The sequence below is a fragment of the Chelonoidis abingdonii genome, chromosome 4 (genome assembly GCF_003597395.2).
Source record: "Chelonoidis abingdonii isolate Lonesome George chromosome 4, CheloAbing_2.0, whole genome shotgun sequence".
Lineage (NCBI taxonomy): Eukaryota > Metazoa > Chordata > Testudines > Testudinidae > Chelonoidis > Chelonoidis abingdonii.
The window spans coordinates 37,069,480-37,141,568 of record NC_133772.1 but is presented as its reverse complement, the minus strand read 5'-3'; the positions used below and the strand labels follow the sequence as shown (position 1 = coordinate 37,141,568).

The 72,089-nt window shown below is 43.9% G+C and overlaps 1 protein-coding gene across 1 annotated transcript; it reads right to left on the bottom strand.

Moving 5' to 3' along the window:
• Nucleotides 1–33,153: 33,153 nt before the first annotated feature.
• On the bottom strand, nt 33,154–61,255 carry CHKA (choline kinase alpha). The gene is made up of 12 exons (XM_032801558.2): nt 60,889–61,255; nt 51,867–51,978; nt 43,892–43,945; nt 40,688–40,801; nt 39,960–40,093; nt 39,485–39,589; nt 38,993–39,051; nt 38,539–38,626; nt 36,702–36,810; nt 35,999–36,105; nt 35,378–35,459; nt 33,154–34,524 (listed from the first exon to the last, which is right to left on the bottom strand). The coding sequence occupies exons 1-12, from the start codon at nt 61,197–61,199 to the stop codon at nt 34,465–34,467; spliced, it is 1,335 nt and encodes a 444-aa protein (XP_032657449.1). The 5' UTR covers nt 61,200–61,255; the 3' UTR covers nt 33,154–34,464.
• Nucleotides 61,256–72,089: the final 10,834 nt, after the last annotated feature.

Here is a 72,089-nt window from a genome sequence, read left to right as displayed (position 1 = left end):
AAATATGCCCAATGATCTGTGATCGTAGGATGTTTGGGGTGGGATCTGAGTTACTACCGACAATTTCTTTCCGGGTGTCTGGGCTGGTGATCTTGTCCAACCTGCTCAGGGTTTTAGCTGATCGGCCTATTTGGGGTTGGGAAGGAATTTTCCTCCGGGGCAAGATTGGCAGAAGCCTGCGGTTTTTTTCGCCTGCCTCTGCAGCGTGAGGCATAGTCACTTGCTTGGAGGGATCTCTGCACCTTGAAGTCTTTAAACCCGATTTTGAGATTTCAGTGGCTCAGACACAGGTTTGATACAGGAGTGGGTGGGTGAGATTCTGTGGCCTGCATTGTGCAGGAGGTCAGACTAGATGATCATAATGGTCCCTTCTGACCTTAAAGTCTATGATTCTATGACTAAAAAAATGTTTGGTAAGGTATTGATATGACTGCATGCACTATGGGAACAAAGACTTGTAGTTACCATGAGCAGCCACGGGGTGGCATAATAAATATGAAAGTTCTGCACAAATACAGGGTCCCTTTACTGGGGTGAACATATGCCTCAGAGCCAGGAACAATCCTTTTCAGAGCCTAGCCCTGTCAATGTGTTTGTCCCAGAAGTAAACCCCTAAAGGAGCCACTAGGCAACAAAGTTAGTGAAACTGAGGATATATCTAGTGAGGTCCCATAGGGGTCTGCCCTAGATTGGCTACTATTCAGTATTTTCATTAATGACTTGGATAGTGGAGTGGAGAGTGTGCTTATAAAAATCTGCAGATGACACCAACCTGGGAGGGTTTGCAAGCACTTTGGTGGACAGGATTAGAATTAAAAAATGACCTTGACATATTGGAGAATTGGTCTGGAATAAAAAAAGATGAAATTCAAGAAAGAAAATGCAAAATACTACACTTAGGAAGGTGGCCGGGGGGAAAATCAAACGCACAACTACAAAATGGGGGATAACTGGCTAGGCAGTAATACTGCTGAATAAGATTTATAGTGGATCAGAAATAGAATATGAGCCAACAGTATGATTAACGTGCAAAAACAGCTAATATCATTCTGGGGTATAAAAACAGGTGCGTTGTGTGAAAGGCCTAGGAGGTAATTGTCCTGCTTTACTCGGCACTTGTGAGGCATCAGCTGGAGTTCTGTGTCCAGTTTTGGGTGCCACATTTTAGAAAAGATGTGGATAAATTGGAGAGAGTGTCCACAGAAGAGCAACAAAAATGATAAACTGTTTAGAAAGCCTGGCCTGTGAGAAAAGACTAAAATAACTGGACATGTTCAGTCACGAGAAAATAAACTGTGGAGGAATGGGGGAGGGGGAGGAATCTGATAATCTTCAAATATGTTAGGGGCTGTGATTAATTATTTTCCATGTTCACTGAAGGCAGAACAAGTAGTAATGGGCTTAATCTATAGCAAGGGAAGTTTAGAAAGTTTTTCCTAAGATCTAAATTATAAGACTAGTTAAGTACTGTAACTGGCTTCCAAGGAAGGTTGTGGAATCCCAGTCACTGGAAGTTTTTAAGAACAGGTTAGACAAGCAATTGTCAGGGATGATCTAGGTTTACTTGATCTTGCCTCAGCACAGGGACTGGATTACATGATTTAGAGGTCTCTTCCAGCCCTACATTTCTCTGGATGACAGACTGGCTGGATCCATATGCAAGGGCCATCCCAAACTGCCTTCCAGATGTTTCCGAAACCATTACTGAGACCTGACCAGCCCCCTACAAACACATGCCATAGGTGTCCTGGTGTCTTACTTTGAGAACCTGGGTCACCTGGCCTTGCAGTTCTGGGTCCAGAGGTACTACAGTGGGCTATTATATTAGTTCAACAAGGCTGCTGCAGATTTCATGCTAGCTTTTAAGCTTGCCTTAATGAAAGGATTTCACTGCTTGGGCCTGCTCTCTGCGTGTGTCTGTTTTGTGCTTTCCCTGATAAGTAACTTTCTCTGGCCCTGAAGTGAGCGCCACTGTTTAGAAGGGGTCTTGATTTTGTTTTGTTTTTTTTAAAAAAGATCCACTAACTGATTTTTGTGGAAGAGTGACTGTACCAAACCACACCTCTGGAACAGGGCACAAGTGACTGATCTGGCAAAGGAACAGCATAGAGCAAACCTCCTACTAAAAAGTGAGTGGGAATGTTTGTGCCAGATTAGAGACTGGGGACAGAGGCCAGAACACTGTGAACAGAAAGAAAGAGCGTTCTCATCTCTCTCCTGCCTTTTTTGGGTTGATTTCAAGGCACTTTTAGTCTCTTCCTAATGCTGATGGATATGGATACTTTTTTTTGAAAAATTCTCATTTGCACTTCAGGGACACTCACTTGCTGTTCAGAGTCACAGCTAGACAGCCCTGCATGCTTCTATTTTGGCTTTAAAAAAAGGGACAGGACTGTTGTTTAAAGCATTAGTTCAGTGGGTCTTAGGCTGCATTAAATTCAGTCAGTGCAGTGCGGTATTATCACTGACGCTGATAAGATTGGCATCTGGTGAATGCAGGCAGTACAATTGCTTCCCCAGGCCCTTGTACAACACATGCCCTGATGCAGGCAGTAGTCTCATGGCTGGGAGCCCGTGTTTATTTCTGACACACTCTTGGCACATGCTTTCCTTGGAGGTGGAACATGGTGAGCTGCAGATGTTTGAACTGCATGTCCTGGACCATACTGCATCACATCCCACAGAGCCAATATGACTCAAGTGCCTCCTCAGCCAGGGCTGCTAATGAGGGAAAGTGGGGATGAGGTAAGCCCAGTAGAGGTGCTGACAAATGGGTCAGCAATGGCATCAGAGTCTGCTTTGCTGAACCAAGCCAAAAGTTCAGGGTAGATACCTAAGAGGGGCTTTATTCAAAACTGCAACATTGCCTCTAGCCCCTGCTATCTCCCGACTGCAGGCTCAGCCTCATGGCCTCTTCCCTCCCAGGGTAAGAGCCACTGATGCAGATGCTGAGGTAAAGTCCCACCAATGGGGAAGAGGGATTCATTTCCAGGGTTTCAAAGAACACTCATGTCACCATGGGAACAGATAGCGCTGTGATGCAACAGCCCCAACTGTCTCTGTCACCAGGCAATTAAACAGAGAATGTCCCCATTTGGGTGGGAGAAGCGGGTCTATTCCTGCCCGAGCCATCTCTTGGCCCATTTCATGCTGCCACAAAGGCAATCAGGGATGATGCTCAAGCCAGATCAGCCCCTTGGCTTTGGAATGTGCTTACCCCCATTGCCTGGTAAAGGCTCAAATCTATTGGCCTTCAGGGTATGCTGCCAACCCCTCTGTGTGGGCAGGTGCTTTGAAGAGGCTGAGCTGTAGCATGTAGGTTTTGGGGTGGCTGTAGTGGCATGCCATCTGTGTATGCAATGCATGCATTGCGTGCTGCAGGCCAGGCTGTGCTTGTGGGACTATTCCGCTCAGTCCCCTAATACACATGGAGGATGCCATTTTGTAGAACAGAGTGGCATCCTCCACACAGCATGATCTCACATGCATCATATGTGTGACATCATGCCATGTGGAGCAAATCATTTTGGATGCAAGTTTAGCACTGCACGCCTGACTAAAACTATCACGGCAGGTCACTGGGTGTCCATGAGTGAGGGATGTTTTGAGGCTGGCTGCTGCTGCTTTTGTCTTTTTGCATTGGCTGGCTCAAGTGCCTTGTCAAGGTGCCTGGGGCCCAGCAGCAGTGCAGTTTAGGCTTAAGTAAAAATGAATAAATACAGATACGTCACAGGACCACTGCCAGTTTATGCCAGATGACGATCTGGCCCAAGGGTTCTGTTGCCTGCTCTAGGCCCAGCCCAGAACAAGAGAAAAGAGACAGAGTTGATCTAAAATTGGAGGAAACATTCCCCCAGCAGCACTCAGCGCCCCCTCCCCAGCAGCCCTGGAACAGACAGAACCAAAACCACTGGTAACCAACCCCAGAGAGTGAGCCAGGAGCTGGGATAATTCACTCCCTGCCCCTCATACTGCCACAGGACCTGCCTGGCTGTGCTTGGCATTGCCCCTGCCCCCTCCCACCCACATATCAATCCCAATCTCTCTCCTGTCCTTCCCACCTCCCAGCCAATTTCTCCTGTTTGTCTTCCCAGCACAAAGGGGTCCAAGTGCATTGCCAGATAGGACTTGGGAATGAGAGGAGCAGAGCTTTTGAGGATGCATTAGGGCCAGTGCAGATGGGTAGGTACTGGCTTCAGGAGCTCTGGAGATACAAACAATGCTGCAAACATCAACACGGCAGGAAATAAACAGCACAACAGCAGGAGACAGGGATTTACATTGTGCCAACAGGAGCTCATTAGGGAGCTAAGAGCAGCATGACTGGCTGCAGGGGGCTTCTGCATACAATTGTTTGCAAAAAGGGAGACTGGCTATCACAGACAGGCGGCTGCTTGCACAGATCTTGAGCTTGTTAACTCTGTAGCCAGGGATGAGAGGGCCGGGAAGATACAGACAGGAGTCTGAGATGTGATCTTCACCAGCGCCTGCTTCAGTTGCTGCTGTTGGATTTTCATGTGCCCTGCTTTCCCTTACAGAGCAAAGTGGCAGCTCCTTTAATCCACAAGGCTTAAACAGGACTGGCATAACGCCAGCTAGAGGGACCCAAACCAACTCCCCACATTCAGACATCCCCAGGCTAGGAGGAAGTCTGAGATCAGACCACAGCTTCTGAAGGGGAGGAGGTGGCAAGTGGGGCCCTTACGAAAATATAGTATTCTATAGTATTGGAACCTTTTTTATGGAAGGGGCCCCCAAAATTGCTTTGCCTCAGGCCCCCTGAATTCTCTGGGCAGCCCTGGGCCAGACTCAAACCCTGCCACAGCCCCCATCATTACAATGGGTCAGCTCAGCACCTCAGCCCGGTCTGTGCATTGGCTGCACTCAGATCCAGCTCTGGTTACAAATGCCGGCCTCAGAGGAGAGCCCAAGCCAGTACACTAGTGATAGCAATTTCAAGTTTCTGTCAGGCCTACTGCCTGCCAGGTGAGGAGGACTCTGGGTCTGCTGTGCCACAAAGGGATGATTACGACAGAGCAATGGAGCCCTGGCCCATGGGGCGTCTGGGGCTCAGACTTTGTAGTGCTAACAAGGATGATCTGGTGCAATGCAGCATTCAGATTGTTGTGGGGAAAAAAAATCCAGGTGGCCAAGAACCTACCTACTAAGGTGACCAGATGTCCTGATTTTGTAGGGACAGTCCTGATTTTTGGGTCTTTTTTAAATATAGGCTCCTATTACCCTCTACCCCCGTCCTGATTTTTCACACTTGCTGTCTGGTCACCCTGCTACCTATCCCACTCAATGGCAGCCGTGCTCCTTAGACACTAGCCAGAGTAGCGAGAACGCAGCCAGATAGCAGTCAAGTGAGAGATGCTGGCAGCCAGACCTACACATATTTGTAGGACTGACTTGCCCATTATCAGATCTGCTCATTAATCTGCTCAGCAAACGTCCGGTGTCCTGTCTCCAAGAATGACCAACTGCTTCAGAGCCAGGCAAACCTCTCCTCAGTGCAACTGCTGGCCCCCCTTCCACACACAGGCAGGTGATCAGCTATGCTGAGCAAGTCCAGCTCCCTAGACAGGGCTCCCCAACTGGAAGCAGGAGACAAAAGGGAGCTGCACCGTGTGTGTGTGTGTGTGTGTGTGTGTTGCACATCAAGATTCAGCCCCCTCCCCTGCATTCCCACGCTCCCTGCGCTGCTCCCACTACTGATGGGCTTTGGCAGCAAAAGGGAGAGCAGGCTGCCATTGTGAACAGCAGGGCTGGTGAGCTGCAGGGGCAGCCAGTACCACCTCTGAGGCTGTGGCACAGCACAGAGTCCCTCCAGAGAGCTGCCCTATAAACAGGCATGGAGCCTCTCTCAGAAAGGAGTCAAAATCACTCCTTCCCTCATACACACAGCCACAGCCTCCCCCCACACCCCTTCAGAGTACACACAGTCACTGCTCACACAAGCACCACCCCGTCCAGTGTCCACACACCCTGCATTGTCTCATGCTCAGAGCACAGACTTAGGAGTTAGGCAGTGTTGCTGGAAGTACTGATAAGACAAGACTTTAGTATGATTGGCCAGTGCACCACTGCAGAATTATGTACAAGTACAAGTGTGCTGTGGAAACAGTACTTGTGTTTGTAAGTAGTAAGTATAAGTGCAAGTACTTTCAACTCCCGTATTCCTGCAGTTGTCTGGTCAATATATGGACACCTACCTAAAGAACAAAAGCAGATCAGAATCATTGATATGTAGGGCTGGAAGGGACCTCGAGAAGTCATCAAGTCTAACCCCCTGAGCTGTGACTAGGCCAAGTTAACCTAGCCCAGGGGGTTCTCAAACTGGGGGTCAGGGCCCCTCAGGGGGTCACAAGGTTATTACATGGGGGTCACGAGCTGTCAGCCTCCACCTCAAACCCTGCTTTGCCTCCAGCATTTATAATTATGTTAAATATATTTAAAAGTGTTTAATTTATTGGGGGGGGGGTTCACACTCAGAGGCTTACTACATGAAAGGGATCACCAGTACAAACATTTGAGAACCACTGACCTAGACCATCCCTGACAGGTGTTCGTCCAACTAGTTTTTAAAAGCTTCCAATGATGGGGACTCCCTGACCTCCCTTGGAAATCTATTCCAGAGCTTAACTACCCTTGGGGTTAGAAAGTTTTTCCTAATATCTAACGTAAATCTCCCTTGCTGCAGATTAAGCCCATTCATTCTTGTCCTACCTTCAGTGGACATGGAGAACAGTTCATCACCATCTTCTTTATAACAGCCCATAACATATTTCAAGTCTGTTGGCAGATTTCCACACCCCACCCCCACCAGTCCTCTTTTTTTGAAGAGCAAACAGACCAGTTTTTTAACCTTTCCTTATAGGTCAAGTTTTCTAAACCATTTATCATTTTTATTAGTGCACTCATTAAGTCCAAGTGTACCCAAATACTTGGGAACACTGGACCTGGGATCTGATTCTCAGTTTCACCATCTCCACATTTGAGACGGAAATGGCTGGGGAAGGATTAGGCAAATTGTACTTTAAACCAGCTGTGTGCTCCCTGTATTCCACCGGCAACAAATCGTGTGCTTGCTTAACCTTCAGGCAGCAGGCACTAATTTGTATTGTGCTTCCCATGGCCCCCGGGAGGCAGAGAATAATCACAGTGCAATTGCAGTCATATCCCATGCTGGCCCCACCTGCCCTCTGTTCGAGCTGTTAGGAGCAGGACTGGCATAAGGCCCTTACGCCAGCTCTGCAAAAGCCAGGGAGGGGCCATTCTCAATGGGCCTTTTCCAGCCCCTTCATGATGCCAGAGCAGGGCCTGAATGTCTCAGAAAAATCAGCTCCTTGGGCTCCATTCCTGATTGAGTCTTGAAGACCACTGGATGGAAAGTGCCAGATATTCCATCCAATTCCCCTTGCAAGCAATGCCTTTCTCCAGTCACATACCCCCACCTGCAAGAGCTGGCACCCTGGCGAGTATCATTGCCAGCCCCATGGTGGGCAGGTTCTCTCTCATCACCTGCAGGCAGCACTGCTACCTACCCTACGTTTTGCAGGATGTCTTCCCTTATGTTGCAAGCAGAGCATGAAAAGCCAATGGAACTGCCCAAAGAGTGCGTTTAACATCAGCATGTGAAACCTGAATGGCACCAGGTAAGGCCCTTCCTACTTGGGCCTCCCCACATCTGAGCAGCTGTTACATGCTCACTGTTCCAGGCTTCTTCCAAGGGAACATTCTGATCCCAGCTGTGATAATGCCACATGTTCACCTGCCCGTGGCAATTAGCCCTGGATGGCAAGCAAGCCAGGGAAAGAGTTTTGTGACAGTTCCAGGGGCTGGGAGAGTTTTGCCAGGGCACCATTAGTGAAGGCTTCTTATGGAAGTGGTGGGAAGTAGCCACATGGCTTCATGCTGCCCACCGACCATTTCACAGAAGCTACAGCACCACTGTCATTGCTTCTGAAAATTGCCCTAGTTCCATTGAAGGCAGTAGAGCAACACTGACTCACATCAGCTGAGGACCTGGCCCAACCTCTCTGCCCTTGGTGTGTTGGGTGCAGGGATCTGAGATGTTGCTAAGATACCACCTTGATGAACCCAGTTTGAATACAGTGACCAGGGGCAGACGTAGGTTTACTAGTGTAAAGGAGAGGAGCAAGCACCCTTTGGCTGAGCATGTGCGCGCCTGCACACTCTGGGGTTAGGCCAATCCACCCGTGGCCAGTGGAGGGGACCCAGACCTGCCCACTGCTCTGGGTTCCATCCCAGGGACCTACAAACAGCAGCCACTTGCCACTGCATCCCCTTTAACTCCGCTACCACTGCTACTGTTCCCTGGGCCACCCCCCCTCACCAACTTCCATGTTCACGAACGCTTCACCCTTACCTCAGGGGATTCAGCTACCAAGTCCCAGCAGCCATCAGGGAGCTTCCTCTTGCTCCCCCAGTCCCTGGCATCAACTGATCAATCGGTGGTACTACAGTTCCTTCCATCAGCCAGAGACACTGCCCTTGGTCCTCTACCTCCCAGCAACACTGACAACTGTGTTGTACTGCAGCTCCTTTTGTAAGGGCTGCTGGGCTCTGATTGGCTGCTCTCTGCAGCCTCTCTCTGATTGGCTGCTTCCCACCTAGCCTCTCTAGACCACTTGGAGGATTCTCCTTTTTTGGGGATGAAGTATGGGAGGACCCTGAGGCCTCCAGCAGGGGGTTTCTGGGCCTGGTACACCTCATCACAATTAGGAAATTAGAACCTGTGTAAGGAAGATCCACAGTTTATTTCTGTCCATTTTAGGGAGACTTAGCAGTTGGCCAATGAGTCTGATGTACTGATTAGTACTGAGGAAGTGGACTTGGTGCCTGCATGTTCTGGAGTACACAGCCGTGCCAAGGCTACCATCCCCCTTAGCCTGACCCTTACCACTCCTGCAGCTGAGCTTTCTGACTGGGCAAAAGTCAGCCCAGGGGTGAAACTGGGGGTTGGTTTCAGGCATGAGGACAGGATAGAAGACACTTGGGAAGAGACTGAAACCCCCCGTAAGGATTTTCACTTTTCACCTAAGCTAGATGTGAAATGGAGGCATCCACATTCCTTATGCCAACTGGTTCCTTCCAAAGAGGAGCCTGTCAAATGCAGTCACACCAGGATTAGGGCTCCCTTGAAAGGCTTGGCTGAGAAAGAAGCAGTCAGTCCAACCAAAGGCAGCATTGTCTGCACTTTTCCATGGGAACTTGGAGCTGGGAGGAAAAATCCTTCCACCCTGGGATTGCCAGCCAGCAATATGGAGACACTTAACACCCCAGCCTGCTCCCTCAGCGCTCCCCAATCTTGCTGATGTACGGGGCCAGGGGTGGGGGAAGGTAATAGACTCGCTTGCTCCAGCTGACATCAGTACACGTGCGCTGCATGCTGAGGAAGTCAGACACACACCCTGCAAGCACTCAGTGTCACACACACTCACACACAACACCCTGTTGAACATTTAGGAGTAGGGACAAAGCTGTTTTAATGCCTGTCCTTGCTGAATTCTCAGGTGAAAAAAAAAAAAGAGGGCCCTACCCAATTTTACTCAGACCAGGGCTCATTATTAGTAACATTCCTTATACTGGCTTCTCATGGAGCTCACAAAACAACAGGATTCGCTATTTATGTCAAAAGAAGCATTAAGGGCGTATGCTTGAGCAAGTTCCACAGTAATGGCATTGTCCCATCTTAGCTCCATTTCCTGTCCCATGTCAGGCAGGCCCCCAGCCAGCAGAGTCCCAGGCTTCCCTCTCCCATGGCTAAGCAAGGCCCTGAGCGTGTAGCTTACTCCCAGGGCTGTACCTATTGCAAAGAGCCAGTTTTTTCAGTTTACAAACTGCTTTTCATTTCCCTCTGTGCAGAGAAAGGGCTTCAGGGAAAATGCAAATGGGTCTTTGAACCATGGAAGATTCAACATGTCACCGGAATCAGGGAACTGACCAGGAATTGTACATTTGCTTAAGATATGGAAATTCCTTGCGAAGTGTAGTGATTGACAGTGTTTTTACAGGGAGCAAATTACAAAGCAGATGATAATCTGCACAGTGCTAGTAGTGCATCCCTTAGACAGCAGAGAGATAAGAACTTAAGAACGGCCATACAGGGTCAGACCATTGGTCCATCTAGACCATTGGTTCTCAAACTATTGCACTGGCGAGCCCTTTCATATAGCAAGCCTCTGAGTGTGACACTCCCCCCCTTATAAATTAAAAACACTTGTTTATATATTTAACACCATTCTAAACGCTAGAGGCAAAGCGGGGTTTGGGGCAGAGGCTGACAGCTCACAACCCCCCTGTGTAATAACCTCCCACCCCACGAGGGGCCCCGACCCCTAGTTTGAGAACCCCTATCTAGACCAATGACCTGTCTCTGACAGTGGCAGATGCTTCTGGCAGTTACAGATTTAGTGACACCCAGAGCATGGGGTTGCATCCCTGACCATGTTGTCTAATAGCCATTGATGGACCTGTCCTCCATGAACTTGTCTAATTCTTTTTGAACCCCTGAGGACAGTTTTTATTTGATGCACATGGATTTGTCCATCCCCAGCCTCCACTGCCCTGCAGAGTCCAAGTCAGCAGGAGACCCTTGCTGCCCCCCTGCCGAGAAAGCACTTTGCTGCTGCTGACTGAACAGTGACTAGGAGGGCTCTGGAGTGTGAAAGGGGAAAAAAAGTGTCCCAGCAATAAGTCCTTTTATTTCTAGTCAGCACTTAAGTATGCCACACAACCAAATCCTTCTGCTATTTAAGCCTATGTTTCACTGAGAGCAGGCATGACTACCCCCACATATTGAGGACAATTTCATCCTCTGTGGGATGCTGGAAAACCCAGAAATCCCCTGCCAGCAGCACCTCATCATTCTGTGCTGCTAGGCACTTTTTGGGACTACGCTCTGGCTTGGAAGTGACTGTGAATGTGTAGAGGGCAGGGAGTTAGAATTAGGCAAGTTTATGGAGGTTAAGTCCCTCAATGGCTATTAGCCAAGATGCTCAGGGATGTAACCCAATGCTCAGAGCATCCCTAAACTCCTGGGGTGGTAGCTCTCTCAGGCAGCACCTGGATGATGCCTCTCTTGCCACTTTCTCCACCTGCAGACCTGTCTCAGCCCAGGAACCCCAGCGTCCTTTTCATGACTCAGCCCTCCTGCCATGTCCCCATCTGTGTTTTCCCCTGGGGGGGAGGGAAGTATCTCCCAGTTTTATAGTTTATCCACTTCCACAGTGGAGAGGGGGAGAACTTGGCCCAGACACTACTCTGGGTCCTGGCCCAGGGACCTTGTAGATAGCTCTGGTGCCTCTCATTAACTTCCTTTCTTCACTTTCTTTTCAGGGCCTCCAGTCAGCATGTCCCAGTAGCCAGCCAGGGGAACCCTCTTGCTCCCCTGGTCCCTGCCAGCAACTGCTTCATCCAACATGCTACTATCCTGCAGCCCACTAGAAACACAGTCCTCTCTCCTTGCACTCTCTGCAGCAACAGACCCTGTTTTGCCCTGCAGCTTCCTTTTATGTGAGCCTTCTGGGCTCTGATTGGCTGCTCTGTGCAACCCCTCTCCAATTGGCTGCTCCCTGTGCAGCTTCTCTAGGCTGCTTTTAACCCCTTCCTTTCTGGTGTGATGTGAAAACCCCATCACACTGCTAGAAACTGGAATTGGATGACAGGAGATGGATGACTCCGTAATTGTCCTATTCTATTCACTCCCTCTGAAGCATCTGGCACCAGCCATTATTAGAAGACAGGATACCACTGGTCTGATCCAGAATGGCCATTCTTATGTTCTGAAACAGGGGCATCAGGTTTTACAGCACAGAGGGTGGAATTCCTTCAGTTAATGAAACACGCAGATACAGCCAACTCTGGTTAGAGCAGTAACTTTGACTATGAACATGGGGTAGATGGGGAAGAAATGACATTGGTGGGGGGAGTGGAAGTGGGGTAGGAGAGACCGTGCTTGTGCGTTTTAAATTTGAGGTTGGCAGCCATGCATTCTGCAGGAAGGCTCCAATTCAGGAAAGGGTCCCTGTTAGGACAGCACACAACCATATGGTTGAGTGGTTTCCTGCACCACAGAGACAGGCAAATAGATGTATTCTGCTCACACACACAAGTGATCCATCCGGTTCCCAATCTTAACCCTGCACCTTTGGAAGTTCATCCTTCTAGTGCCCTAGTGCTAAGTTAATTTTTCCAGTCTGTCCACTGAGAGCATCATTGAGACGATCCAACCACAGAGGAGTTAAAACCAGAGTCCAAGATTTTCAAAAGTGCTGAGTGATTTTGCGTATCCAGCCTAGCACATCTTAAAGGGGCCTGATTTTCAGAGACTGCTGAGCATCCACGTGCTGAAAATCAGTCTGAAGGGCTAAGTTGGGATGCTGAAACTCAGTATTTTCACTTTTAAAGGTCTGGCCCAGAGACAATGGACTTAGATGCCCTAGGAAGCAAGTCTTAAGTCACACTGTTCTAACAGGACAGGCCAACAGAGAAGGACTATAAGATTGATGCCTCACCCATACCCCAGGGGGATAAATATCCTGGGAATGTGCAGGGTTCTATACAAAGCATGGTAGAGGCATAGGGCCAAGTTCATACATAAAAATGCTGCAGTAGCCCTACAGTTACAGCTCATAGAATTAAAAATAGCAAAGTTATCCTCACTATAGCAACAGCACAGACAAAGCACAGGCAGGGAAGAAATACCGAATTTACTGAAGGATTGAATGAACCAAATGATCCTCTCACCCCTTGGGCCATCCATGCAGGTTAGTAGCAGGGCTCCGGAGGGAAGCTTGTGCTGCCATTGCCCATGCTGTATATGGTTGAGCACAGGATTTATGTGCAGCAGGGCTGTCATAGGCTGGTTTTGTTCATTAGCTCTAGAGCTGGATGAAAAATCCTAAATTTCAAAACATTTTCACCCCAAAAAAAGCTACAAATTATTCCATGAGAATTTTTCCAGAACCAGCTCTAATTAGCATTCAGAAAATAATCAATTTATTTTAATTAAAGAAAAAGTGTGACTGAATAGCAGGAAAAATACATTTAAATGAGCATTAAAATGAACTGATAAAGAGGATCCTCCTTGAAGCAGGGTTAATCTGATCACTGCAAATAGCAGCTTTCCTTCTGCACACTGGCCTTTGGTTACTGGAACTGGGGCAAATTCCCATCAGAGATGCCCCAGCAGGTAGCGTCTTGGAACAAGAACCTCTCTAGCGCGGGAGGGTGGAATATCAGAACAATGGACGTCTGTGTCACTCAGAGACTGACCAGCCAGCGGAAAGTATCATAGGGTGTTGGCTTTGAAAACACCACACGCTTGACAGAGAAGAGAGTGAGCCCTTGTTTGGAAATTACAAAAAATTACAACTTGTAATCTAGGGAGAGCTGTGGAAGGGGCAGGGGCATGTGCTGGGGAACGGGAGGATCCAGAGATCCTCACATTTGTAAAGAGTTAGTGTTTTATGATAGCTGCCTTCTGCGGTATTAGTGGTGTGTGCTGCACTGCTTTGGCCATCAGTGCTGTAGGACTTGTTTGAGGGTGTGAGAATGGTGGACAGATTGGCAGCCCTAAAGACAGACATCCTCTCTCTGTCACAGGCAACAGAGCAGCAAGCTTCCTCATACTGCCTTGCCAACAGGGCCGGTGCAACCATTTAGGCGAACTAGGCGGTTGCTTAGGGCGCCAAGATTTGGGGGCGCCAAAAAGTGGCGCCCCCCCAAAATTTTTTAAATGGTTGCAGCCACTGCTGCTGGAGGGGCTGAGCTGCCGGCGGCAGCAAGCTGCCTGCCGCGGCAGCCCAAGATGTCCCCAGGTCAGGGTGCCGCCACGGACAGCCCAGCCCTCCCCCCGCTGCCGTCAGGGAGCCCCGGTCAGGCGAGCCACGCGTCAGCCGCGCAGACCCAGGGCGCCCCCACCCAGGGTCAGCCTGCCCCTGGGGTCAGTGTGCCGGCCGCCGGCGCACCCGGCACCCAGGGTGCCCAGGGTCAGGGAGCCGCTGATTGCAGCTGGGCAGCACCAGGGCCGCCCCTCCCCGGGTCAGCGCGGCCCCGGGGTCAAGGGAGCCGCTGCCGCAACCCGGCAGCCCAGGGCACCCCGCCTGGGGTCAGGGAGCCGCCGCCGCGACCTGGCAGCCCCGGGCGCCCTCCCCCCCACCCCCTGGTCAGGGAGCCGCCCAGGGCCAGCGCTTTCCCTGGGGTGCCAGCATTGGGGGAGGGGCACGGCATTTTGCCAGGGGGGCGGCAGGCGGCTCCGGTGGAGCTGCTGCAGTCGTATCTGCGGACGGTCTGCCAGTCCCGCGGCTCCGGTGGACCTGCCGCAGGCATGCCTGCAGCAGCTCCGCTGGAGCCGCGAGACCCGTGCGCGGGGCGGCGAAATGGCCCGGCGCCTAGGGCGCCAGAAACCCTAGCGCTGGTCCTGCTTGCCAATGTAACTGCCCCAGACCTGGAGCAAGTGACATTCCCTTCAGGAACTGGGGAGCTTGGTGTCCAACCCCAGTGCATCCTTGGCACACTCAGAAAGGCCCCTTTTCAATGAGCTGTGCTCTGGGAATTGGGCCAAGAACATGAACTAATTTCATATCTGCTCTTGAAGGACTGTCAGATGACAAGCTTTGTTCGCTATTGATTTGGGCTGCACTCCAAACTGCAAATGACTGAGAAGTGAAAGACTATTGGCCCTGTGCTCAGAGGTGCCAAACACACATGAAATCAAGGAGAGCTGCAGATGCTCAGCACCTCTTAAAAAAAAAAAATAATTACGTCATATCTCCTGTTACTGCACAGCAGTAAGGGCAGGTTGCTCTGTGGTGCCCCCACTCTGACCATCACCAAGAATGGCAGAGTTATCATCCAGCCCTCCCTAGACAAACTCCTAGTAGCTGAACATACTGCAAGTAGAAATCATTACAGCAGGGTTCTCACATGGTTTCTTTGACCCTTGTAGGCCTTAGGGGAATTTTCAAAAGCACTCTAATGACCTAGGCTCCTTAGTCATTTGGGCAGGGCCGGTGCAACCATTTAGGCAAACTAGGTGGCCGCCTAGGGCGCCTAGTGGTTGGGGGCACCTAGAAGCCCCCTCAGGTGAGGAGGTGGAGGTGAGCTGGGTGGGGGGCGCGTGGAGAGGGTTGCCCACAATAACGAGGTGGGGGCGCACAGGGGAACTGCTCCCTGCCCCAGCTCACCTCCGCTCTGCCTCCTCCGCTGAGCACACAGCTCAGCCCTAAGTCTCCTCCAATCAGCGCCGCAAGCCTGGGCGGGGAGGAGAATTAGAGTAGCGCCGGCGTGCTCAGTGGAGGAGGCGGAGCCGAAGTGAGCTGGGGCGGCTACTGCAGGCAGGGTTAGTTTCCACAGGAGGTCTCCCCAGGCAGGGTTAGCTGCCAGGGGAGGGTGAGGGGGAATTCCCTAGTCTTAAGCCCAGGGGAAAGGGTGAAGTCTCGGCCGGCAGGGTGGGGGGGGGAAGAGGGGAAGTTCTCCCCAGGCAGGGTTAGCTGCCGGGGGCCAGAGAAGGGGGAAGTTTCCCCAGGCAGGATTAGCGTGCTGGGGAAGGGGCGGGGAAGGAGGGAGTCACCCCAGGCAGGGTTAGCTGCTGGGGGCGGGGGGAAGTCTCCCCAGGCAGGGTTAGTTGCCATGGGGGGCTGGACGGGGGGGAGAGGGGTTAGCTGTCATGGGGGGGGGTGGAGCTACTGTCTGAGGGGGCGGAATTGTGCGGGGTTGGGCTCCCCGGGGGGGGGCTGAGTTAGCTGCTCTATGGGGGGGGGGCGGGCTTAGCTGGGGGGTTGCAAGGTGGAAGTTTCGCCTAGGGCATGAAACTTCCTTTCACTGGCCCAGCATTTGGGCACTTATAAAACAAATTATCAGATGTCAAAGTCACGTGTAAATGACTTAACAGTCTACCCTAATCATTCCATTTTACAACACTTTCCCTTACCTGCTAGGACTGTGGCCACAATGGCACAACTGAAACTGCACAAGAGCTTAAACTTCAAGATGGGCTCAAGGCGAACATTTTAAAACAGCCCAAGGTTCAGATCTTGGATTTTGGTTTAACCCACTGCAAAGACAGGTTTGCAACAATCAGATGCAGCTTGCAAACCCTCCCAGTGATGTTTGAGGCATTTTTTTGGGATTAGAGCTTTCAGATGGAGGGATAGCTCAGTGATTTGAGCATTGGCCTGCTAAACCTAGGGTTATGAGTTCAATCCTTCAGGGGGCCACTTAGGGATCTAGGGCAAAAATCAGTGCTTGGTTCTGCTAGTTAAGGCAAGGAGATGGACTTGACCTTCCAAGGTCCCTTCCAGTTCTAGGAGATAGGTATATCTCCTATTACATAAAAAAGTTAAATTTCTTCTATAAATACAGCTCACTCAACATGGTCACTGTGATGCTGGCAGACCAGGTGCCAAGGCTTTAGGCCTCAGCTGAGCACTGACAAGTTCATTGCTGGAAACCAGTCCATTTCACAGGTGTGTTAGTATGGTTAAGAGGGATATTGCATTTATGACGTGTTTAGTGTTTAGACTTTATGTAAAGCTTTATGTAAATTGCTGCATGCATTAATCTCACATAATTTTTTTATCACATACTATTTAAGTTTTTGCTTTGTAACTTTTAAAAAATGTTTGCTCTGAAACTGTGGACCCGGTCAGGAGGGATTGAAGGCCTCTCAAAACTAAATGGGCTCTCATGGGAGATCATAATACAAAGACTTTGTTAATTGCCCCTTCACACACATGAAGGGGGAGGTGCAAAAGGGCTTGTCCCATCAGCTTGAATTCTGGCAGAAGGCAATACAAATAGGTGACAAGAAAAATTTTCCTCTCTCTTTTTGTTGTTTGGACTCTCACAGAGTTGGAGCTACAAAACCGAAGCAGAGATCCCCACAGTCAACCTGGGTTAGCCCTAAAAGACATGCAGAGCTGACACATTACTACAACTGGCACTTTTTAAAAGCATAGACTGTAACTTATTTGTATATATATGCTTGCCTGCTTTAACCAGGTAATAACGCTCTCATTTCTTTTTCTTAGTTAATAAATCTTTAGTTTATTACAGAATTGGCTACAGGTGTTGTCTTTGGTGAGAGATCAAAAGTACAAATTGACCAGTAAATTACTGGTCTCTTGGACTGGGAGCAACTTGAGTATTTTGTGATCTTTGGTGTATAGCAACCAAAGTCCAGCTTGCCTGGGTGGCATGATAGGATGCCCTAGGGGACTGTCTGTGACTACATGGAAAGACTGTTAAAGTGCTTTAGGAGTTCACACTTGTTACGGGGTTGGTGAAATCTAATTACAGAACATACAACCAGTTTAGGGTCCCTGCCCTGGTTCTTGACAGTCTGCCCTGAGGTTGGCACTCACAGTCTTGAGCCACTCAGACAGCGTGACAGACACTACTGTTTATGAAAAGGTTTTCCAGTGCTTGTAGGATGGTGGGGAAGTGGGAGGAACTTCACTCTACAAACGTATTTGTTTTCAGGGAGAGTAAATATATTTACTGTCTGTTTACATCCCAAGATTAGGCGCCTCTGTGTATGAGCTACCAGATCGGTTAAAGAGGACTCCTACACGGCTTGAACTAGGGAATATTTTCCAAATGGTGAGATACACATGGATCCCGTGGTTCTCAATACCTGTATTCTGGTACTAGACACAGCAATTGGGGGGCAAGCAAAAGTGGCTTCAAGCCCCCTTGGTGTCTCCTAGCATTTGGAGCCTGGCCAGAAACCTGCTGAATCCTTGGGTGGATGTTAGAATTGCCTCTGAGCCACAAAGCCAAGACTCGCCAAGACCACATCATATCCTGACCACAACTACTCTTGCTGCAGAGAACCCAGACCGATATTTGCACATCTTCACAATTTGTAAGCCATATTAAGTGTGTAACTCTGTCTTCCTCTAGTGGAAAGGCCACACAGAAGTTTCAGCTTGTGAGCTGGGGCACCTGGTTCTGTGGTTCAGCCAACAGAAGCCCAAACTTTTAGATTCAGGAAGTCTAGGTACAATCCTCACTAATGGTGACCCATGAAGGGGCAATGCATTGCATAATCTTGTTCTTGATGTGGGTGTGTCAAATTAATGCATCCATTTTCCTTTTAAAGGACCATGGAGATGATGGGAGTTTGAGACTAAGGCCATCTAGCAGTTTCTATACTCATTACATTCACTCACTTGAGAACTTGAAGAGGACCAATTTTTCTCTCTGGAGGGAGGGCATCCATGGGGTGCAGGGGAATATTTAGGATTTTAGTCTAAGAAAGTGCCATGCCAAAGCTCTGGTGCCCTTGACATGTTTGTAAACGTGTTAATGAATAAGCTTGTGCCCTCAATGTCCTCAGGACTCCCTACAGCAAAATCTGAATGATTAACCACAGAAGATGGAGTTTCCTGCAGTCTAGATGTAGTAGTAGGATTTAATGTTTGCATTTTGTATAATTTAAAATAATAAATAATAAAATAATAAGGTAGCATGTATTAAATATATTGATGTATAATTTGACCATATCCTGAAAGCCACCCTTTTCAAATAGCACAAAAAAAAAAAAAAAGCCTAATACGCCATTGGTAGAAATGCATCAGCCAAAATGTCATTGTGTCTGGACTAATTTCAAGGCAGTAACAAACCTTTGCCAGTGTCATGTTATTGATTTGAACTGGGACCATGCAGAACATGTTTGCAACCAAGGTCCTGTAGTGGCACCACATCTTGTATAAAGGGGTCAAGTGAGGTGTCTAAGACAAGGTTATGGTTTGCTGGTTATGATTATGTTGTCTATATGTGTGTATCAATTTTGTAATTGAAGTTATAAAAATTGGCTGTATACTGTCTGTATTTCAAACTTATGCTATGCTTCTGAGTGACATCCCAGTTGGTGTTAGCTCTGCCTAGCCTGCTTGATGGCCCATTAAGGACCATCAGCTATACAGTTGGCCCAATGAAAGAAGGCAAATATGCCTTGTAACTCAGCAAAGTATGCAGGAACTTGCTCACGTGACTCCAGACACCATTTTGCTGTAGTTTTCCATAGTAAGAACAAAGAGGGGTTCTTACACCTGGAAAAAACTATAAAAGGCTGATGCCTCATCTCCCTCTGGTCTTCAATCCTGCTTCGTACCTTTGGGACTTTGCTACAAACGGAAACTCTACACAAAGGGCTGATGACTCATCCCAGCTGGGGACTTGTTTTGATCCTGCAGTTTATTCTATCACTGCTACAAGCCTGAACCAAGAACTTTGCCATTACTGTATGTAATTGATTCCATTTCACCAGTTCTGGCTCTCATCTCTATCTTTTTCCTTTTATGAATAAACCTTTAGATTTTAGATTCTAAAGGATTTGTAACAGCGTGATTTGTGGGTAAGATTTGATTTGTATATTGACCTGGGTCTGGGGCTTGGTCCTTTGGGATCGAGAGAACCTTTTTTCTTTTACTGGGGTATTGGTTTTCATAACCATTTGTTCCCATAACAAGTGGCACTGGTGGTGATACTGGGAAACTGGAGTGTCTAAGGGAATTGCTTGTGTGACTTGTGGTTAGCCAGTGGGGTGAGACCAAAGTCCTCTTTGGCTGGCTGGTTTGGTTTGCCTTAAAGGTGGAAAAATCCCAGCCTTGGGCTGTAACTGCCCTGTTTTAAGAAATTGGTACTGAAGCAGCACTTTCAGTTGGGTCTTGCCAGAACCAGCATCGTTACAGCCAGTCACCATTTTGTTGTAGGTTTAGCATTTTAACGTGAATTCTGTTCATCTACACGATGTTTGCCTTTAGATCCACTGGGGTGAAGCCAAAAACAGTCAATCACTACAACAGGACAACAGCCAGGACCATGGTCACCCAGGAAGTGTGTGTCAGGAGCGTGGAGGGCAGGATTTCAAAATAAAGCAATGGCACCAAATGACAGACCAGGCACGAAGGCAGGAGCTGATCTGAAGCAGAGTCAGCAGTTTTTACTCAGCAAATAGGGGAACAGAGACTTTCGAGGCTATGAGGCCAATAATGCTACCAGCCCTTTCACCATGTTATATGTTTGCAGAGTTCACGTAGTTCTTCCTATGTGTCTTTCAAACTACCCACCTCAGTAGAATTCTTCTAAAAATAAGAAATTGTGCCACTGTCTTGACCACACCCTTACGACGGCAAATCAGCGTGAGGAGCCCTTACAAAAACCCTAGTGCAGTAAACCAGCATGTGTCTCCCAGGGCTCAGGAACAACCCTACAACTAGTCATGATACAAGACAGCTTGTTGCTCCTGTTCTGAGCACACATTTTGAAAATCTTGGCCATCTCTGTTTATTACTCCTTTCTTTGTGCCATGAACTTGCACTAGGTAATAGCACAAAGAGAGGGCTGTATGGTGACGTATGTGCCTCTGACTTGTAGGGGACTCTGGTATTTGGAACCCTTATAGTTTAGAAGGATTCAAGCTTGACAAGGACTGGAATAAAAGGAATTCACAACTGAAGATATTAATGAGGAATAAGAAGAAAACAACAAGCAACAACATAGCAAATAGTTACACCACTGGAGACTAGTGAGCCTTACACCATGTAACAGGGATGCACTTAACAGGGCCCAGTATGCATTCTTCTAAGGGAAGTAAAGGTTAAGGTGAAGCTAGCCAAAGCTTAGCTAGGGGTTACGGAGAAAGGCCAAGTAAGAGAATGCCACATAAGGAGTGGGGAGATCTGACTCCCCTTCCTACACTAGTTTCTGGCCCCAGCCCTTCTTAATTCAAGTGCTGGCTTACACAAGTCAAGGTTAGTAATATACCTTTCTGACATGCATTTCAATCCTCGCTGCCAATTCACTTCTGAAGAGTGGCTAACGAGTGACATGGGAGTTTCCATGTTAAAGCACCACAATGACTTTTACATCAAATGGGTTCATTTTTCTACATTTAACACTGCCACTGTTGCTAGCTGCTGATGAAGCTACACTGGTTCTCGTGCAAGATCTGACAGAGTCAGCAGAAGCAAAGCCTGCGTGATATTTAGTTTTTTCTTACCTAAACTGTACTCCTCAGGACAGAGTGTGTGCCTTTTGTCTAACAAGTATCATGTGAGTCTATGGTGCTTTATTCAAAATAAAAGAGTTATGAATAAATTACTGGAAGTGGTTTTCATGAAAACTGGTGACTCATGAAATTGAAACTCGTTCGGAAGTTCTTCTTGGAGCAACTTTAGTTTCATTTTCTGTTTTTTCTCACGTTCCTCTTTTTGGGTCTTTGGATGACTGTCACTTGAAAAAAGAAAGAACACAAGTGTGTTGCATCACTGATCAAGGCAATTTCTTGGCTGAGTTTTTCATCATAAGAACATAAGCATGGCCGTACTGGGTCAAACCAAAGGTCCATCGAGCCCAGCATCCTGTCTACTGACAGTGGCCAATGCCAGGTACCCCAGAGGGAGTGAACCTAACAGGTAATGATCAAGTGATCTCTCTCCTGCTGTCCACCACCACCTTCTGACAAACAGAGGCTGGGGACATCATTCCTAACCCATCCTGGCTAATAGCCATTAATGGACTTAACCTCCATGAATTTATCCAGTTCTCTTTTAAACCCCCACTGGACAGCCCAGTGGGTTATTCTCTGCTTCGGAGAGTCTTAAACTTTTTTTAAAAAAATATATAAACACATAGCCCAGAGAGCAGGAGCCACAACGCCCTTCTCATGGACACCGTCGAGGCCATGGATTGCACAGCCATCTCTGCCGCATCTGATGCTGCCTTCAGGGTTGCCCTCACAATCACTGTAGCCTCCTCCACCAGCGCTTTGAACTCCTTCCTGTCATGCTCCTGGAGGAAGTCCTTAAGCTTGGGCAAAGAGCCCCACAGGTTGAACTCATACTGGCCCAGGAGAGCCTGATGGTTTGCCACCCATAACTGGAAGCTCGAGGACAACTAAATTTTCCTTTCAAATGAGTCTGGTCTCCTTGAATCTTTGTTTTTCGCAATAGGGGCTGGTTGGCTCTGCTGATCCCTGTGGTTGACCAACTTGACCACCAGGGAGTTAGGGGCAGGGTGGGTGTATAGGTATTCATGCCCCTTGGTGGGCACAAAATACTTGCATTCCGCTCTCTTAGAGATGGGGGTCAATGAAACTGGTGTTTGCCACAAGGCATTTGAAATTTTCACCACCCTTTCGTGGAGAGGCAAGGCCAACCTGCCCGGTACCGAGGTGGACAGTACGTTAAACAGGGAGTCCGAGGGCTCCTCCATCTCCTCTGCCTGGACCTTGAGGCTTGATGACACCCTTTTAATAGTTCTTGGTGGGCCTTAGAGTCCTCCTGTGGAATCGAGGGAGAAGGAGCCGTAATTGCCTCATCATGGGAGGGTGAGGAGGCTGGTGCCATACTTTGTGTGTCCACTGACACTGGAAGGTCCACCACCTGGCTGGTCTCTGGGCAAGGTGCCAAGGATGTACATTCCACCAACTCTTTCCTTAGAAGATGGGAGAGAGAGGCCGACGGCCCTTCTGAGGCTCCGGCCATCGAGCAAACCCCCACCGGGGGCAGCGTCGGGGGCCATGGTGTCCACTAGTACCATGGTGCTGGCCATGTGGCCCAGTGCCATTGCATCTGCTGTGGCACCAGAGGAGCAGGCTGTTCGGCCTGGGTGGCCTGACCCATTGATGGACAGCTACAAATGGAGGCCGGGCTGATGTACGACCTGCCACTATCCCTGGACCAAGTAGAGCGGTGGCGCAAAGAGCGGTGCCAATCTCAAGACTGTGATCTCTATGTGGCAATCAGCTCTGACAGGCAGATCTGCAACGGTGACTCGCTGGCGACTGACGCCCAGGGCTGCAGGAGCAGTGCTGTGGCAGGGTCCTGGAGCGAGGCAACGAACGGGAACGATGTCGACGTTCGTGTAGTGACCAGCTATGATGGTCCCTTCGAGACGAGGACCTTTGGCGGCATCTGCCTCGGTCCCGTTGGTGTTCGTGCCTTGAGGCGGAGCGGTGCTGGGAGTCTCAGTCAGATGGAACCCAGTCAGATAACCTAGTGGGAGTCAACAGTGACCCACGTGGACTACGCACAGAACGGTTGCTGAGCAGCGAAGGGCATTGGGAACGTTCTCTCGACCAAGACCGGTACCAAGTTGGGGGCAACTGTGGAGATCCAATGGTGGCTTGTCTCTGGAGTGTGAGGCCAGTATTGGCAGTGTTCCTGGTACTGGCATGGACATGACATTCCGGGCTGCCTGCAGGGCCTCCGGCATGGAGGGCATCCGGACATCCGGGGAAGCCTGCTCTGACTGAGCTGGACTACTCCACTCGATTTGAGTTGGAGGACTAGAGGCCAATGGGGATCGAGGACTGCCCAGCACAGGTCTAGTCTCTGCCCCAGATTTAATCTGGTGCTGCAGCGGAGAAGGTCTCTTCTTAGCCTTCTTGGCATGCTCCATAGATGGGGAGTGGTGCCGACTAGTAGATGATGCTGGGGGGTCGCCGTGCACTGACATTGCGGTGCCCCGTGCCAATTCAGAGTGGCGCACCGGAGCCAGGGTCAGCGCTGACTCCATCAGAATAGCCTGGAGCCTAATGTCTCTCTCTCTCTTGGTCTGAGGCTTAAACAACTTGCAAATCTTACAGCGATCGCTGAGATGAGTTTCACCCAAACAGTGTAAACGATCCACGTGCAGACACTCACTGGCATAGGGCGCCTACAAGTGTCTCATGACTTAAAACCGGGAACGCGGGGCATGCCCCACACCCCGGCGCTCTAGCTAAACTAAACTAAAACTAATCGAGTACTAACTACATACAGGTCACGTACACTGAACGAAAAAGAGTTCTGGGGACAAGCTACAGCAAAGCTGGAGCAAAGCAGTTCCAAAGTACCTTCACTGGTGGCAACAAGGAATTGAGGGTGGAGGGAGTGCGCAGCTCCCCTTATACTGCGCCATAGCAGTGCCACTCCAGGGGTGGTTAGGGGTGCTCCCTTATGGGTACTGCTAGGGCAAAAACTTCTGACATCGGTACGTGTGTGGAATACATATGAGCAATCATTTTATTTTACCGGGATAGAGGTATTGGGACTCTCACACCAAAGTGAATTTCCAGATCTATCAGATTTTAAACATAAATCCCCTTTAGTCTCTTCCTGAAGAAGGTAAATCTATTATGCTGCTCTCTGCCTTGCTTTATATGCTAATTGCTACAGAACTGTATTTAACACAATGGCTTCCTTCTTCCACCCTACAGAAGTGGCCAAGACAAAATCAGGTTAAGTGGGCCAGGAGGGAGAAAACTCATATACAGACACATTGGCAGAAGAAGTTCAGAAAGATGCTAGCACTACAATAGCACAAGTTTACAGCATCAAGAAACAGCGCTGTAAGTATTGCAGGTAAAGCAAGATGGCAGTCTCCTGAGACATCAAGGAGTCAGTGCCACTAGTCGAGTTGTCCAGGTGCTTTTCACAGGGCTTCAGATAGGCTCCCTTTCCTCTCCTGCCTGCACCATCACAAAGGCTGCTAGCATGAGGAGTTTGCTGTCCCCAGAGATGTATAGCAGAGCTTGAACAGCATTCCAGCACTTTGCTGCGTGGAGCATGCCATTTTGCTCTCAAAATGGTGTCCTTCGCACAGCATGAGACTAGTGGGGGCATTCCGGTAGCATACAGACATTCAGGACTACACTCAGGGCTGGCTCTAGGATTTTTGCCAAAGCAAAAAAAAAACAAAAAACAAAACCCCGGAATGCCGCCCCTGGAATTGTGCCTCCCCAAGCACGTGCTTGGTTTCCTTGTGCCTAGAGACGGTCCTGACTACACCACTGGCTGTCCCTCCCTCCCACATCCTCTGGAGTGGGTCCACTTCAGGCACATAAGTATTTTACCCTGAAACCCCTCGAGGATCAAGTTACTGCAAAGAAGTGTGACATTCTGAGTGTTTTCCCACCCTTGTTTGACCCATCTAAGGACAGAATGATAAATACATCCTCCACATTGATAGGAGCAGAGGTGGATCCTGTCCTAGCAACAGAAAAGGGACTAGGCCAAGCCAACAGTGCTAAGGATGTAATCCTTCTCTCCCGTCGCCCAATCTCAAATCCCAACAAGGAAGACAGCCAGAGTTTAGTCCTGTTTATACATAGAGAGACGCCACTTTGTACATACCTGTCATTGTCCTAGCAGTATAAAATACCAGGTCAGCCTAGAACCATCTTTCTGTGGGCAGAATGAAGTTGTTTAGGTCTGGTGACTCAAAAGCCAGATCAGACAAGAACCAGATCTATGGCCAGGGAAGGGAAGATATAGCACAATGGACTGTCCCACATTGCTATTTCCATTCTCGGACTCACACACAGGACACTCAAGCAAACCAAGTCTCAGAGTGGGAGACCTCCTACATTTATGATCAGATACAACTTTCATAGTCAGACACCTCCTTGACCTTCCTATAAGGGCAGCTCAACAGAGAGATGTCTAGGCTAGTATTGCCCTGCAGGGACATCCAGCCAGATCTTTGCAATACATGCAAGGCCAGAGGCATCATTTACAGAGTCAAGAAATAACAGCCACCAGAGGACTCACCGCCAGCAACCTTGCATAAATCAGCATCAATTACAAAGAAGTGCATGGCTGTACCACAGTTCCAATCCCCTTCCATAAAAGGAAGCCACCTTCTCCAAGAGACCATATTCATTAGCACTAGATATCACTAAACAAAGGAAGCCAGACTCCCATGTCCTGCCTAGCATCCCTGGCAGGGGCAGCTCTAGGCATTTTGCCGCCCCAAGCACGGCAGGCAGGCTGCCTTCGGCGGCTTGCCTGCGGAGAGTCCACTGGTCCCGTGGCTTCGGCGGACCTGGAGGTCCGTCAAAGCTGCAGAACCAGCAGATCCTCCGCAGGCAAGCCGCCGAAGGCAGCCTGCCTGCCGCCCTCGCGGCGCCGGCAGAGCGCCCCCCGCGGCTTGCCACCCCAAGCACGAGCTTGGCGTGCTGGGGCCTGGAGCCGCCCCTGATCCATGGGTTGGATACTTCTATAAGAAAAGCAGAATATACATAAACAAAACCACATACAGAGAAGGCTAGACTCCAAGATCTGCCCAAGCCTTCTGAGCAACATGCAGAGGCCCTCTAGCAAGTTTTTTTCCCCGAATACAGTGTGCTCTCATTATCAGCCTCTCTATTAGGAACATATGCAGCAGGGAAATCTTCAGTGACTCAGGTTCAAAGGGTTCAGGTGGCCTCTTTCAACTGTGCTAGGAGAGAAATTCCCCTGGGTCCTAGCTTTCGCTGTAGCTCTGTTTAGACAAAGAGCAATACATACATACAGAGCACAACCCTTTCAGCTGCACAATAGATCTTAGAAATGAAACTAAAATCTCTTCCATAATAGATCTTTGGTGCTTCCCAGAAAATCACAGCTCAAACTGCAGAAATTCAGCTGCATTCTCACATCTGCACCACAAACAGCTCTCTCATACACACAAGTATTTTGAATATGGAAATAAAGCTGGCTACGGGCTTTCAAAAATACATCATCCTGGTAATGTCTGACTCACAATCATAATGGAAAACAAATAAAAGAACAGATAATTAAAAATAATCAGCATCACGGCCATGAGTTTTGAAAGTTCTACGAAAATCTGTATTTACCCTCAGGAGTTCCCCTGGTAACAAAAATAGACAGTTTTTGAAACCGTAACAGTTCAAAGGAAAAAAGGGCAAAAAATGCAGTTGGAAGCGGATATCATCAAAGTTCAAAACGTCATATGGGCCTTTCCAACTGGCTATTCTCCAGGGTCAGCTGGCATTAGCAGCCAACTCTGTAAATCTTTTCAGGAGTTTCTATAGCCTTGAATATTTCAAATGTTCCCTCACTCTCTTGAACAGGGAAAATTGCCCAGTTCCTGCTTGGAAGCCAACATACTGATATTTCTGAGAAAAGATGCAGATCCAGAAGACTGATCTTCATATTGACCAGTTTATAACATTAACTAATTTAGACAATAAAATGCTGCCAAAAAAATCTTAACAAAATGCTCTCCCTAGCCCCCCCTGCTACTAATTCACACTGACCAACCTGATTTTATCCCAGAGAAATCATTAATCATAAAATCTAGTGACTACTAAACATCATTCATCAGATGAAGGGAATGAATAGAAGTGATCTTCTTCTTGCATTAGGCACAGAGATGGCGTTCAGCAGAGTTCTTTGAGAAGTGGTGTAGTACAATGAGGAGGTCACTGGACTGGAACTCAGGAATGTTAGTTGCTGTTCCTGACTCTGTCACTGACCTGGTTTGTGATCTGGGGCAAGTCACTTTTCCTTGCTGTTGCCTCTCCTATCCTTGTTAAGTGTGATTCCTCACATACTTAGAATTAGGTACCTTGTTGATGTGGGTCTTAAATTGGCAGTTGGCCCAGAGATTTTCTTCTTCTGCTGCAGTGATCCGTGCATTTGTTACTTCCAGACTGGATTGCTGCCTTGTGCTGAAGCAGTTAAAATCACTTGGATATTTTAGCTAGTGTCATATGCAGCAGCCCCATGCTTTATGCAGAAGGCAGATTATACTGGTGCTCCAGAAACTGCACTGGCTTCCAATTTGTTTCCCAGTGCAACTGAAGGTCTTGGCTTTGATTTATAAAGCCCTCTAAGATTTGGGTTCTTTCTGCATACCTTGGAGACTGCCTATGTTCTCCTCTGATGGATGAGGTAAGATGAGCTGCTAAAGCTCAGAAAGGATGGTTTTGTTTGTAGTTAAGGGTGGAATCCACATAGCTATTTGGGAACCTAACCTCAGATTAAGGCACCTAACTTAACCTAGAGGTTCAATCTAGTAGGGGCCCTCTGATCACATCTACTGGATTGGAGCCCCAGTCAAATGCTGGCTGGAGGAGGAGCCTACCTTGTAGCCCAATGGTTAGTACACTCACCTGGAAAGTAAGAGACTCAGGCTTAATCCCCAGCCTTTTTGCCAGGGGGGTAGAAAGGACTGGAACAGGGGTCTCCCATCTCTCAAGAGCATGTGCTAATCACCGACCTATGGGATATTCTGTTAGGGCATAGGCTCAGTGTCCCCTGTTGAAGATGTTGCACTCTGGATAACTAAAGAAAGAGTGACTGGAACATGGGAATTTGACTTAGGGTCTCCTGCCTGCAGCAGGGTGCCCAAACCACAGGACTACAGAATCACCCCCACTGTCTCGCTCTGGCCCAGTCGCTCTTTATTTATCCAGAGAGCAAGGGCTTTACCAGGGGAGATTGAGGGAGGCCCCACCTCAGAATAACCTATAGCCCAATAGTTAGAGGTAGGTGCTCCCAGTTCAAATTCTCCCCCACTACTAGGGAGGGGGGAATTGAACCACGGTCTCCCATATCCCAAGTGAGTGCTTTAACCACTGGGAAAAAAGCAAAAGATAGACATTACTAACACATCTCCTCTGGCCATTTTGTATAGAGCAAGGGAGGTGCCAAAGAAGGGTTCCTGGTCATGGATCACGAGCAGTGCTAGGCACCTCCCTGAAGTCTGGATTAAGGCACCTATCCCTGAGAGAAGGGTGGGGCTTAGCACTTTGGTGGCTCCCTACTTAGGGTGCTAGCTATGCAGATTGCAGTCTAAGGCACCTTCCTCTTAGCATATGCGTAATGTGCCTCAGGTGGCATGTGATCAGGATTCATCACTGAATTTGGTCTAAGGCACCTCTCTTTCTCCATTCATTGGATAATGAACCTAGGTGCCTAAATTGGTTTTGTGGATCAGCGTCATTCCTGTCATTTTGTAGGTATCTAAAAGTTAGGTGCCATGATGCTCAGCATTGCAATGCCTAAGTCCCTTTGTGGATTTGACTCTGAAACAGCAGAGCAGGACAAAGGAGATCTGCATTCAGTTACTTGCTCTGCCAGTGACTTCCTACAAGACTGTAGGCAAGTCACTTATTCTCCCTGTTCCTCAGCTGTGAAATGGGGATTTATAATACTTCTTTTCTCCCACCCACCTTTTGTCTAGTTAGGCTGTGAACTCTTTGGGGAGGGGCAGTCTCTTCCTATGTGTTTGTGCAGCATCTAGCGCACTAGGGCCCAGCTCAGTTGAGTCCTCTAGAAGCTGCTCTAACAATCCAGTAGAAGTACCCCCATGCAAACAGGAGGGTGCTAGGGGCCAGGCATTTTAAGTGAATGATCTTCAGTTATGGAATTTACTATGCTCATGGGGCTGAGAGAGATCAAATTTACTGAATGCCTGAATGCTGCAAGGCCTATCACTCAAACTCTCTGAGGGTGAGCAGGCTGGGTGCTTTGCTTGGGAGGTAATGGAAAGAGTCATAGGCATGGAGCCAATCATGATTTTAAATTGACTTGCACATGTATCTTAAGCTTTGCAACACACTTTAAAAATCTGAATAGGCACATAAATGTATCAAGGTGTAGTAGCTGATCCATTTCGACTGAGACTTGTGGATAAGGCTCACATAGATGGGAGAGGTTCTTTCCCTGTTTGTTTATGATAATGGAATCACAATTAATATTAGTCAGTGGGAGATACAGGTGCTCTCAAAATAAGAGCCATAATAAAGCCAGTTTCACATCTGGAGAAACAAGTAGGCAGCTGGCTACAGATCAGCTTTGTTGCCTGGATAGTTAGTACAGTAGCTCCTTACTATTCTATGCCAGGACCCTGTAAGTGCACTTCTATATTTTATTTCAGTCTGGACCGATTACAGCTATTTATCCATCTCTCATGAACTACTTCATTTATTGCTTCACATGGATTCAGTCTGGCATGACAGATGATCCCAACTGCATCCTGTAAACTAAGGGAACTCTCACACTGCTACTGCAATGATCTTTCAGGAGTTGAATCCTTGAAAGCGTTATTGTCTCTGTAAGGGAAAGCAACTAATATCCCCCTCCCCCCTCCTGCTATGCATCAGGGAGACTATATGGTCAGCCCAACTGTATTTACTGACTGCTCCTGTCAAATCATGGGGCAGCTTTATTTTCACCTTTTTATAAATAACTCTCTTGTGCTTGAGAAACAGCATCTCAGGCCCTGGCTTGTTGAAGAGGGAAAGACAGACAGGATCTGCAGTTAACTGTAGATGTAACTATGATTCTATTATTCCTGAAAAATTGCTGTGATTTTTTGTAGATTGAGGTCTTTGGATAGCACCTGACATCCCAGGTAAAACAGTCAACTCTACCCATCTCCTTCTGTTCTACAACCACAAGACTAGATTAACTGGTGTAAACAGATACAGCTTCATTAACCCAGCCCAGATTCATTTCACTAAGACTCATCTCTAAAAAATGATTGTAAAATGGTATTTCTGCCTTTTTGCCCTGCTATGCTTTTCAGAGAAGTAAGCTTGGGTGAGAGGACAGGATAACGTCTTCTCTAATTGCCAGCTCTACAGGTTCATCTTAGGCTCTGAGAATCAAACTGGGTGCTTTCCATTACATTATCACCAGTAATAAAGGACAAATTAGGGCCATGGAAACTACTGTGCAATAATTGCATTCTGGGGGTTTGTACAGCTATTACTGGCTGGAACTTACACAGTTACATCCATCCGATTAAAAAGTGTGCTGGCTCAGCCAGGCTATTAGAAAGGAAAAGCAGCAGAAATGTTTGTCACAAAACTTGATGGAGCTGATTCTGAACAGACAAAAAGCTGATGGGTGTAGCAAGAAGGTACCATTTTTCATAGTTGTTTTCCAGAACACAGCCACACCTCAAGCTGCTTTCAAAAAGCATTTCCACAATACATGCAGGCCCATGCTAAACTCTCACCCCTTAGTATCTTCAGCACTGGGGGAGTGGACTGGCTAAGGTGCTGTAAGTGATTACTAATCAAGGGCTGTTTAGTGACCTCACTCCCACTGTTGCAATTAGCACTACTTGGTGCTTTGAACAGAGTGGCCAAGGGTTATGTGGGCACTGAACTTTAAACAGCCCCCCAATTCCCATCCATAGCACCTTTTAACCAGGGTTAGCACATTAATGGGGTTACATAGGGAAGATGTTCCTTTTGTGGCACACGTTCCATAGAAACAGAACAGTCATATCCAAGGACCATTAAATAAGCTGATGTATTTTTTTTAAACAAATTTAAAGTACACTTAGAGATGTGGACAAATTGGAGGACATCTAAAGGAGAGCAACAAAAATGAAACTTTTGAAAACATGACCTATAAGGAAAGGTTAAAAAACTTGGCATATTTAGTCTTCAAATATATTAAGGGTGGTTATAAAAAGGACAGCAACCAATTATTCTCCATGGCCACTGAAAGGAGGATAAGCAGCAAGAGAGATTTAAGTTTAGTTAAGTTTTCCTACCATCGAAGTTTTCCAACTATCCGTAAGTACTAGAACAGGTTTCCAGGACAGGTTGTGGAATCCCCATCACTGGAGGTTCTGAAGAACGGATTAGACAAACACCTGGTTTAGGTATACTTTGTCCTGTACCTGTAAAATGATGTTAAGCATGTTGCCTAAGTAAACCATATTCTAAGGGGAGACAAAACATTCAGTAACCCTTTCATGCAAAAAACTCAAAACTTGCACAAAGCTCAAGAGTTTAGACGACAAAAGCACCAACACCCTAAAATTGTTTTTATGAAAACACTGGTCACAACTGCAAGTCTCCTATTTGTGCCCACATTTCTGGTGAACTCCACCAGCATAAGCACTAAGAGTAGCTGCTAGGGTCTTTTTACTGTTTAAGTCTGATCACAGCAAGTCTAGATGAACTGTGGTCAAGAATGCCAGCAGCAAGTCTGCACTAGTGTTTCCACCAATGCTAATATAATATTTCCTGGAAATAACCAACGTAAACAAGACCTATGATTTGCTAAATCGTTCAGTGACTTTCTGTTCTCTTACCTGCTGTGAACCAGAGCTGTTCAAGAAAAAAAAAAAAAAAAAAAAGAGAGCATGTCTTTACTGTTCCCATTGAAGTCCATGCCCAGAAAAGACAACAGTAAACATCTGAAAATCCTACGTGAGTGTCTCCAATATAAATTCATTAGAAAGGGTATGCACCTTGTATAAGAGCAGCGAATTTCCCCTCCTAGAAGCTACTTTTTTTGGCAGAGAGTTCTGTAGCATTCAGTGAACAACTAACATGCTGGAGTTAACTGTCCCACTCTCTGAAAAGTCAGCAATTATTAGATCCACCTAAATGCAGAGACAGACATGTGAAGCAATCCTAACTAATAAGATGCCACTGATGTACCTTTGCAATAGCACATTTCAGGTGCAGAGTAGATATAGCATAGCTGTATCTCTGAAGGTTAGTTGGCATCTATGAAGTGTGGCAGGGACTCAGTGCAACATGCATTGCATGGTAATTAGAAGACAGTCTTCCTCTGACTGACAAACTACCTCATTCCCATGTTTTAATTAAGAGTTCCATGCTGCAAATGTTACTGGTGGAGAGTTTACAAGCCCAGTAGCTCTGTCAAAGTGAGCCCTTAATCTATTTAATGAGTTTGATTCTTTAGACCAAGTATCTGTAGTTAAAAATTACAGTTGCATTCTCCCAAAAGGACCTTTGTTTTTCCCTTCAGCAGAGTTTCAAGATTTGTTACTACTTAAGCATTAAATTCTAAATGTCAGAATGATCATGTCTCAATTTGTTTCACGTAACATTTCTGCAGAAATGTTAGTTGTTTTCCACTGTGTAATGTCTCCCCCTCTCATTCCTTGCTTTTTAGCTGCCTTTATGATTAACTTATGCGACTAGTTAAAAAGTTAAGCTAGCTAACTTGAGTGGTACCTATTTTCTACTGAGGTTTGGGAGCATCATGTTCCGCTTGCATATAGAAGAGATGCCACAGAATGGACTGATTCACTAGACAATTTAATCCAGTCTGCCTTCATGGGCAGGTTGGCATCAAGGTAAGGCCTTCAAGGTGGATGTGATCTTAGATGATCTGGGACTGGCTATCAGCACTCATTCTTCATTGCTAAGATGTGAATATGATTTCTAAGGAGTAATGTCAGCTTCAATAACCACAACTACTGGATTAGAGGTGTTAAAAATTAGAAGTATTTGCAAACTGACCCTCTAAAGAATCAGAAGTGGCACATTGCTATATAGCATGACTTGTTCAAACACTGCACACTCCCTCAAATGTTTTATACACCATCTTCCACACAAGCTTATACGGGAATACTTAAAAAAATTTATTGTAATATAATACAGTATGTCTTAGCAGAAAGCACGAACACAAATAAAACAATGGCCAAAGTAAAACAAGTTCCCAAAATCTAAAGATTTCTCCAGAGAACATTTACACATATGCTGTAGATTTCACAGATATATACATGTTTCATCATCATGTTACTGTTTCCCACAACACACAACTTTACTGGACTGCTGGAACAAGATTGAAGTCAGAGGTTTAAGGAAAAAAGCTACCTAGAAGCCAAAAATATGCCTCAGTTGGTCAAAAGTGTGTCTCCCTGCCCTCACACTCTGAGGGAAAGGGGATTATCTTCTGATTTCCCTCATTCCCTCCACCCCAACACCTTCCTTACAGACCTGTACTGTGGTAACACCCTTCAGTTCAAGGAGAAGGGCTGGCTTCAGCTGGGAGTATTGTTAATGCCAATCCAGTCATCGAGGGGTTGCTAGAGTAATTCAAGGCACTAATTCCAGTGCTGCCAGCCTGGAGAGTTTCATATACAGCATATTGCAAAACTGCTAGATAGCCAGGCTGATCAATAAAAGCATGTTCTTGGTGAAGGATGTGAAATGAATAGGTTAGTCATCCCAAATCTCTTCAGAAATTTCCAGTTTAAGATTCATCTGTATTTCATTCTACAAAGACACGTACATGACAACAAACTACATTCATCCATATTTAGATAACACTGACAGCAAATTGCTTTAATGTGTCCTTTAACCATTTTGCTGTATATAGCAGCACCTTTCTTGAGACAGTGTTCAGGGGACACCATGAGGCTAATACAATTAACTCACAGTAAGGCCTTTTAGCCAGCTTCACAGTATAACAGTTGTCCTCCGACACAACTGATCTTCCCATTGACCAGTGGTGTCTACAACGTATTACCAACTACAAGTGTTCTTGTCACAATGTTCACCAGTATGTCAATAAAACCCCTAAAAACAAAAAAAGTAAGTACCAACAGTAACTGTTTGCTCTTGATGCATGTGGTATTCCACACTGAACTGTAAGCTTCCCCATATAAGATACCCTTTAGATTAAAAGGATTTCAAGATATTGCACTGCTGTATTATACTTTTGCTTCCCAATCTCATTCCAAAGATTTCTTATGAAACTGTAAACAAATAAACCAAGTGTTTTTGTACAGTCTTCACAAATTGTATATCTGCATTCCAAAGAAACTGGAATCCTCTGAAACCTTCATTACAGATACAGTAGCCTAAGCACAGTGGAAGTTCTGTCCAGCTGCTTTCTTTGTACAGTAACAGATTGTCCATTCTTCCAACAGTCACACTTTAAGTTTCCTCTTCTGGTCAAAGTATGCATCAAATCTTGACAGTGCATAGTCCTAAATAAAATGAGGTAAATAATCAATTTCCTGAGAAACACTGTCAGTTGTGTGCTGCCATGATGTACATGCATTCTTGTCTGCAGTTTGGGATACTATATAATATGAATATAGATAGAAATATTTGGATATTATCCTCCTGGCTTCACCTTCCAAGAGTATTTGGGCGCAAAGGAAGAGACCTTTTAAACAAGTTAAAGCATCATGTTAAAAGTCTAATTTCAGGTTTAGTAGCATTTCTGCATCCTATCTAACCCTTGGCTATTAGTTTCATGTCAGTTAGCTTTGTTGCTAGACAAACCTATAGCACTATTCAAGTGTACTAAAACCTTTATCAGCAGCTTCCTCCCGTAAAGTAAGTAGACAGTAATATTTTTACCATTTAGTCCCAGAGAGGAAGCCTTACTAGAGAAGTTTGAGAAGAAAGCTATGGAAAGATTTGTTTTTCCTCCAAAACAAAACTAGAATTAAAACTAAAATCCACTGTTCATGTATTAGTCAGGTACTGTGGCGGGCAGATGCTGCAACCCTTTCAACATAGAAGAATGTGTCTGGGAGTGTGAACGAATCAGATCACTGGAAGGTGAAAAATAATTCCACTCCTGTTCACTACTGGACAGAGTATTAGCAAAAATTATTGCTATAACCACCCATAGCATTATTTGATTTAGGCATGGTAACTGTATAGGACGACGGACAATTATACTCAGAAGAAGAAACACGTGTGTGTGTGTGAGATAAATTTCTTTTAAGAAAGCATGCTGACTAAGATTACTAAATTACTCTTAAGGTGCATTAAGGTTTACTTTTAACTAAATGAAAGGTTAAGATTTTACTCTTTCAGAAAGCATACCATGTATCCAAACTCAATGGATGAAATCTTCGCTTGTATAATGGACCACAGGCCCCAGAGGAAGTGTGATGCCAGGGCAAACCTGCAAATTACAAAACAAAATGCTTGCTGAAAAACTTTCTAGTGTCCCACATTAACTGCATTATCTAGCCTACCTAGAGTCAAAATCAGTGCCAATTTTATTATTATAACTTGCTATCTTTTAGAGGAGTCATATTTATTATATCTGAGCATCCCAGAACAGAGTTCCTTCTTGCTCCAAGCAGTCATTATATGACATCAGTATCCCACTCACTAATCCCCAAGAAGCTTGGAGAACTTAAGGTAGTTTTTCATAGCACAGCTTAGTTATTTGTACAATGCCCTTAGTAACTTCTACAGCCTACTACCTGCATTGTGCCATAACAGTTTTGACATGGAAAAAGGACTCATTTACAACCATTAGGGAGTTTGTTCTCATTTACCCTAGAAAAAGCCATTAAAGACAAATTCTAACTAGACATTTCTCAGTGATACAAGAATGTGAATCTTATAAAGACATCAAAATGCAAGTGTTAAGCAGGTGGACTGTACACAGAATGCCAATACTGCACTATCACGACAGCAAATATAAATAGTTACCTATTGACTTCCATCAATATATCTTCTTCTGTTTTGGACTTGTCTTCATTACTTAGATTTTCAAATCCATTTTGGAATGCAGTCAGGTAACTGGAGATAAAATAAAGCTAAAGACAATAGTGATCATGAGAACACATCAGACAAGTCTTAGTCTCAAGAATGGTTAATATCATCATGCTAAATCTTTATAAAGACCCTAAGACGTTTAGTTTTTTCTAAGATTGAAAATTTGAGTATTGACTATTCTGGATCATTTCAAAACCTAAGCACCAAAAGAAGAAGAATGCCACTGAGTAACAGATTAGGAATTCAGTATATAAAGACAGTATCCCATTAGAATATCAAAATGGCATCTGTAAAAACTATCTAACCCTTTTGCTTTTGATCTTAACCCACAGTTATTGAAACCAGTGGAACATCAAGACAAGCTTTGCATGTACATACGGGACCACAGTAAGTGTTTTACCTGAAAAGCTATTGGCAGCAGTGGAAGTTTATCAGGACTTTTTATTTTTTAAAAAGCATTGTACACTAACATCACACTAAGTTTATGAAAGAATGACTACTACATCCAGTGACGCAGTGAGGAATTTTGGTGGACAGGATGTACAGTAACAATTAAACCAGTAATTAGGAAGGATAGATCAGATTTGAAGCTTGTAGACACTGACATTTGCATGCAACTCTATTTTCATGCCCCTACCTGTTGCATCCTTGTGGGATACTTCAAAAAATTGGCTTTGAAGAATGGGTATTTTTCATAAGTGTAGTCATACATCCATTCACAGAAGTGATTTGCAATGTCAAATCCTCTGAAAATTAACAGTTCAATAGTTAGGGCAGAGGTTCAAGTTTCCAGAATATTTACATATTTGTTCTTGTTTAAAATCAATGCAGTCCTGAAGTTATTATGAAGTATGATGAGAACATTTGCATGAAGACTTTAAGTTCTACAAATAGATCAGAATTGTCAGTAAAAACAAGTTTATTGATGAAAACACAAAAAGCAAATAGCACAAGATGCATCAACAACTCTTGCTTTTTAAAAAAAGCTAGCAGTAAAACCAGTGTCCTTATTGTCCATGCAGAAGAAGAAGAACTTGCTACTGCTGTTGGTGTGGAGTACATCAGCAATACTACAATCCGTGACCTGAACTCAAAAAACCAACGGTCCAGTATATTGAAGAACTGAGAACTATTTGCCAACATTTTTATGGAATGCAGGAGGTAATTTAGATCACAAGTCATTTATTAATACTGTAAAAGCCCACTTCTATATAAGTGGCTAATACTCCGCTGGCATTGAGTTCAATTAAGTTTGTTGTGATAAGGTTTAATGGAGTAGTACACTTACAGCATACTTTTCAACTCGGCAAAAACTGATATATGGCATTACTAAGACTAAATCAGAAGATGCTGAATGAAGAGGGCATTTTTGAGTAGTCCTGTAACATCCCAATAGATAATCCTTGCACATATGTCGGAAGGAAAGGGGTTAGACAAAAGGATTGAAAGGAAAGCAATGTGGGGAGTTACAGTTGCATCAAGTAGCAAGAGCCCTTATGTTTAGAGAAAATTGCTGAATCAATCAATCAATTTCACAGATTTTCATGTACAGGAAATGGAAGCTTGTGCTGCACTTAGATACATTCAGAACACCAGTAACTCATGCATTTTTCTTAAATACAGTAGGTGGTCATAGGTGAGAAAGTTATTTCAAGCTGCCTCAGAACAGAGTCACAAAAGGGATCATCTTCCTGTGCTAGAACAAGGTTGCTGCAACAACTGATTTCAGAAGAAAGCAGCAAACTACAGTGCTAGGAAAAGGTTTTGGTAAAAATAGCGAGAACAGTGGAAGTAATTAAGATAAAAGATGGCTTGTGTTCACAAGCCATCTCTTTAGAAATTCTGCTAAGGTATGCAGTAAAGATTTCAGACACATTACTTAGACGTTACACTAATGATCACATCTTTCTCATTAATAGAGAGATCTCTTGCATTTTCTAAAGAGATTTTATATTCACTTTTTTTGCCCCATTTATGGAAAAAACCCAGTCATGTCTAGGAGGCATGCTATCACAGGCCAAATATGTGAACTGAACTGCAGCAGTCTAGCTTTTCAGACTTCTGCAGATGAATTAGCTTTCAGATACACTGATTAAGACACCTGTGAGCCTGCCAATTTGGCCTGTGCTCAGAGCTTTTTTCATAGATTCATAGACTTAAGGTCAGAAGGGACCATTATGGTCATCTAGTCTGACCTCCTTCACAATGCAGGCCACAGAATTTCCAGGAACAAACCCCTAACCTATGTCTGAATTACTGAAGTCCTCAAATCTTGGTTTAAAGACGTCAAGGTGCAGAGAATCCTCCCGCAAGTGGCACTTGCAATTTTGGTTAATCAAAGGCAGGACACAGAATGTAATACAGAGAAGTACAACTCATTGGAAGAGATTAGATTTAGAAAAGTCTTATTAGCATTTCCTTTACTGTAATTTAAAGACATGCCAACCATGAAAATCTTGTTTAGAACAATTTACCTATAATTATAGCTGCTGTATTCAAAGTCAATAAGCATTAGCTTTTGTTTTTCAGAATCCTCTCTGCCTTCCAAGAGCAAGACGTTACCTGAAGAGTTTTGAGAAAACACAAAGATGTAGTGAGCAGAATGACTCGAGTTGTTTTGATAAAAACCTCAGACAATACTTCTATTATGAAAAGTTTTCAAAAAGCTTTGCTCAAGGATCCTGGCGTTCCTTTTGACAAAACAGGAAAGGAATATAAGAAGGCATCGGGATACCTATATTTGATTTGTAACAAGCTTGTCAACCCCCTCTCCCAACTCAACCCATCATCATAATCCAAGCTGTTAGTTCACAGGACTGAGTAGATATATAGCCCAAAATAGCATTAGTAGAAATCAAGCAAGAAATAATCGAAGGCTGCTCTTAGCACTGCAGTATTAACCTAGTTGCCAAAGTAGTGCCATCCTACCTTCTTGGCAGTCATTGTGGCAAAAGACAACTGGTGATGAAGTAGCTTCAAGCATAGATCTGAAAGACAAGAGCAAAGGGCCAATAAAAAAGCTAAGACAAAAACGTTTCTAGACCCAGCTAAAATGTAAAACTTGTTTTTGTTGCATGAACTCCCGGTTTTATAATATTCCTGACAAAAGCTACATTTTAATGCTGCGTGCAGGCTGAGAATTTAAGTGCACAGAAATTAGGACACTCAGGAGGTAGGGCTCTACTACAACCAATTCAGCACATTATTACTGGATGCACCATTGTACCTGTTTGTAAGCATTACAAACAAGGGACAGTCGTGGAGGCTGTGGGAACCATATCAGTTTGACATGTAAATGTAAGTTTATTGAATTCAGAGAACTATTCCAATACATTATCATTACATATATACAAAACACTCTGGTGTCAGTGGCAATTCACATGTTAATGTAAAATAGTGGCAAAGAAGCTAAAATGTTACCTTAGGCTTTTCATTTCCTGGGGAAGATTGTAACTGAGAATTTTGTTCAATTTTCTAATCCGGGATTCTCTGGTAAATTTAATTCTCAATACTTGGTGTAGATACCTACCCAAAAAATAAAGTTAATTGTAAAACAGTGTACCAAGTTTGAGTACAATTAATATTCCAAGGCTAGAATGCCAATTATATTACAGTTGAGCTTTTAGCTTTTTCTTTAGTTTAATCTTAAAATATTTACACGCACAATTTCAAAATCAAGACACACCAAACTGAAACTTCTGGAAAAAAGTTAAGCCTTCTTGACTCCCCCAGATAAAGCTGTTTAGAGCCAGCAAGCCTTCATCCTTACAACACACCTGCCAGTTTACAGAAGAGACCCTCTAGAATAGCAAGATTTCTACCCATTAAGATTGTCATTGGGCACTGTCTCCCCCATCTGTTTTATAAAATTTACAATAGAAGTGAGAAGACTTACTTTTCCATTGTCCCAAAAAGCCATTTAGGTTCTTTATTAAATGGCATTTTCATACCATGAAACCTGGCCATTTTCTCAGCTATTTCTGCAGATATATCAGGTAAGCCTAATTCTTCAGTGTCTAACTTTCTGCTCTGTAACAAAATAAAGCACACTTGAAAGAGTTAAGGACAGAGAAACATTAATATCACTCAATAGCTTTGAAGTAACAGAATCAAACTTTAAATTGTTTCATGAAGGTTCAGCACAATTATGATTGGGAAGAAATTTAAGCTAGGTGGATTAAGTATTCATTCATCTGGTAGCCTCTGATCTTCTGTCCTATAAGGTCAGAGGGACAAGTCCCACCTGAAGTCTTATACCCTTGGACAAGAGTCCAGGGGATACATTAAGTGTGTCATTGGAGAACAAAAACAAATTTGTGCATTCTTTTGATTGTTAACAGAATGGCTGCTCTCAAGCTTGTTCTACTCCTTATTTATTATGATCCAATGTAAAACTACAGCAGGAAAAGAAATTTAGAGAGACATCTTCCTTCCCCCCCAAAGAGATTATAATTAGAGTCAGGAAGTCTAGTTATAGCAACAAATTAAGGCTAACAATTACAAGTGCCAAATATTTCATTCCCACATCTCTGCTTTTGTATACAGTCCAAAGACACTCTGGTTATGTTCAATTACATCATCTTACAGCTACTAGCCTGTTGACTAATCATGAATGTGACTCACTGGAATGAATTCCTCTAATCGGCCTTGTGGAAAGATTCCATACAGCTTCGGGCCAAGATTTCTCTCTGCAAGAATGGCAAACATAACACTCTCCAGTACCATGGCTTCTGCACCCTGCATAAAATTAAGGTAAGAGAAGTTTACACAAGAGTTAAGTTTATTATGTTTAAGAGCAAAGCTCCTAAAGTTTGTTTAGGATTAGTTTTTAAATAAATTCTGAGACTAGCTGATGTAGGTTTTTCCATCTTTTTTTAAAAAAATGACTAGAAAGAAAAAAGGTTGCTCAATACAGGACGTTTAAGTATGAAAGCCATGCAGCATTACAGCTTCAGGAGGAAACTTTAGTGAGTGAAATTATGAGGCCCATTGGTGCCTACTGGCAAAGTGTTCACTGTTCTTCACAAGAAACTCCTGTCAGACTTGAACTCACTACACCCTGCCACTTTCATGAGTATTTATCCATGAAAGGTAGCAAGAGGTTTCTACTAAAAGCTTATAGCTTATCAATTGTCAATCATTGCAAGATGCATACATGATTAATATTTAAAGGAACAATACAATTATACTGAGAAAAAGACTCATGTGTATTGTAATGTTTCTTTGAGATGTGGATGCGGATGTGTATTCCACTCAGGTATGAGAACACCCAATGCACTGAAGCGAAGCCAGAGAACTTTGTCTAGCAGTACTCCTAGGGAGCAGTGATCATGCCCTTGTCAAAGCCCCTCCCATGGCTATATAAGGGCAGCACCACCCCAATCTCCCTAAACTTCTTTGCATGAGAGTCCCAGGCTGGAGACAAATACAGAGGGCAAGAAAGACAGGTCATGGAATACACATCTGCAATATCTCAAAGAACAGTTACAATACAGGTAAGAGTCTTCTTTGAATGGTTACAGATGCGTATTCCACTCAGGACTCTCATGCAGTAATCACAGGAGGTGGGGTTTGGAATTTATTTAAACAGAGACTGCAAAACTGCTTTCCCAAACTTTGCATCAGGCCTTAATGCCGTGGCGATAGCATAATGTCTAACGAAGGTATGCATGGAAGACCATGTTGCAGTTCTGGAAATTTTCCACTGTAGAGACACTGCTAAGAAATGCAACAGATGTTGCTTGAATGCTCATCCAATGAACTCACAATGACTGTGGGAGTGTCATCTGAGACATCTGCTTTGTTGGTGGGACAGCACAATGGTCTATGCAAAAGCATGATCCACTTGCTTCTCATGCATCAAAAGTCCCAAGCTTTCTTGAAAACGTGGAATGAGCAAGTCAGTCATGAGGGGGTGGAATTTCATGTACTCTACAAAGCACTTTTAAATGATGGCTTCCCCATTTGCCCTAACCAGCATTAAGCTGCAATGACACCCAAATTGTGGAAGACAGAAATAAGGTTGTCCACAAACCACATACTTATCAAATTTACTAAATTGTTCTAATAGTATTAGAAAGAAAACTAGGAACAACTTATGTATTCCTATGGAAGGTATCTGCCCCCTTTACTAAAAAGTGTGGTGTGAGACCAATGGTGTGGCAAGAATCTAAGAAGCCCCAAGACTCTAATCCAAAGCATTCACATGGATTTGAATGTAAGCAAAATAAATCTGATCATCATTAGTGAAAACTGTATGTATTACATCACAATATGCACATTGTTTTATTGCTGGACTAAAAATTACATTAACAGGGACTAGCCTGCTTTAGAACAAATTCTAGGACAAGTTCTGGAAGATTGCATTAGAGATAGGATAACTGTTAAGCTAGGTCAGTGTGGTTCTTCTATGGACCTTCAAAAAAAAAAAAAAAAAGGTGGCTGATGAATCTTTCCTGCTTCTCTACCTTTCATAGGCTTAATCCACTTGGATTGTCTGGAATTAGTGAGTAAAAGGCACACTTGAAAATCTGGTCACATTACCATACAGATTGATCTTTACCACGCATTACTATTTATCTATACTGAAATTTTTCCAGGTCTAATGCTGCAGTTTAAACCTACAGGCAAGCTTATCTCAAATCTGATTAAGTGACCCTTTAGAAACTGCCATATTACTAGGTTAATGATCTACCCAAGTGCCTTTGGAGAAAAAAAGATTCTGTATTGTATTTTAGGCAGCATAAAATGACCTGTTAATTTTTAGCCTGCAGACGTAAAAGTGGCCTTACTGGGTCAGGCCAAACATCCATCTAGCCCAGTATCCTGTCTTCTGACAGTGGCCAGTGCCAGGTGCCCAAGAGGAATGTCCTGGAGCCAATTCTGTGACCTTTATGCCAGAAGACTAAATCCACAATCATATCAAATACCCCGAACAGACATTTTGTCAGATCACACAAATGCAGAGTAGAAATTCTGGAGTCCTCTATACAGTGCTGCATGGATTGCATCAGAGAGCTGTTGACACTTATCTTCTGCTTTGGTCTTTTATGTGGAACCACCAAAGCAGGTGCCTAAACGCAAAAAGATAACCAACCACCAGAAGACATGCCAAGTGCTGGAGGCCACATACTTAAGAATTTAGAAGTTTCAAGTGGAATGGTTGGAAGGCAAGGGGGTATGAGAAAAGGTGGTCGTATTTTTGCATTAGAGCAGAGTTTACGAGTTTCCTTTCCTCTTGAACCACGGTCAAGAAGAAAGTGACTGAGGGTAGCAGAAGGGTGTTGAACCATGTGCTCTGCAAGCCACTGTGCATGTTCTACTGCTCCTTACTCAGGACAAAAGGACTGCCTGGGGAGTTCTATCAGTCTGGTACCAAGGAGTTAAGAACTAGGAATAAAAATCCTGCACAAATGGTATCTTGTACATAAAAGAGTAAATTCCATTTGAAACATTTTAGAGGATTAGCCTATATGCAAGAAATATTTTGACAACTGAGACAACATGTAGGACTTAAGTGTTATTCAAGTCACAAATCTTTGGCATGCAGATGGAAAATTGAGTCCAAGTTCTATATTTTAACCAAATGCATTGGAAGGATAAAGGAAAGAAGATTGGGAAAGGCAGCAAATAGCTGAACTACCTCCATTTTTTGTAGATCAGTGGCTCAGAGAAAGGGAGACAATTCCAAGAGCAACAGTGGTCATACATACCCATGTTGAGACAGGCTATTAGATTGTCTGGAATGATGAGCATACAGGAGACAGAACACTGTGCTCCTATTTTCACCTCTAGGGAATGCAAAAACTAACCAGAGGTATTACTTACCTGTAAGTCATTTTCCTTCTGAGCCTGTCCTGATCCTCCTTTATTACAGGACCTCTATGAATGAGAAAAATTAAATAGTGAGAAGATGAAAGCCAACATAATTAGCAACCACCAGAATAAAGGGAGTAAATAAAACCAGCTACACAGTTAACTATTTAAATCTCCACTGACTTAATCAGTGATATCTACAACACTAGTCTCCAACATCTGACCACACCGCTCTTATCTAACTGCATACAGTAGTTCATTCCAAAGCTTTCAAAAGGATGTGCCATTGAGATCAAGCCACTCCCATAATATACTGGAAGCCAAGTGTTTTCCAATATTTCAGACAGAATTTTGATTTGTTACTGAAACTTTAGAAGACTCTTTTTAATGTTAAAAATGTTAAGTTCTTATTGAAATGTACATTTCACTTTGGAAAAAACATCCCTCCCGTAAGTAAAAGTTAACAGTGAAGGCATTTAGGCCAGATCTACAATACAAACTTACACTGGTATAACTACATTGCTCAGTACTTCGAAAAATCCACACCCAAGTGATGCAGTTATACTGACCTAACCCCTGCTATAGACAGGGCTAGGTCAACAGGAGTGCTTCTCACATCAACATAACTACTGCCTCTTGCAGAGCTAGATTAACTATAGGAAGAAGCTCTCCTGTCAGCATAGTAGCATCTTCACTAAACGATACAGCAGCACTGGCATAGTTGTGCCGATGCAGCTTTTAAAATCTAGACCTATTCTTAGATACATCATAGCCAGATTAAATACAAATCTGAAGAGAAGTACTGGCAGAGTGACAATAGAAAGCTTGCAGAGTACCTGTTTTGCTAGATCTAGATCACCTTTTAGCTTTCAGGAATACTAAACTTGACAAAGTTTAATCACGAAGCTCTACTATATGCGTATGCTATTTGTTACAATTACTGTAGTTCTTGTAAAACTAGGACTTAAAGTTTCAAACAAGTTTTGTGCATATATGTGGAGGACACGCATAAGATGCCTCAATGAAATTGAATACAAGCAAACAACCAGCTCCATGCGTAATGCATTATGCTATGTATGTTTGTTAATAGTCATCATAAAGCAATTTCAAAACATTAACAAGTCATGCCCTCAGCAGCTGAACCCTCAGTGGCACATGCTTTTAATAAAGTTGCACATTTAAAATGCAAATAGGAATAAAAACCATAGTCTCTTAAGTGTTTGAAGGCAAGGCAACAAGTAAGCAAATATTTGCTTAGTTCTATTCAGCACTTTGTATGTGGCTGCTATTGATGTTGCAATTCTGCTGCAACATTGCTGTTTGGGTATTTAAACCACACTAAATGTGAAGGCCCATAAAGGAAGCCTCCATCTCATGATCGGAATAGAAACATTTCATTCATGGAACCATGAGTATACCTTTCTGTTCCAGAGTTCTAACAACATATCCATACCAAGGGTGTAAGTGTGGACTGCCAAATACAAGTTAAGCATCACCATCTGTCCTAAGTACCACACAGCAAACTAATGATTTACACAAACTATACAGCTACAGTATTTATTTCAAAAGTTACAGCGAGGATGTAGTTGATATAATCAAGAATCTGTCAGAAAGTACTTCCTATTCCACTAAGGTACTAAGCTCCTAGCAGACAACAATATGAAGGCTACTAAATTAGTATATATTCCTTCCAATGAAGTTAATTAGTCTTAAAACACTCACTGAGCCTAATGTGTAATTAAGCAATACTGTTAGGCCTTGTACAAAAGGACTCTTCTGAAAAGTGTGTCCTATGTCATTACCACTATTGCATCTTACTGAATATTCTTGGAAGAGCTGCCAAAGGGTTACTCACCATCCAGGAGTCTCCTTCATGATGCTCCTAGAATGGTTCAGGTTATCAGAAGTTAAGAGGATTAGATGGCTTTTTCCAAGACCTGAATAGGTATCACTTCAATTTATTTGGTTCATACCAGTATCAAGAGACTGGTCAGTACTCTTGTATGAGTATTCTTCAGATTGGTGCCTGAGAATCTTAATGGCATCTACTGTACTATATCTTTAGGAGAAAGTAATGATGGCTATAGACTGCAGATTCATCAGAAAAAAGACTTCTGCAGCATTCCTTCTTTTTGGTTACCTCAGCACAGAATGTTGTCCAATCAAAAGCAGAAGATGGAATCTGGAAAAGTTATGAAATTAATGGTTTGCAGTTATGAACAGAGGGTTAGAGTTGAGTAGTACACAGGTGCAAATTAGATAAAGCTCCTGTTATAGTCTCTCAAGGAGGATCTTTAACTAGTGAACACTTTTGGACTGAGCTTTTTGTGAGAAGTTACTTTAAGGCTTAGATATTAGAGGTTAAGAAAAACAATCTCATTTTAGTTGATATCAGGAAGTCATCTGTAAGAATGTTTGAGGCACACAATTATTTTCTTGCACTGCCAGTCAGAGAATAGACAGTGCATGCAATTCTCCTACTTTTGACCAGACATCAAGAATGTCGTTTTCCCACAACAGAGCTCAATTCACAAGCTCTCAGAAGCTCAAGTGCAACTCTAGTTTTTAGAAGAGCCAATGCTATTGATCTTATGTTTGCTTTAAGAGCAACGGAGATTTTTAGAAGTCATGAACTATTTGAAGTAGAGAACCAGGATTGGCTCCCAAGATTTCTGTAGGGAAATATTTTAACTGTAAAGCACATACATGTTCTGGAATCCATTTTAAGGTGGTGGTGGGCCATTCCTTAAAGTAGGACTGTATACTAGCATTCTTGTTATTGCAGAAAGGAGTTTGCTTATGAAGCAGATTAAAAGTAAACCTAATAAATTCCAGGTTACTAGGTGCCAGTGAGGACAACTATTTAATACTAAGATGCAGGGGGGAGGAGAAGTTGGGGTAGAAAAGTTGCTGCAAGTCTTTAGAGCTAGTAGCCAAAGGTGATTCCCTTCCTCCCCCCCAAAACAGACCCCTGATCTTGAGTAACTAATCTTTAAATTTTCTCACTCCAACCTTATACAGAATCTATTGACCTGTGTTGAAGGTTTCTTTCTGTTAGATGGCAAAGATTGTTTCACTGTCCAAATTTAATTGTTAAGAACATGACTGATTTGATCTATACTGATCACATATGCCAGTTTGACAAGGAGAATTTAAGTTCTGCGTTTTCCATCCTGATATCCCAGGATTTACTGGACAAGCTGGCTTCTATTGGAAGATGAACTAACACAACCCTGAGTCTTTGGAGGAAGTGAGTTTGTCAGCGAGGGTCACCAGATGTCCTGATTTTATAAGGACAGTCCCAATATTTGGGCCTTTTTTTTTTTTAAATATAGGCTCCATTAACCCCGTACCCCCATCCCAATTTTTCACACTTGCTGTCTGGTCAGCCCATTGTCAGCACAAGCCTAAGGGTGGTGAAATTTGCTATGCTTTAGCAATGGTCCCCAGCTCCTTGTTTGCAAGCTCATTTCTAGCACTGGAGCATGCAACTTTGTGGATTTACGCCCTTGCTGGTGACTCCTGGTTTCAAGTGGCCAAAAGAGTTAAAGGCATACTAAGTCACAGAATGGAAACATTTTCAGACCCTGAAATCTGGTCAGTACAACTCATGACCAAGAAACATAGTGTATAGTACCAGTAAAAACCTGAAGTCCTCCTTGCATTCTAGAGTCTGATGGTGAAAATTGGCATGCAAGCTGCCTGATAAAAGAGATGCCCAGAGTTCCCTATTAAGCAGAATGGAATAAATATATTGATTCAGACATTGAGTTCCATCGGAAAAGAATTATAGCTTGTGTTGTCCTTGTACCTAGGTAAATCTGAATGAAATGAGACCAGAGTAGCTTCATCTAAATCTTAGCAACTGGGAATTGATGGGTTTGTGTTTTTTATGACCTGCAGTAGGAACTCTGCCTTATATCAAGACATCTCTAATCCTCTTGACTTCAGACAATGTTACCATTCTCTAATGAAGGAGCAGAGGAAAGGAATGGGGAATATTTGTGCAATATTTTGGTATTTGTAGTTACTCTTTACATATTTAGACAGCATAAACAGCAGCTGTGCTACTTAAGTTTTACTATTTTCTAAACATATGAAACCTGGAACTAAAAAAATGAAAGCTGTAGAGAATGCTCCAACTTCAGAGATCTCATACTATACCGTGAATCGTGTCTGTCACCTGGAAACCAGAGTGCTCTAGGCACGATCGCATGGGCAAGCCTGCAGCAGAGAACACATGCATATACAACTAAAGTGGTACATTACCCTCAGAACACCCTTAACTCCACCCAACACAAATATATCCCCTGTAAGAGGTGCTTGGCTTCATTCAAGCTATCTGCCAGTGCCAGGGATTTGTAGTTATTCCATGCTACAAACAGACATTAAAAACAGCAACAATCACAGAAAAAACATTGATAATTACAGTTACACAGCAGTCTGCAATTTATTTAGTTACAAAAATAAAAAAGGCAGCAAGGCAGGTATGGAACAATTTTTGACAGAAATGTGGCAACCATTTTAACTTGTTCAGTTGTTTGCTTGAATGAAAGGTTAGCGACCAGATAGAACATTAGAGTTCCCAGGTCTCTCTTTTCTTCGTTTATATGTAGAAATTTGTTTTGTCTTTTAAACAATATAAAGCCCCAGTAATGCTGAGTTCATGCTTCTTTTGACAGAAAAATGGAAATTTGAATCATAATCCTCAAGTCATCTTTTGGTCAGTAAACTTACATAAATAAAAAATTAAGTTGAAGTTATAGTACCAACTGTTGTAATAACGTGGGAGCTTTTATTCTGAATTTAAATAGGAAAACAGCACACAATATTAGATGTTCTGCATATAAAACCTAGTCTCAAAGTCCAAAATGTTAAGTGCACTTTGGTAAATCTTTCAGTTCAGTAGTTTATACACCAAGATAGGGAACAATTCAGTAGTCACTTGGTTGCACTGAGAAACTTTAAAGTTAAATGCTCCCATAACAATTTAGCTCTGTGGGCAGGAAAGAGGGAAAAAAGTAGCAAAAGACATTAGTTTACTTTGAATGTATGTGACATATCTGCATTGTGCCTCAAACACTTCAATTTTAATGTGGTTAGTATTTTCACAAGCACAAATACTTGTCCTCTTTAAAAAAAATAAAGATCTGCTCAAGGATATACTCAAGAGAAGTCCTTGATGTGTATAAACATCCATGCCAGTGAGACCATTCATAATGGCCAAGCCAGTTCAGCTCCACCCTCCACCCCACATTCATGCACACAGAAAATTTCTTAAACATATAAACTATTATGACAGAGGAAGGACAAAGCTATCCTTGTGTGGCAGCTTTAACCAACTGGCATGGTTTATATTTGATGAGTTATATGTACTGACATTTGTGTCTTCCAAAATTCATAATAGCAAACTGGGATCATTTTTTATTAGCAACAAATGGTTCTCCCAAAAGGCGGCTTTTATTGGAAGTAGTGGTGAGAGTATCCTTCATTTAAAAAGTCAGTGTCACTTACTTTTCTATGTTTCACTCCTTAATTATTTATTATGAATACAGTCTTCACTGAATGAGGGCACCTAGCATAGCTTGCTTTGTGCACCAATTTCAATAGAAATTGGAACTGACAACTGTTCAAAACCGCTACAGTAAAGGCAGTGAAAACAGTTAAAACTTACAAGTGGTGACTTATTTTTCTAAAACTATCACTGGGTCTTAAGTAATTTTAGGGTTAGGCCCCAAAACTGACAAACTTCTCAACTAATGTCCCTATTTCTTTCTATATTCAAGTGCTAGTTTTTAATCACTAAAAAGGGAAGAATTTTGTTCACGCGTTCTCTACAACCCTGCTTGAACATTTTAGTTTATGCCACCAGAAATTCACTACAATCCTAAATGAGGCTTTCAAAATACCTCATTAAAAAATGCAGTTTGCTTGTTTTAATTTGAGTTTAAGATGTAGGTGCTGGAAGAGACAAATGTTTGTCGACAGAAATTGTGAACCTCAATGCAATCTGAAAGTTTTACCTTGGGACTTTCTCTGCTTACTTAACCCTTAGTGAACTGCACCAACAAGAGCAGTCATTTCACTGTCACTACGGAAATAAAGGAAATTAGACATCTCAAAAGATCCTTCAATACCAAGATGAAAAAGGTTAGAAAAGTTCTGAATGTACAGTTTCAAATGATTTTAACCAATTTAGACAAATTAGTCCTTATTTTAAAGCCCAAAATCTTCTTTTGATTCCTTTATGAACAGGGCAGAAAAGAGGGAAGTCAAGAAAAAAACCCGAGGGAAAGAGGCAGGTGACTAAGCTCTAATATTTGTAATTTGTTTTTCCAAACTTTTTCAATGCATAATTACATTCGAAGCCTCTTGCTACTAAAAAAAGCTAGAAGTTCTGCACTTCCATTACTCAAATACAGAAGTTTTGCAGTCCATTTTCCTACTCAAAACTATTGACATTTTAAGATAAACTAAAATTAAACCCATAAAATTAAATTATTCTATTGTGAAAATCATTTAGTGACTTATATCATCAATCTCTATAACCTATTTTGTAAATTGACTATGGATTATTTTAAAGATAACTAGTTCTCTTTTGGAAGGTTTAACTAAAAGAAGAAAGTTATTAAAGCTTGGCTTAACTGAATACTATGCATTTATCAAATACAGACTGAATTCTTAATTTAGGTCCAGCTGTGCCTGGGTTGTCTCAGACCAGTGGATAATCTATGGCTGTTGCCGCAATACTTGGCTACAGTGGGCCATGCTAAGACTAAACCCTTTAAAATGAATGATGGTCCAGGCTTTCAGCAATTAAAGTCAGGACCTGAATCTCATTTGTGTTATGTGTATGATGCATTTTGTGATTAGTTAAGTGACACTTTCAGGTTTAACTGGATGCTATTATCATTTTCTGGTCAACTCACAGAAGGAAGCATGGATTACATTTTCAATAATTAACTGATGTAATGCCTTCAGAAGATTATTCCAAGGAAATGACTGGGAATCGAAGGAAATTGCCACCAGCTAATGGTCAGCAAAAGAAATTTCAATCACATGGGAAAAACTGAACACTGTGCGAAGTGTCAAGAAAGGTAGGTAAGATTAAAGTTTGTTCCACAGTTATGCAGTTATAGCTGTTAAGAATTTTATAATGGTCACCTTTACAAAGTGTTGTATACTCCATTTGGAAGTTCACCAGTTAATTCTCTTTTAAAGACTGACAATTACATGGCAATATTTACAAAGGAGTTTTAATCTTGGTACTGACTAATTGGCAGTGAGAGCAATATTGAAAGAATGTTTGATAAAGAGCTCCATGTTAGAAAACTGCTATGGCAGTTTTAAGACCTAGCATACATTCTGAAATACAGGTTTCAGAATGAGACAGCTGCAGGGTACTGAATGTTTGGGTCCAAAGTTTTAATGCTATTAAATACTGTACATCAATAGCTTTTACAGTAACCAGAATAGACATCTACTCGCATAGGTCTCTACAAAATGCTCAAAGGCTATTCAGAGTAAGTTTGACAAAGCTTCAACTTAAACCTCAGAAGGGTTTGTGAAAGTGAGGCTAAGATTTAAAGGATTTACAAATCGTTTAGTCCTGAAATCTTATGATACCAAAGAAATTCCTATAAATTACACAGCAGCAGATTTTATACCTTGTTTTGGAATATCACACTGCAAACTCTTAATACCAGAAACAAACATTATGGACCAAACCAACAGCAAATGAGCCTTCAGCTGATACACGCGAGCCAGGATTTCTGTATAGAAAGGAGTACAAGTTCTAGGCAATGACAAATAACAAAAACTGACAAACTAGAGATCTAGTCCCACCACCACCAAAAAAAAAACATTCCCCAACAGTAAGAGTAGAACACACTTGCCTTCTGACACTGATCGTTTAAGTCTCTTGAAATAATTCTCCAGATATAAACTACAGAAACCCTCCCACTCCCAAAATGTTCTATGTACTCACCATCTGTAGGATTGCACCATATAAACGGAGGAGAACTTTTCGTGGCTCATCTGCAACTGTCTCCATGGTGTCAGGTAACGAGCACTGGAACAGCATGTTGCTGAGGCCACCTCTATCAAAAGAAAGGTGATGTTCATAAGGTCTACTGAACGTCAGAAAACTGTACATTCCACTCATATCAGTGAAGAATAGATTCCTGCTTTGGTACATATTCCAAGGCTCTGGACTGTCAAATGTGGAATGATTGAGCTGATCTAAACACAGACCAAATTCAAATTCTTCAGCACATCACTAAACCACAAATCAATAAGAAATTTTTTTAAGACTTCTCATAACATAGCTTGCCATTAGAGACAAACCTAAATTTTTATTTGGGGGAAGAAAAAAATAGGTCTTTTACTTACTGTGGGACAGTCGGTTTTTCTGCAGAAGAGTTACATTGGAATCTAGCCTGAGGAATAAAGACTCTTCCACATTTTCAAAATGCCAATTTATTACTTAAGTGAACAGCAACAGGATCTATTTGGGGAAAGGCTCATGAGTAGAATAGTTTATATGGTGAAGGTCAGGACTGACATGTTTTAATGAGCTTCACGCCCAGTAGCTAAAATGATGCTGTTCTAAGCTGTACAGGTCTGTCGCATCTTATGTGTAATTAAGATGTGCGATTTCAGCTTTACGTGGTTGGCAAAAACAAAACCAAAAAAAGAAAAACAATTGAAATACTGTTTTTGTAGTGCGGGCAATTCCGCCTGCCATTCAACTCAATGTAATTTTGACTATATGTGGTTTTCGCTTTACGTGCAAACTGCAGAACGGGACCCCTCCCCCGCATAAGATGAGACTCATCTGTGCTCATCTCTTCATAAGCACTAAACCTCTAAAAAGATTAGATTTAACAGTCACTGAAAAAAGTTCAGTTACTTTATCTTGAGACATGCAGTTATGAACACAGAAGTTTGGCAGAAGTTTTCATACGCTTCTGCGAACCTGATTGTGTACTATGCTCTCTCCCTTTATTTACTTGTAACATCAGGTATTGAAGGACACCATCGATTAATGGCTTAATTAGAACCCCAAAGAAATTGCATGATTTCAGCCCTGCTTACCTATAGTAAAAATAAAATAAGAGTTTCACATGGTAGTTTAAATGCAGAAACCTGTAGATCTAAAAAGTATTGAAATTTGATTTGCACTAGCTCTCAGTTTAATTAACCGACTGTTTGAGGAGCCCTATTATAGTAGGAGTAGCACCTGTTACACGGGGCTGTGAAACAAACATCTACTATATGTGCTGCATGATATGATTAAAAACCACACAAAAAGGAACCTGTAAGATTAATGAAATGTTTTCAGCTTGTACCCTTTTTACTAGAATAGTTTAAAATTTTACTTGAACAAAAACTTCCAGTGCAGCTTGATCGGTCAAAAGAATGCTCATTTAACTATCCATGGACAACAAATTAGTGTGATGGCATGTCAGCTTATTCTGCAAACAGACTAGATTTACACAGTCTGTGCTATGGTTTCAGAGGTGTTGGGTCTTTTGAAGTCCAGTAGTAAAATATTTTCATATAGCATCTTTAAATGTAAATTTTTGTATTTAAAGAGTAACCAATAGTGTCAGAGGAGAAAATACTGCCTACAAGTGTGACAATAGTTTTATTGAGGGGAAATGAAATGGAATACATCTGGAGTGATATTTTCCTCTGCTGGTGGTCCAACAGCAAGCAGAATATGTTCAATGCCCCTTTTATAGGCAAAAATAAACAAATTGAATTAAAAGGCTGATGACGCTAGGCAGGTAGAATAGGATGAAAACTGTAATTAGAATTGGTTCTCAGCTTCATAAATGGGACAGCTGAAAACAATGGACACCATCTAAGGTTATTTTTGTTCCTTGTGGTTGCAACAGAGTGATGAGTTTGTCAATTGTTATGGTGCCAAAAGGAAGATAATAGTTGGCATCTATCAGATGCTGAGAGGGCTATAGTTTGGCACTTGTACAATCAAATGGATTCATCTCTATAAGCAAGCCTGGAATTTTTAAATGTTTATATTACCATAGTCACTCGCATCCCAACTAGGATTGGGATCCTGCTGTGCTAGGCAGTATACCAATATATGATCGAAGACATCAGGGAAACATGCAAAATCTGAGAAAAGAAGATGGTGGTCAGCTTGCAGTGGTAATCACAAGAGCTGTGAGATGTTGGGTGAACAAATAAAAAAAGTTGAGTTAATCATCCCCAGGAAGTTACCATACTTTCAAGCTAAATATCTAGTCAAATTAAAGTATGGTACGGCAAGACAGGTATCTGTCAAGGGGGGGAGATTCAGTATACTTCTGGCTCTCTCCCCCATATCAGCAAGATCACATTGCTTTGCTATCCTGGAGCTAATATTGCTTTGTGTATCCCAGTTACAAGTTCATCTTTTGAAAGCCTTCAAGCATTTAATTATCTTGGCAACAGCCTGGTTATCCAGTATCTGGACCAAGTTTATTATAGCAAACTGAACCCCCTCCTTTAAATCATTTCAAGATAAAAGATTAGAGTGAACACATATGCTCATATTATACCCCATTTATGCTCACTTATTTCGAGCAAAACAAAGTGCTACAGAAGAGTTACCACTACATTGCCTACTTGTTTCTAATATGTAAATCAGTGATCTGATTATCTTGAAGACAGCCATACCTGTCTGTCTCTCACCCAGTAAATTATTCATAAGGCAGCAACAAAAGATTGAGAGGGAAAGAAAAGAACACTGATGCCACTCACAACTGCAGGATTTTCATAGGTTTCAGTTATTTATGATTACAGATGTGCATCACCTCTTACCTGTAATGCATAAAGCTATGTTCATTACAAAATTTCATAATGTCTTAAGTACTGCAGTTTAAAGAAAGGTCTTTATGACAGTGGTGTTTTACAAAAATGGCAGCTATTGCTACATACTCCACTTGCTAGTAGTCTTATCTTTTAATATTTCTAATGTGCTGAAATGGCTTAGAAGGGCTCAGGAGAACCTTGTTTTTAAACACTGAAATAAATTGGTTCAACCATTTAAGTCCCAGTATGCAACATAAAAGTTTGTTATTGTCTCAACTTAGCTTTGATTAATGAGTCTTATTTAAAATGCAGTTCTACCCTGAAACATGACTATCTAAACCTAATTCATTCTTACTCAACAGGTATACTCCCTGCATATAATATTCAGAGTCATAACAGGCTGATTAATGCAGTTACTTTTTTTGACTTCTGTGAGCAATGCAGAGCTAGTTGTCTAGTGAGAGGTGATTTCAATTCATTCTTGAGCATGACTAACAGAATTGATTACGAAGTTACAGCTGCAGGACCAGTTAGATTTTGCCCACATACCCGTGCAACCCAGTTATCTTCAGTGGGTTTATAATAATAATAATAATAATAGGAGATACACCAGTCTCCTAGAACTGGAAGGGACCTTGAAAGGTCATCACGTCCAGCCCCCTGCCTTCACTAGCAGGACCAATTTTTGCCCCAGAATCCCTAAGTGGCCCCCTCAAGAATTGAACTCACAACCCTGAGTTTAGCAGGCCAATGCTCAAACCACTGAGCTATCCCTCCTGCACAGGTATGAGGGCAAAATCTGGCCTGAGAAACCTTTTTCTAGTACTAACACAAGAGAAGAAAGAGCAAAAGAAAGTTTGACTTTAGAATCCCAGGTTGAGTTTGTTGGTACAGCAATTAGAAATTTTTTTTTTTAAATTGAGCACATCTGCTAGGAAATAATTGAGAGAGACTGGGTAGCTCATGCTGCCATTATTCAATATTTGTTTTCAGACCACAACTGAGCTTTAAACAAATATGCCGGCAGAGGCACTCTTTAGGAAGAGGAACTTATACAGGTATTTGGTAAAACTGCTAAATAATCATGGTTGATTTTTTAGCTGCATAAGGTGTTTAGGAGATCCTGCAGTCCTTTAAGTGATTGTGCCAGTATCCTGGCACTACTTAGTGAAGTGCACCAATATCAAAGTACAGCTAAAGGTGATGGATAATGTTTTAGAAAAGGTTACCATGCAATACACATTACTGCAGCCTTTATTTTGCCTCCCACAGATGGCAGAACATCTCACCACTTTACAAAAAGCTGCAGCTCTTTCAGATGCCCAAAAGCTCAGAGGTCTGGGAAAAGCACAGCAGGATAGACCCTGTCATATTCTATTGCTCAGGTTTACCTTCAATGGGATCCTAGGAGCCTGAATGTCAGAGACCTACAAAAAAAGCTGTGTAGATCAGCACTTCCTGAACTTATCTGCAGAGAACTGGCTACTGACATGGCACTAGCTACTCATTTTCAGCTGCTTCAACAGAGATCTATGCCCTTTGCGATGAAGTAAGAATGCCTTTTAAAAAAACCCACCACCACTGAGAAGCAGCCAGTCTGTATGCTTCTACTGGGGCTGCTAACTACACAGAGAAAACAGCAGCAATCCTTTGGAACCAGAACCATCTGTGGGAAATGAATATCCAAGGAAACATAGTACAAAGCATCCAGATAATATGTTTAGGGAAGAAGAGGACCAGGTGATCTGGCAACTATAAGTATGCGGTGGGGGAAAGACTAGGCAACTTATAACCATGCAGGTAAACAGAGGGGAGAAAGTAATAGAAAGATAAGGGAGATGACATGAAGAGCAAAAATAAACCATGTAGAGTCATGACTACAACACTAGGGCTACCTACATCTCCAAATAGCATTTAACTCAGAACATCAAACTGTTAATGTTTACTTCCCTTGTAAAGCCCTTGAGAATGGGATAGTTTAGTCGTCTTCGGATAAACAGTCCTTTCAAATTAATTGTACTACAATACAAAACCAGAGTGATGGACAATTCCTGTGTGAAGGACTGATTTTGAAGTGTATTTGTCTGGTGTTCTACTGATGACACTGTATCAAGGTTCAGGAATCCTTGTGCTATTCTATTTAGTTTGAACTTGACTATGCTTTGCAAGGGCAATAGTTTCATGCACTTCATCTCTGAAAGATGTAATAATGGCACATCATACAGGAGACCAATAAAGGCTTTCCTCATGACAAGTCACCTGAAGCTGTAAATACAGTTTCTGAATACAATACCAATGTAACAATGAAAAAAAAGTATGTGAAAAGGCAACAAGATTCAATTAATCTGCTTCTGTGGCACCGTATGATTTGGCATTTCAAACAGGGACTCCTTTCTCAGCATGTAGAGAGATGTCCAATAGCACTATGGTGTGATACGCTACTCAGTAAAGGTTGGCATACACCATCCCAGCTTCTGACTAATGGCCACAGAGGGGAAAAGAAAGTAACGCTTTCTTTGCAAGAGAAGTAGAGTACTACCACTAGTTGAAGGCCAATACCAAAGATGAAAGGGTTATTCATAAGTGTGACATCGCACCCCATAAAGCTTTATGAAAATATGCTTATGAATGTTTACATGACATAACTGGAAAGTTTTAGGCTACATATGCCATGTAACATCTCTGTAAAGATTATGATCTACAGAAGCTATTCATCCTATGTATATGTACATATTATTGTATTTGAAGTTATGACTATTGGCTGTATACTTGTTTAGTTTTAAATAGCCTTAGTACAGCATTTGGTCAGCTTCTTTGGGAAGAAATTTGCAAGTCAAGTACCCAATCAAGAAGCACTTAAGGGACAATGGATCTTGGAAGGCTTCAATCCACATAAGTAGTCTACATGAAGACATTCAAGGTAGCATGTGAACCATGGTTGCTACCTGTAAGTTTGAGTCATGCATGGACATGCGACTTGCCCATGTTACTCCAAAACTCCATCTTGTAGCTGGAATTCTACACAGAGGGAGGGAGGGGTATCCACCCACAAGAGAAAGTCTATTTAAACCTTTGGGAGATCCCTCCACTGTCTTCAGCTGGCTCAAGAGATATCCTTTGGGGGTGGAGAGGCTACCTGAAGGAAACTGGAAAAAAGGACAGTAACCACAGGGTGTGTGAGTGAGTGCTGGACCCAGACTAGGAGATTAGTCTGTAAAAGGAAGCTTACTGGATCACCTCTGAGGGTGAGGTTTTATCTGTATTCGTTTTACTGCATTAGATATAGACTTGAATTACCAAGCAAAATAAAACAAAACATGCATTTTGTTCTGTCTGTTACTACTTGAAACCACTTAAATCCTACTGTCTGTATTTAATAAAGTCACTGTTTACTTCCTATTTAACCCAGACTATGCATTAATACCTGGGAGTGGGAGGCAAACAGTGTTATAGAGGGCAAACAATTTATGAGTTTACCCTGCATAAGCTCTATACAGGGTAAAATGGATTTATTTGGAGTTTGAACCCCATTAGGAGTTGGGCATCCGAGTATTAGCTTTTTTAAGCTGCCTTCAGTTAAGCTTGCAGTTTGTGGTTCAGACTTGGGTCGGTGTTTGTGGCCAGCAAGTGAGTCTGGCACAACTAGGCAGGGCTCTGGAGTCCCAAGCTGGCAAGGAAGGCAGAGGCAGTAGTAGTCTTGGCACATCAGTTGGCAGCCCCAAGGGGGTTTCTGTGATCCAACCCATCACAATAAGGTTTAGAGGCAACATTTCCAATGTCTCTGCTCAGTTTTCCGAAACAGCAAAAATGGCACAATTGTCATTTTCACATATAACTTTGTTCTGAATAGCTGTGCAATTGGTCAGAGTAATGTCATTCACTCTGCTATCAAGTCACAATATTTTGACCCTCCCTGACATCAGGAGCTACATCTAAACTGGTAGCAGTTTTCCATCATCATCATGGTCCTATTACACCTCTGGCGTTTAAGGGTGTCAAAATTCCTCCACTCTTGTCTGTTTCTGGCAAGTCTTTCAATAGTCTCCCAGCTGTGCCCCAGGTTTTTCAGTTTGGCTTCCACAGCTCTTTGCCATGTCATTTTCGGACAACCTTGTTTTCGCTTGCCTTTAGATGCCCATCTTACTGCTACTCTGGTGATGGAATTAGTTTCCATCTGAGGCATATGACCGATCCATCTCCAACACCTCCTGGCAATGATGGTGCTCAGAGTCTCTTGGATGCACTGTGCCAACAAAGCAGTTTTCCGTAAACAGCCATTAACAGGAATACCCAATTTTGTTAATCCAAGACTCACCAAATCAGGGCTATGTTCTCCGTAAGAAGGAAATGGAGTCCAAGAGGTTCTATGGCAGTAGAGTGCAACAGCTGGCCAGAAAAATGCAACAATTTAAGGTATTTGTCACAGCCCCCTTCCTGAGGAAAGCTGCCAGCACAAAATAGCCTGGATAATTTGTCTCAAAGGCAAAAGGGAAACCTTCTAGAAACGCAGGAGAGAGCACCACAGTCTGAGGCAAAATGGAAACGTTTAGCCTCAGTCAGTGAAGCAGGTTGACAAAGAGAACAACAGGAGTGGGTAGAAAAGAGTAATATAAGTATCCCAACACAGTAGGAAGATTATTAACTGGAAATTAAAGGACTTTTGGATAATGTCACTCTGGTGACTATTTGCAGCCATTTGGACAGGTAAAGTTAGAATATCAGGGAACCACAATGACTGTGATCCTTTAATGTTTAAATAACTAATTATAGAAAACATCCAACTCAGAGATCATATCTGTATAAAGAGTAAAAAAACCAGACACCATCTTAAGTTTAGTGTAACTCAGAAATTCAAGAAGAGTCTTCATTTTACTTTGTATACTATCAACTCCATCTAGTCATTTCCACCATTTAACTTGAATAATCAGTGCTCTGTATATGGAGAAACATTTAAAATGGAACATGTTTTAGAGCCACAAAAAGTGCCAGAGGGGCTCAAGTACAAGTGTAGCTCCTGAAGGTTGGTTAGAGAATTAAACAGTACTAGATTTCACGTTAATTAAGATACTAAAATATTTTAAACTTGTTGGGCAAATAATTTTGAAGTCACAAATCCCCTTCACGTAGTGGCTTTTGAAAACGCAACCCCCTGAACCACAGTAATAGTCAGAGGTACTTGGGCATTTGGAAATATTTAAGACTCATGTAAAAATGGATACTGCTCTTTCACTGTTAGAGGGCAGTTCCAAAATACATTATTTACACTTGCTGACCAAAGAATCCACACTAACTCCCCCATGTTCATATCCAGGCCATACAAACCTGGTTACTCCATAGTAACCAACTGACATGCTGAATCACAGCACTACAGAAACGGAGATGACTCACAATGCTGGGATTTGCACTACCACTTTCAATTTATAGATGAAAAGAAAATGAAATTTTGGACACTGAAAAAAGTCACTGAGTCAAAAAAAACAAGGAACAAGTCTGAAACACTCAAATTGTTCTAAGTGGAGTGCAAGCATTTTTAGGCAATTGTATAGCAGTGCAGGAGCTCCCACAAATGCTCTGGTGAGCCACGAATCAAGCATATTTTGGTAACCATCCAAAGCACCTCCTCTTGGTTCAGAGTTGAGCCACAGATGTAACGGTGCCGACCCCCCTTGCCCTTTGGTTCTGGATTCGCTACCCTGACTTAACTACTGAATTCCAACTGATTTCTGCTGCCCAGCCCCCTCCACCTCCTGGGCTTTGGAAGATGCCAAGGAAAATAGGTCCTCCCTGCCCCGCCCCCTCTGGGCTCTAGGTGGGTTGGCCGCACTGACCTTGCAGCTGGTCGTCTGGGCGAGGGGGAGAGGAGGAAGAATCCAGCTGAGGAGCTCAGCCAGCCTGTCTACTCCCCATACCTACCTCCAACAAGCAGTGAGGGGGGCGCCCCTCACCCCCCATAGTGCCCAGGCCAGGAGAAGAATGCAGGTGGGAGAAGGTCCCCGCCCCCCTCAGCCCCATAGTGCCCAACACCCGGCCGGGGGGGGGGGGAGGGGGAACCACTAGTTCCCCGCCTCCTCAGGCGCAGAGCGCCCGCTACACCTCCACAGTGCCCGTCCTCCCCGGCCCTTTCCCGCAGCGCCGGCCCCTCAATAGCGCCCGAGGGTTCCCTGCCCCGCCCCTGAGAAAGCACCGACCTGATGGGGCTGATGCGCAGCTGCTCCTCCCGCAGCCCCCGCCAGGCCCCGGGCAGGAACTCCTTGCACCACAGATACGCCTTGCGGCGGGTGCGGGAGTCGGGCTCCTCCTCAGGTGGCGGCAACGTGGCCGGTGGCTGGTGCTGCGGCGCCCGCACCTCCGCCAGCTCCTTGCCCTCGGCCTCGGGGTGAGTGGGCGGCGACGGCGGCTGCCCCGCGGCGGGCAGGACCACCCCGGGGCCGGCGCCACAGCCGAGCCGCAGCCCCAGCGGGGAGGGCTCGGTCTCGCCGTTACAGAACTTGGTTTTCATAGCGCGGGCGGGTGAAGCAAATCGGGGGGGAGCTGCGCGCGCTCGACTCGGTGCCCGCATACGGAATGTGAGAGGCGCGCGCCTGCTTCCCGTTCTTATAGCCGCTGACACGCGGATCCGCTCACCTCGCTCACACCCCCTTCGCCTCCCTCCCCCTCACCCCCCGCCGCCCTTTCTGATTGGCTCTAGACCCTGGCTCGGGCAAGAGACGCCTCCTGATTGGCACAAAAAGGAAGCAGCGGCGCCAGCTGCCGCAACGCAGGCTTTTGTGAGGCGCACACGAGCAGCCTATTGGCTGCTCCCGGTTGCCCCGGTGATCGGTGCGGCTCGCGCGCGCCTCACAATGATGTGGCGAGGGAGGAAAGACAGAGCAAGGTGGTTCACCCCCGAAGGTCACCCCCACCTTCCCGCGCTCAGCCTCCATCCCCCTCCCCTCTGAGCTCCGCCCCTCAGCCTCTTCTCGGGGCTTAGCGCCCCCTCTCTGTGTGATCAGGCTCCACGCCCCGTGCCTCCATCTCCCAGCTGTGCCCACCCACCACCCTTCCAATTCCAGCTGTGCCCGCCATCTCTCTCACCCTCCTAGCACAGGGATGTTCGCCTGTTGTGCTCAGCATCCCCCTCCCACACAACAGGATTCTCCGGGGGTGGGTGGGAGGGGCAGGACATTAAGCCTTAGCAGAGCTGGGTAGTCACTGGAGAGGAAGGCAAAAGGGGGCATAGCTAGAGGTGTACTTGTGATAAGCTCTGAGTACAGCTGGACAAGCAGAAGAGGGACCCTGGGACCAAGCTGAGGTCACCTTATTTTAGGTTTGGTTTAGCACTTGGAAATTTAATGTAACATTATTACATCATTCAATAGCTAGCGTTTAATTGACTTAGTATGTCCTGGGATGTTAAGCTTTGGGTGGCAGTGTCATCTGTCCCCCATTGCAGTGAGCACTGTGGGAGCTACTGCTTCGCAGGACAGATTGGTTCATAGTAACCAGGAGTTCCTTTAGCTCAAGCTCTTCTGGAAAGATGCAGGCTAATTAACAGTCTTATTCAATTGGAGTTGAGTCACAGAGAGATGACAAACTTCACACATTTGACCTGTACTGAAAGGTGAACTCCAGAGGAAAATTGGTTTCTGTGTACATTGCTTTAAAGTTTTGGGTTTTTTTAAATCTATTTGTTTTTTACATTGGAAATATAAGAAATACCATGCTCTGATGGCTTTTTCTTGAGAGACTGGCAGTATTTGCTGTGTTAGGATGGTGACATCATAATCAGCTGAAATCAGTGAAAGCTTTCCTAGCCGTCAAGTGGAGTGGGAAGGAATGTTAAAATTGCCTAAGACTTAATATCCTCTCTTGTCATAAAAGAGCAATAAAGGAACAAACCACCTTTGCATCTCTATACAGGGTGCTCGAACAATTTTTATAGTAGGAGCGCTGAGAGCCATTGAACCAAACTGTACACTCTGTATATAATGGAAACCACTTCAAGCAGGGGGTGCAGCAGAATCTCCAGCACCTATGTCTTTGTATACCACCATTTATCTGAGGAGCTCTGAGTACGCTACCTACAGGTGTGTTGTGAGGGTTCATTAGCTGGTTTTTGTAAGTATTACAGGAAACTCAGGTCAATGATTTTCCTAACATCACAAGACAAGTCAGTGGCAGAGGTGCAAGCAGAACTTAGGGATGCTTACTCAGGCAGAATTCACATTCACTTCAACAGCGTTGTCTGAGTAAAGACTTAAGAATTTGGTCCAAAATACATACAGGAATTACTTTATCATTGGAATGCAGCCGTGGGTGAGGTGGAAGGCAATAACCTCTGGACAACTGACACATGCAACCACTTGTGGGAAGGGAGTATATTTTAGCTAAGGACATGCGTCAAATACTAGTTTGCTAGTTTATTGATATCCATTCTTTATGATGAAAAGGTGACCAGAAAACAATCAGTGATAAGTGCTCATGGGAGCCTAAACTGTGCCTTAAACAGAAAGAACATTATTTCATTTTGTTTGTATCGATTCCCTCTTTGCTTTTTCTGCTGTAGCCATACACTGGGCAAATGGCTGCCAGTGGCATATGTACTCTGTGGTGAAAAGCTTCTGCCAACAGTCTCACAAACCCACAGTAAGAAAGAGCGTCCAAAACCAGCCCAGGTTTCGTTCAGTAGCACCTTGCATGCAATCTATGTGCGTGGTAAGGAGCATGCTCCCATTGGCAACGTCTGTGCTGGGGGGAGGAAGTATGCTTACAGAGGTGGTAGTGGGAAGGGCCCAGATGAGACATCTGTCACTTGTTAGAGTTGTTTGTTGGACCTCTCCCAAGACTTATTCATGGCTGTCAATAATATTTCAGAGGCAGCTGATGCTGATTTTAAAGTAAAACATATGAAACTCTGAGGGTGTGTACATTGCCTAAGGACTTGATAACATTAAGATACTTCCTTGTGCAGATGCTTGGAAAAGACAACAGCCAAACTAGTTAAAACTCTTTTTCCCATGTTCAAGCATTTCTTGTTAACAAGTAGTAAATCCTGTTGGGTTTCATTTTAATACTTACTAAACAAACAGACTGCTGGGGGGAGGGAGAAAGCTCTGTATTTGGACAAACTAGTACATACCTAACTAATTCAGTTGGCAACTAAAAGAAAAACATTAATACTTCCCCTTTCCCCTCCAATTTCTGGTAGCCATGTCTATTAGATAAAAAGACCTCACTGCCCCACCCCCCAAAATTGCCAGACCTATTTCTGTAACACTTGCTTCAAAGTCTGTTGTCCTGTGCACATTCAAACTATATGATGACGTAGCTCATAGGCTAATCCTAGAATGATTTGATTTACCATATAGTCAATTTTCTTCTCCCCATAAGAAAATAAGAATGGCCATACTGGGTCAGGCCAAAGGTCCATCTAGCCCAATATCCTGTCTTCTGACAGTGGCCAATGCCAGGTGTTTCAGATGGAATGAACAGAACATGTAATCATCAAGTGATCCATCCCCTGTTGCCCATTCTCAGCTTCTGGCAAACAGAGGCTAGGGACATCCCTGCCCATCCTGTCTAATAGCCATCGATGGACCTATCCTCCATTAATTTATGTAATTCGTTTTTGAACCCTGTTGTAGTCTTGGCTTTCACAATATCTTCTGGCAAAGAGTTCCACAGGTTGACTGTGCGCTGTGTGAAGAAATACTTCCTTTTGTTTGTTTTAAACCTGCTGTCTATTAATTTCATTTAGTGACCCCTAGTTCATGTGTTTTGAGGAGTAGTAAGTAATGCTTCCTTATTTACAGTAAGGGCTGCTCTTCCTGCAAGCAGTGGACAAAGCAGGCGGCTGCCAAACGATGTTAGAAGAGAGCATTGCACAACTTTAAACAAGCACGTTCCCTAACTGATCAGCAATGAAATAACATTTTAACCAGGACAACTTTAAGTGGGGAGTTACTGTACTTTCTCCATACCAGTCATGACTTATAGGTCTCTACCATACCCTCCCTTAGTCATCTCTTTTCCAAGCTGAAAAGTCCCACTCTTATTGATGTCGCCTCATATAGAAACTGTTCCATACCCCAAGTAATTTTTGTTCCCCTTTTCTGAACTTTTTCCAATTCCAATATATCTTTTCTGAGATAAGGCATTGCTCATTGTGCAATAATTTACTATGCTAGCTATGTATGTTAGGCTAATAGGTTTTAATAATTGAGGCTGAAATAACATTTGTAATAGCACTTGTGACTCAAGAGCATGGTTAATCACGAGTGATGCAACTCTTTCCTTTATTTAGAATGTGTTTAGAGAGTGGAGTCTAGCTCAGCTGTTTCTATTTGTGTAACTTTCTTGAGGTTCGGGCTTAGCGCAGCGCTAAAGCCATAAAAACTGTTACAAATAGGTTTTAATAACCCAAAAGGAAATAACCACACATATAATTAGCACAATCATTCAATTCATGGTGCACAAATTTGTTGTATGTGTGTTGGGGGGGGGGGAGGGTTCCTAAGTCTCCTGTATGCCTGAGACTGCAGTAATGGTTGTGGTTGGACTGTGTGGTCTGAAGGGGAATTACTCCGTCACGTCTGAAGCTCTCCTCACAAAACTATGCCTACTTTGAAAGTGTCCTTGCTGATAGATGTCATAGTTGCCACAAGCTTTTGTGGAGGGGCTATGGTTGGAGAGCAACTTAAATGGCAGCCTTGTAGATAGTTCCAGTGCCACAGCTCATCCATACACTCTAAAGGAGTGCAACATTATCTTAAGTTAGCCAAACTTTTTCATGCCTGAGTGCGACAGAACGCACCTCTGTATTCATACCCTAATGTAGTAATCTTTGTACAAAATAAGCCTTATGAGGCATCTTTTGAAAACTAATAACTTGCTGTTCAATAATACCGTGTTGAAATGTATGTAGCAACATTATATGTAAAGTTATGAACATAAGCCAAAATCATGACAGAAGTGTGTTTACTAGACAAATCTGGTAAGGGCACAGGAGCGGCGCCAGGGTTTTTGGCGCCCTAGGGGCAGGGCCGGCTCTAGCCATTTTGCCGCCCCAAGCATGGCGGCACGCCGCGGGGGGCGCTCTGCCGCTCGCCGGTCCCGTGGCTCCAGTGGACCTCCCACAGGTGTGCCTGCGGATGCTCCACCGGAGCCGTGGGATCAGCGGACCCTCCGCAGGCACGCCTGCAGGAGGTCCACCGGAGCAGCCTGCCGCCCTCCCAAATCCTGGTGCTCTAGGCTACCGCCTAGGTCGCCTAAATGGAAGCGCCGGCCCTGTAAGTGCATGAATCTGTTTCTCAGATACAAAGGACAAGTTGAAACCTTTAGCCATGTGTCATCAAAGCTAGTCATCTATCAAGTGGCCATTCTTTGGCATGGAAGGGAGCGGGAAGGCAAGAGATAAGGCAAATCTGCTTTTGGGCATACACAGTTGAAAAGAAACAGCACGGAACTTCCTCCCCCAGACTCCATGTCTCCTTGCTCTTGGCTGGAAGGAACTTTATTTAGGTGTCACGCTCAGGAAAATGCGTTTCAAAGGGTGATTGAACTATAAAAGTGAGGGGCAAAACCACCCCAAGTTATCTTTTCCTGTCCATTTCTCTGTTTTCAACTAATATGACAAAAGAAACACTGTTGGACCTTGGGAGAAGATCCATACCTGAAACTTGTTCAGAAATGCTAGTGAAAACCTGTGGTAAGAATTTCACTTTGAACCTAGTCTAGTTTGTTAAGTTTAGTACTAGGAAGCATTTTATCTTCATTTTTCTTGTAATCACTTCTGACTTTAATGCCTTAATATGTGTGCTCACTTAAAACCTCTCTCTTTGGAGTTAAATAAACTCATTTTATTCTTTAATCAAAACTAATCCAGTGTTGTGAACTGTCTGGGTAACTCCGTTTAGGGTAGCAAACTGTTGTATCTTGAACCCCTTAGAGGGGCAATGGACATAATATATCCGGACTGTCTGAGTGGGCTGGACAGTGCAGAACACATGTTTTGGGGTGGAAATTCAGGATTGGGAGTGTGTTTGGGTCACCCTGCATGCAATAACCAAGGCTGCTGGAAGCCAGAGTGTGGCTGGTGTTTGCTTACAGGCTGCTGGGGTCAGAATTGCTGGATCAGGACTGTGGCTGTACACAGACCTTCACGGTGTGACCTGCATGCTGTTTGGGAGGTGCCCAGGTTGGGAGCCACAGCAGCAAAGCATTGCAAGGCACTCCAGGTTGCACGGCAGATGGTGACATACCCCCTCACTGGTCTGGATTGCACCCCAGAATGTCATACTGAGTGAAGGGGGAGGTGGATCCAACTTTCATTCTGGACAAAAGCTTCGACAGTTCATATGTTACCCGGATGAGGTTTATCATCTTTAATGATAAGCCAGGGGTAGGCAACCTCTGGCACGGGTGCCGAAGGCGGCACGCGAGCTGATTTTCAGCGGCACTCACACTGCCCGGGTCCTGGCCACCCATCCGGAGGCTCTGCATTTTAGTTTAATTTTAAATGAAGCTTCTTAAACATTTTAAAAACCTTATTTACTTTACATACAACAATAGTTTAGTTATATATTATAGACTTACAGAAAGAGACCTTCTAAAAACGTTATAATTATAACCTTAAATCAGAGTGAATAAATGAAGACTCGGCACAGCACTTCTGAAAGGTTGCCAACCCCTGTGATAAGCTAACAACCAACACCTGTAGCTAGAGGGACCATTAAAGTTACACATTTAGAAACTCTTTCTAACAGTGAGATCATTTAGAGAACAACTTGTCAAGGAGGAAGTCACTGGGTTAAAAACATCACTTAGAGGTGTTCTAGAGCAGACTAGATAAAGGCCAGAGGATCACCAAATCCAAGAGATTGTCACAGGCTGAGAGGGGATAGCTCTGCTTTTCATCCTTCTGAGACACATACAATAAGTTCCAATTGATCTTGGCTGAGAACTTAAAAACTAGGGTCTAGTCAGGTCTGCATAGGCACTAATTCTGAGGTTTTTAACTCTTCCTAGAGAATCTGGACACACAACTCCTCCCCGACTGATATCAAAGAGTTGTCTCTAAATCCCTTAAGCAGCTTTTAAAATATCATCCTAAGTATCCCAAGGCATTTGTAAAAGTTGCTTGCTCTAGTATCCTTAGCTAACATTTTCCCCCTTTCCCGCACTTCAGAAGTGGCTGAATATTATGATTGTACATACCTGAGGCTTGACTTTCCATGAACTTCTGTGGTGTTATGCGGACATAAAACATGTGCAAAGGAGTGGAGACTTGGGCCCATACCTTGTGAAGTACTCAGGGATCCTTCAGGACAAAAGGCATTATATCAGTGTCAAATTATCACTGGCAATGTCCATCTGTGATGATATTTCAAAAGCCTCGCAAGTTATTTTGGGACACATCCAGTCTGTGGGCTGTGGGACTGATGGATTAACTCTAGGATTGGGCTCTCTTTTTATCTGGCTTTTGTTTGTTGTACTTTGCAATGTAATGGTTTAATTCTGTTTTCTTTGCATTTTACCTTGCGTGCAGGAGTAATACAATTATTAATATTATTATTAGAAAACACATCACTAGAAAATAAATCTGATGTTGCTTTAGTCCAACAAAAAGCCTGCTCTCAAAATAAGTGTACACCCACTAAGCACCAGCCCTTTTCCTTTAAAGATATTTAATACATACCTATGGACTATTGACACTAAATAAAATGTCAGGGCGTTCTCGGTTCTACTCAGTTTTGAAACAAATGAATTTACAAATTTGACTTGTTATATATTAACCAGACGTGGGGCATCCAGCTGAGTAACATGGGAGTTGTTGCAACATCAAGACTCCATATAAAAATAATTATTCAGACTTAAATAAATATTGGTTCAAACAAGAGATAGATATGACTGCAGTTTAAGAGGCTATGGTCTCAGAGTGAGTTACCTTAGCCCTCACCTCTTCCTCTGTTCTCAACTGAGATCTACTATGTCAGTCTGAATTCTTGGGGACTCGGCATTCCCAGCAGCTGTGGGAATTGGCTTCTTCTCCATCAGAGCCTAGGTTTGATGCTTGTCATGGCCCCACACCACATACAATTTGCTAGGCCATAACTTACCTGGTTATTGATCCTGCAGTCAGGCAGGTTTTCTGTCAGCAGAGGGAAGGGATGGTATAGGATAAATTGTTCTACACTGGGCACTGAAGGCAGTGCATAGTATAGTTTGTTATACAATGCCCAGATGCGGTAGTAACGGACTCCAAATAAGTCAGGTGCATGCATATGGAATTTTACCGTAAGCTATAACGATACCTCCTCCAGTTTTGGTAAACTGGATGGGTCTGTCATTGATTTCAAGTTGCTCAGAGAAGGGAGTGCCCCTATTCAGTTTGTGTACAGAATGATGCAAGGAATTGTCTGCTACATCCGCACTAGTAATCTGCTATTTGTTGCAATACAGATATCTCCTTTGCTTAGCTTTGAATTCCACTTGCTCTGCTGAGTGGGAGTAATACAAATCCTTCTGGATACATTTTATATTTGCTGATCATAAGCAAGGACTAGCTTCCCAATGTAGTTGCGGTGCTTAATCTCTTTTGAAAATGTGCATTTAGTGCTAATGAAAGATATTGCACTCACCTGCAGACTGAGGTTCTGTGTTTATTTATCCACAGAAGAGGTTCAACAAGAGCAGAAGTACTACAGACTTCTCCAAACTGCTTTTCGAAGACACCTTAACGCTGACCAGGAGGCACCACTGAAGGGGCGAAAATAGTCTGGTTTCCAGCTGCATGCAGCTGCTTTTGGCCTCTGTTCTGAAACTACCAGCTAGCATGGTCAATTAGTGGGATATAATTGTGATGGGATTTTTACTCTTCTGGGAGCTGGATTGGAATTATCATCACATTTCACATAGGCCTCCAAAGAGCCAACTGAGTTAACAGCTACTGATTACTTCTGAACTGGGAAAGATCTAAACCAGTGACCTAATGGAAAGAGGCAGCAAATCCCCTTGCCAACCAGTCCTATGTGTGACATTTATTAATCACAAGTGTCTACCCTAAATTTCCATCTCTTGTTAAACTCACTTTTGGCAGTGACTCTACAATTGCTATTTTTGCTAAACATGAAGAAACAAACTATTTCCACAGACTAGTTTTCAAATAATGAAGATAGACTAGCAACGCAATCAGTCTACAACGTATGATCTTACAATTCCAGAGAGATACACGTATCTTTATCTCCCAGAACAGATTGGCCTCTCTTCCTGTTTTTAATATGATACAGAAAGCTAACCCAAGCAGTGTCTTGGGTCTCAAAACAAAGTCCTTTCCTTAGCAATATTCTTAGCCGAAGGAATAGTTGGAACCAAAATTGGTGGCATTCTGACATCTGAAATGCAGAATGGTGACTTGTGCATGACTGGCAATGGCACAAGGACTGAAAAACACCTTTTGGAGATGTGGAAAATTCTGCCAAGAATTGGCTGGTGGGGATGGAGGAGGGAAAGAGATCGGTATTACCTCCCCATGAAGAGCTGGTTGGTAGGGATGAGATATGTGCTGGAAATCAAATGGCTACTGTGATATTAGAGGTGCCTTTTTAGCAAGGGCAAGAGGGTAGGGGCAGCTCACTACTAGCAATAGGGGAGAAGGGAAAGAGCTGCTTATCTCAACAGGAGGGCAGCAGAATCCTTCTGCTTGGAAGAAGGGGAGGGCAAGAGGCCCAGGGCTTGATGGTTGCCAGTCTTAAAATGTCCCAGCTATGTTCTGAAGCAAAATAATTTGACCTTTGTTACTTTTCAGTGCCTGAAGTTTACGGATGTCTCAGCTTCAGCATTGTGACCCCAGCACACAAGCTTCAGCACAACGCAGCAGCAACAAGGTTAAATTAATGTTGTCTACTTTGGTTCAGTTGTTGCTGATGTCTGATAACTAGTACAATAAAACTTTACTGCACTTGGGAGATTAGTGTGGAGGACAATCCTGATGTCATGCAGGGAGAAAATAAAGCACTAGACACATTCCCAAACTATTGGTTCACCTACCACCTTGCAAAAAATGGTTGTGAAGGGAATTGATGGAACATCAAACTCACGTACCACCAGAGGTACATGTATCAGGTTTTGAGAACCCCAGACTAGAAGACCCAGGAGTTCCCTTCTAATTTTATCTTCTAAGTAATAGGAGAAAGCATATTAACACCCAGCTTACTTCCAGATTTTGTGGGATGGCTGTCACAAAACCAAAGTAGTCTGGTAGGTCATGATACAGCTATATGAACAAGTCCCAGGTGTGGACTGGTGTAAATGGACACAGAGGCTTTTGGGTCTAAGTCACAAATTAGAACATGGTCCAGGTCAATAGGGAACAAAATGCAGTACATGTATATTTGATCGATGCAAAATGAGTATGGTGGCCAGTGTTCTGCAGAAGGCCAGACCAGATAATCACAGTGGTACATTTTGGCCTTGAAATTTATGAATTTTTTGACAAAATGGTTCATCACTGGGAAATATCAGTTGTCAAAAGTGAGAACATACTGGATTTCACAAAAATGTAGTTGATCAGTGACTTGAACCCAGTTCTTCCACATCCCAGTTGACTACCAGTCTAGTAGTTATTCTACAGCTTGGGGATTTCTCCCAATCTCTCCTGTTGGAACTGTTCCACTTTGTGTATGCTAAATAGTCACTGGAGCAGGGACTTCAACCTGCCTCATGCCCGGGGCACTGGAACTGGGGAATGGGGGTGTCCAGAGGGATCCTACCCCCCCTTTTAAAAGTAGGAAGGCCATGGCCCCCCACTTTTTAACATGGGTATAGTTTGGAGGGCAAGGGGGTAGCATTGCCCCCCACAACTGCAAGCCTCGAGCTGCCATGAAGTGGTGTCGGCAGAGGCTGCGCTTCACAGCAGGATGAGCCTCTTCCCTCCAAGGCCCTGCCCCTGGCCAGGCCAGAAGCTGGAGTTGGGTAGTGGTAAGAGTCACCCAGGAAGCCCAGGCCACTGTGGAGAGCCCTGGAACCTCAACCTGCTCTGGGCAGCACGGGCCAGGGGCTGCTCTCAGGCCTCCCGCCCCGCCCCCCACCCAGGGCAAGTGGAGGGTCCAACAATGGCTTGGGCTCTCTGGGCATCTCTTACCACTGCCTGGCTCCAGCTTCCAGCCTGGCCAGGGGGCACAGCCCAGGTGGGTCAGAGAGCGGCAGCTGGGAAGTGGTAAGAGAGCAGAGGTCGGAGAGTGGCAGCAGCTATGTGGGGGGTAGTAAGGAAAATTTTGGAATGGTGATAGCCCCTGCAAGTGCCCCCCAGCACCACACCTGCCTGAGTCTTGCAGTTTGGGGGGCAATGCTGGCCCCGGCCCTCCAAACTTTGCCCATGTTGAAAAGTGGGGGGCATGGCCCCTTGGTCCCC

What these genes read in the sequence shown, in the direction of transcription:
- CHKA (XM_032801558.2), bottom strand. Translation starts at nt 61,199, where the DNA reads ATGAAAACCAAGTTCTGTAACGGCGAGACCGAGCCCTCCCCGCTGGGG. An exon ending in CAGGAAATGAAAAGCCTAAG is followed by an intron (nt 39,052 to 39,484) that starts GTAACATTTTAG and finishes CTTGTCTTTCAG; the next exon opens with ATCTATGCTTGAAGCTACTT. An exon ending in ATCCCACAAGGATGCAACAG is followed by an intron (nt 36,106 to 36,701) that starts GTAGGGGCATGA and finishes TATTGTCTTTAG; the next exon opens with CTTTATTTTATCTCCAGTTA.